Genomic DNA, 71774 nt, shown 5'->3' on the forward strand with positions numbered 1-71774 from the left:
GAAAAATGGAAAATACTAAATGCAGAGAACATAATGTGATCATGATCATGGAGTTACTGGACTAAGAAAATTGTTCATCCATAGTAACTAATCAAAGAAGCCGTGCCGTGTATACATGAAATCAACTCCACTGCTACTACTCATGTTGCCATCATGGAGGTTCTAACCAGGAGGTGCATGGTTAGAACGATGACTAAGATAAGACACGTGTTAGCGTGTTTGACCAATGGAGAGATACCTAGAGGTGTGGGTGGTTGTTAGCGACGGTGGTGGTGTTGATTGGTATATGACCAGACTTAAATGACACTAACCTTAAACTCAACTGTCTTACAGAATCAGTAGAATACAGTTTTAGCTGAAAATGACATTGATGAAAATAAGACTCAAGCAGTGCCAATAAAATAGCAATAATGCCATCAATCATCATAGTTGATACTCGATACAGAATTTGAAGTAGTCCATTACAAGAAATAAGAACCTCCAAAATTTGAGTTAATATCATGCAACCATTTAAGCTTGATCTAGATCATGCAACCTTTAAGAGTTTGATCGATATCCTGCTTCCATTTGGGCAAAACCGTTAAATTATGTACACTTTAAGCAAAAATAATCATCTTGAATGACTGATGAATCATCACATCTTGTTTTCAGTATCAACAAAGAATCAAAAGCTTAAATTCTTAGAAACTCATATATAATGTTTGGTTAATCAAGATTAATTACTTGATTATTATTTGAACTCGAAGCTTCATTTTCTTGAAAAGCTTCTTGCAGACCATCCATCCAACCAAGATTCACAGCCAAATCTTCCACTGCTACTTTGACAACATCCGTTCTGACTCCAATATCAGTAGCATACCTGCTCATGCAATACATGCCAGCTGTCACTGTAGCAACACCCACCGGGCTCGGGATCAAGAGTTTCAAAGGGGATGCAAGAAGAGCCGCCAGCGGTGCACCAATCAGAGAAGAAGCCTGTCCACTTCTTCCAAGCCCTAACTTCTCAACCATCAACATCCCGGTTTTGCAATACAAAGCAAAATCCTCACAGTTATTCCCCAACACATCATAATTTCCAAAACCGTTACGAAGCAAATACATGGCTCGATGGACGACTGTGTTGGGACCGTCTGATGTGGCGGTGGTGCACGTGCCACCTCGTACTTTGGCAAGGAAGACGGTTGGAGTCACACCGTATGTGAAGCAGTAGAGAGCCCCGTTTCTCAGAAAACAATCTAAGCAGGACAAGACAACTCCACTTTTCGGTTGTCTAAAACCACAGTCCGGATATGTTGAACATGAAGAGGGTAGATTAGACATTTCATCATCAGAACTGGACGGTCCGTTTGTGTCCGAACTCGTCACGCTGTCACGGGTAAAATGAACCACTTTATTACCTCCAACAAAGATACCTGCATACATGAAATTACCGTTTGAAACAAAGAGGCATATATAAACTTTTAATGTCAAAATGTTGAATCTTGAAGCTCGTGAATAGCATAATACTAAAAATAGGGATGGATGCTTCGGAAACTTCTTTGAGTTGTGACTTCTGAGAACTCGAGAGAACTCCATTTAACAATAAGATTTTTAACTTCTTTTCATATGTAATATTCGCAAATTACATCTACGAATGTAAAAGAAATACGTGGATCGACTATATAGTTTTACATAGGTGTAACGAATATGTAAACACTCGCTACACCTATTTTTATAGTCGATCCACACATTTTTCTTAAATATTTGTAGATGTAACTTGCATAATTGCATATAATACATACGAAAAAATATATTAAAAAAAGTATTGTTAATTGGAATTTTCTCGAGTTCTCAAACAATCTCATTGCAAAAACTTAGTAACAAAACACAAAATTCAATTCTACATCCAAATTCCCAAACCGGAAGTCTCTCGGGCATTTCATCGAACACCTGGTGGAAACATACCGAAAATCTTGAAACGATGAACTAAAACCGGTGTTTTGAATCTAGCATTTATATCAGTAATTGCAGAATGCAATACTTGCAAGAAATTGAAACCAAACACACAAGTTTAAAGATTTGATTTCTAGGGTTCTTGATTCTTTTTAGGGTTTTGAAAATTAAAGTACCAATTTGCAATTAAACATGATAACAAACCCTACATTCTATTATTGTGTGAATAATAATAATAATAATAATAATAATAATAAAGAAGAAAGAGATGGGTTTGATACCATGATGAGAGTAAGCAAAGACAGCTCTGTAAGTATAGATATGATCGCCTGCTTTAATCTCACTTCTGTTAACTCTGTTTGAAAGTAACCCCATATCTATTCTCAGTGTTTGATTAACGTAACGTAGCAGATGGGTTTTAGAAACAAATGCAGGGACTGAAATTGTCAAATCCTTATTTACAGGGACTGGAATTGACAAGTCCGGAGAGAAAAACGGAATAGATTGACAAATCGTAGTTTGATAACGTTTTTATTAACGGTCAATGAATCCTACAAATGGGCTACTGACTAAATTTATCACATTGGGATACACTCGTCTTTGGATCCGGAAAAAGCATTCACCTGAAGCCAACGCTCGTGAACACTCGCCCAAAAACACGATAGTGCGGTGAGATAAAACGCGTTACTCGTCTAGTCTCTCATCATCATCATGTTGTCTCTGAAACTAAATTTTGGGAGCAAAAATCTAACTTGATTCATATTAAACATCAACTCTCTCCCTTATCACTCAATCACTAGCTCATTGGCTTCTAGTTATCAAATTTTATAACTTGATTGCAGTTATATAAAAATAAATAGCCTAATAATAAATTAATAACGTAATAATAATATTGTAACTTATGCGGATGACAATCCCGGAGTTGAATCCGTTTTGGAATGTGATCAAGTGGGATTCAGATTAAAGATATTTAAAGATTTGAATTTAATTATTTTGGTTTATCTTTTCTATTTTTAAAAGTTATCATAATTTTTAGGTGGTTAGGATCTACGGTAAAATTAGGGTTTGGTGAACGTTTATCTTGAGTTCGTTGATCAAGTTTAAATTTACAAGATTATTGTTTTGAAGTCTTTAGTTTAACTTGGTGTCTTTATTATCATAAAGTGTTTAAAGTCATTTCATTGCTTTCATAACTCCATGACTACATCATAGTAACTTTATGTTTTTTTACCTTTATATGGATTGGGATCAAGGTAATGAGTGAAATGTAGTGATTATTTAACTATCTTACGTATTATATTTAAACACCATGTATAAGTATATCATGCGATTCTTGCAGTTCTCAACATATTTTTAATTCACATTTAAAAAGAAATTTGTTAATAATTTGCAGTTAGCATATTAGTTATTTTTATCATTTTATATATTAGAATGACGGGGAAGGCTCATGTACATTTTAATTTTAACATGAGAACGTAGGAAATAATACCAATTTATAATAAAATGAGAACGTAAGAAACAATAACAACTACAATACTAATATACATAAATAATGATTTGTAATAACAAAGAAAAAAACCTAAAAATTGCAATAAAAGAATCAAAATCAAAAACAAAATAATAACAGCATATACCAACAAATACTTATAACAGCAAAAGAAAAAAATTAATAATAACAATAAAATATAAATCAGCAAATACTTATAACGTCTCATACTCGAAAAATAGCAAATATGAACAAAATATAACAGCAAACACCTATAAAAATAAACCTAATAATAAAAACAAATTCGTTCTCACTGTTTTCATGTTAAGAATTATATGTATTTGCTCCTGTTTATTAAAATGATTGCCAAAATTTTTTTCTATTAAAGTATAATTGGATTTATTGGTTGAGATTACCATAATTTCAGTATCGTCTGAATTCGGTGCTTAACCAATATAACCGCAACCAGATCGGTTATAATCAATTATCGTTATAGGTTTGATTTTATCTAATAACTTGAGTCATACACACCTCTTATGTTAAAGAGATTTTGGAACGACATCTACCTAGTAATATGGTACATTTCAATTCAATGCTTTCAGAATGCTTTCATTTCATCCAGATTTCCGGTGAAAGGTTCTTCTCTGCAAAATAATTATCCATATATCAAGTTTTCATGATAGTGATGAAGATCAAACATGGGTTGGCTTTTAATTTTGTCATAAAAAGCATCTTAACTACACGCTAGACTTTACTATAGGTGAAGGATGATTAAGTCGTGTAAGTAGTTAAAACGGATTGTGTTGTAAGTTATAACTCCTGTCGTTTTTGTACATGTCAAGTGAATAATACAAACAATATTATTACAATAACAATAAATCTTCCATATTGTTTGTTTGTTGGGCCTTTTTAACATAAAACACCATCCATATTGTATGATTGAATACTGGTGCAAAAAGAAAGAAAATGAAGTAAAAAAACAAAAAAACATTTTGGCTTCGCCCGGGTTCGAACCGGAGACCTTCAGTGTGTTAGACTGACGTGATAACCAACTACACCACGAAACCATTTCGTTTGAAATTTTCATATTCTTATTCTAACACAACTCATCTCCAAACATATTACCGTACGATAAAAGTGGTTTAGAGTTAAGACTAGTTATTTATTAAATTAATGGATTAACTAATTAAATCATGTTCAGTCTTTCATTTAAACATATATATATATATGGTAAAAACTCAAGTCTTAAGGATATTCGACAAAAACGACTTTATCCATCATTTTGAAGCCTAGATTGATTGAACATGTATATATGCTTAGAATGATGTTCTATCCTACATGTTTCAATTAAAGAATGCTTGCCAGAAAATAAGACTATCAAACCGGGCTGGTTTGAGGCAAATTGATTTAAGGTCAAAACAGGCTGCTTTAAAAATAGGTAACATCTTGGTTCGGGTTGAGGGAAATAGGTCGTTTTAGCATAAAATATCAAAATAAGTTCACTCGGTAAGCCAGTCTTCCTCAATGCATTTTTAACATGGCAGAATTAAATTGGTTAGCTAGTTTACCCCATCAGCATTTAAAACTTTTTAGCATTCCTCAAGTGAAAATATAAGTATGATATTAATTCAAAAAAAAATATAAAAATCAAACAGATTAATTCTTGGAATAAAAACACAATAAACAGATGCATGTTTCAACCACCAACTCGATAAAGTTCAACAATATACCATTACACAATTCAGACACTTAACCGACCCAAACAGTTCCATAAACCTTACATGGTACGCCTTAAAAAGTTAAAACTTCTGCAGAATAACAGGAAAACAAATCCTCCAAATATCAAGTCACGACCCCTCAAACAAACGTCATGAACTGCTTAAGTCCTTACAACAATTATAATGAATTGCAAACTCACACTCGGCACACTTAAATATCATCCTGAGCTGAAGTCGCCTACCACATATATTGCATTGGCCATCACTTTCAATACCTTGAGCAAATGTGAGAAGATGTGCGTGACTATCAATCTTATGAGTGCCCCCAAACTTCACATTTATAAACATATACACAGGGTCCCAACGTAAGGAATAGGTTTCTGTTTCACAACAAAGTATTAAAGGAGCACACGCGGAATGCACAGATTGAGCACACTCAACACAATGATAGAAGCCATTATGAGGATTTAAATTGTACTCACAAATTTCACAAAAGTATTCACTCTTGTGGTTTTCAATTGGAAGGTAACTCAAGTGCATGGGATGTTTGTCATAAGGGTGCCAAATTGTCTCAGGCAACATCATAGCACAATTTAGATGCATATATACATCACAAATGTTGCAACTGAAACCATGTTCTTGTTTCAAATAATATCTCCGATGACATATAAGGCATATCACAGATCCTGCACGGTCTTTCTCAACTATTGAAAGGAGATGGTTTGGATGAGATTTATGTGTGATTTTTTCTGGTATAAATGAACAACTTACATCAACATAGTATTCACATTTGGGGCAACCATATGCATACCCGTTGCAATCTAAGTCACAAACATCACCTTTAAATATATTGAAAAACGCATGTGGGATGTTCAGCATTAGAACAAGGGTATGCTGTGGGTGGAATGGGTGGTTGTCGACTTTTGTTGGCTGTCGTGTACACCACTCATGAATAACAAAGTTGCAACTCTCATCTTCATTTGCCCCACACTTGTAAAACGGCATCTCCGTGATTGGTCTCAAGCATCCATTGCATAACAGTTGTATTTTTTTCATTGGGTTGTGACACATTATCAACGGATTGATTTTTGGGGAGGTTGGTCCTCCTAAACGATCAATGTATTCTGTATCAACTAAAACAAGATCATGTTGATGAGTGATGCTTACCTCATCAGTTGGGGTCCTAGTTTCCTTGGAGAATAGATGCCTGGATATGCTGTAAGTTTCATCAGGAAATGGTAAATGGAGAAGATGAGGATAGTCGGCGTCTACAAAGTTTTTTATGAACACTAATGGCTTTTGTTTTGATTTTGCACAACGCACATGGATATAGTAAATGCATTTCTCGCATTTGTATATCCAAAGTTCCTCGGAGTAACTTAAATTAGCACCGCATACTCTACAACTTGGGTAGTATTTAGTAATTTGATCCTCCATAGGGAAGGAATAAGAAAGGGTGAGTGGATGGGTATGGTGAAAATTGTCATTTGTAGTTTGAATTAACAAACTTTTTGGTAGCTTAATGCAATCAGTGTGTATCGCGAAGTCGGCACACATGGTACATAGAAAGAAGACCCCTTTATGTTCAATCCCACAAGCTTTACACTTACATAAAATGGGTGTGGAGAGGGGAGACACTAGTGGGTGACGGTGGCTCGGGTGATAGATCCGCCTTATGTCCAATCCCACAGCACTTTTCATACAAATGTTGAAACCACAAATATTAGATGGACACCTATAACACACTTTAGCACTCTCGTGATATGTTTGACAATAAGAGCAAAACCAACGGAAATCAGGTTTACGGAGGGTAAGAGGATGTGGGTGTGATGAGTATTCTAACGTTGTTGGGCGCTCCCCAGTCCCCACAACTTTTATGAAGATGGTAAACACATGAATCATCCATAATACATTTATAGTAGTACCTATGGTACTCAAGGATTTCTTCTCCACACCGCATACAAGTGAATAAAATCTCTTGTGTAACAATATCCTTCTCCTCGTCTTCCTCTTCATCATCAGATTCTTCTAGTTTTTCTTCTAGATCAATGAGCTTCAATGGATGCTCGTGTTCAAATATCTGAACCATAGTTATTTATATTTTGTTTAAAAAGAGTCTTACTACTCTTATCGGAAATATGTGAAATGAAGTGGATATCTTTAACTTCGTGTTTAAAATCTTAAATCTATACTCTTGTTTTTTTTCCATCTAAGTGTGTTACTTGCAACTCGAGGAAAGAATGTCGTGAGAATAAACAAAGTTAAAGCATAAAGTCATGAAATGAACCTTGAAGCACAAATTGCTTGGTGATACTTTTCTTTTAAAAGCATAAATTAATCCTTGAAGCACAAATTGCTTCAAAATCACTTCCCCTTTAAACATAACAAAAACTAAAATTAGGGGTGTGCGATGTACGGTTCGGTGCGATTTTGGACTAAACCGAACTGAAAACCAAAGTTTCGGTTTTGTTTTTCAAAACCGCTCGGTTTCGGTTTTTCTGGTTTTGGGTTTTCGGGTTCTATTCGGTTTCAATTTTTCCAGTCTTTCAGTTTTACTAATCAAGCTAGTAATTTTCGGGCCAAAGAAATTTAGCCGGTGATATTTTGGAATTGGGTCGAATACTTTTTAATAAAATTGATAGTGAACATAATAATATTGTACATTTTGACCTAGATATTAAGAGTTTATAAAATATGTTAACATTTAAAGGATTTAATCTCATCAAAATCAAGAAAACATTAACCTATTGACACTAACAATAAAACAAATATCCAAGTTTATAAAACACAAACGATTCAATGACAAAGTAATTCAACAAATTAGTTTTTCTGTTGGGTTCGTGTTTTTCGGCTTTTAACAAAACACAAACCAAACTGTCGTTATCTAATTTGGTTTGGTTTCTATGGTGTTTTTCCCCGGCTTCAAGTCAGCCTTTTCAGTTTCATAACACCCCTATAACAAAAATTATTGTTAAACTGAAACATGAACCGCGTTATGAAATCGATTAGATAGAACAAATAAGAGAAGTTGTTAATCATATCATACCGATAATACGTATTTGTGTGTAGTGACAAGTAGATTCCGGTAGTAAATAGATGAAGAAACAAAAGTTACATAACCCATAATGTCTACTCAAAACCCATAAAACACCATTGCATAATGGAACCAACAAGTACACACCATTTTTCTTTCGATCGCATTTACTTTGAAGAATAAACAGAAGTGCAGGTTGGACCGAGTGGATTTAAGGTTACCGAGTGACTAAAACGCAAATGCGAGATTTGAGATAAAACTTGAATTTGAATTGGAGGTTAAGTGATAAGAGAATCAAGTCTCGCAATAAACCAACTCAATAAAGTTTCACAATATACCACTACAAAGTTCACATAACGTCATAACCTACTCAAAACAGTTCCGTAAACCTTACATAGTAAGACATAAAACTACTGCAGACTAACAGAAAATCAAATACTCAAATTATAAAGTCACCAGCCATAAAACTAATAGCCACCATCTCAAGTCCTCGACCTTCTAACAGGCGACCGGCTGTAAAAAAAAAACAAAAAAAGGTTAAGCATACAGTTGTTCCTACCTCTATTCTGAACACAAATAAAGGTCAACAAAATATTACCTTCGGTATCTCCCATAAACCGGGCTCTTTGGTCTGCTGTCATACGATGGCCCGCTGTACCTATCATAAACAGGGCTACGAGCGCGCCCATAATCAGGGCTCGGTCTACCTCTCCTGTAAGGACTTGGTGACCTGTAAGGACTGTCACCACGCCGACCATAATCTCTTCTAGGACTGGCTGAGCGAGGCCCCCTCTCACTATCATCCCTTAGGGCATACTCCACTGATACCACCCTGTCCAGTATTTTACTGCAAAAAACAATACACGCATAAAATCATCTTTCATAATTTATTTAAAACAAAACAAATTGAAAGATAAGAAACGAACGTCATGTGTGTCGCCTCAAGAGCTTTTGTGGCCTCTTCTTGTGTTTCAAACTGCACAAATGCAAAGTTGCGCCTGATGCGAACATGAAGAACTTTTCCATAAGGCTCAAAGTGCTTCTCAATGTCACGAACCCTCGTGTGAACCGGATCAAAGTTTATAATAAACAGTGTTTTAGTTGGTCTCTGGTTCGCCATTGACTTCGAACCGTCACGATGTCGACCACGCTCACCCTGTCACATATCATTTCCATGTCAATATTTTTTGCATAATGCTAATATCATAAGACAAGAAACGGTAATGCATACCCGAGCCCATTCCACAGACAGCCTGCGTTTATCGTATCCAAACGGAGAATTATCAAGAGCATGAATTGCATCTTCAGCATCACGTTCATCCTCAAAGTAAACAAAAGCATATCCTACAAGAACCAAAACAGTAAGCAATTGAAAAAGAATAATCAAACAATTGTTTTTAATATTACAAGCAGAATGCATCTCAACAAGGCTTCTGTCAATACGAGAACAGCTGAGGAACATAAGAAGGTAGATTGTAGAAAGGCCTTGCAAGATCAAGTAAAGATGATGTAACAATATAAGACTAAATCCATGTCTCGGATGCTAAGAATGCTTCATCATGTGTTCAGAAACGGAAGACATGGCAGGATAGAACATGAACCCTTTAGAACAAGTCTTAGAAGGCATGATATGATGTAGATCCCACCATGAAATTCCTTTTAAATTGCATGCAATGATGTAAGTGAATGAGTGAATTAAATGTAGAAGGATTGAATTCCATCTGTGAGTAGAAGGATTGAATATTATGCACAGATGTTGGAGAGCCATGATTGTTCCTGCGTCAAAACAAACACTTAAAAACCGAGGCTTTCTCGAGGTTCCCACCATTGCCCACAAGTGTTCATGTCCCCAATTATTGACACTAGTCACCATCAATTTTAATGATTTAATGTTTTCACAGTAGATTACGGTCTGATTTACAGCTTAACTGGACCATTTAAGTCATGTATTACATTAAAAACAATCACCTAATCCCTTATTCTGACTAGAATGGTTTAAAACACAATTATAAAAGACAACAAACTTAATAAGATTGTAAGATGTAATCCATGTAGGATTTTACCACATCCATTCTCAACCTTTCTTTTTAAAACTTTCTAGTCCCCTTATCAAATATAAATATGTATCCAAAGATAAATTAAAATTTCAAAATTCATTTTCGTTAAATATTAATTGATGAGTCATGTCAAATGTTTCATTTTTGCTAAAGAATTTCAGAATTTATTTACAATCTCCTAATGAAACCTGCATTCAATTCTAATCAATGAAATGCAAATCATTGTCGAGTAGACACCAACATAATTGATAGTCCCTCCGTCCCGGTCAAAGTGTCTTAGTTTGAAAAAAACAAAGTTAAAGGTAGATTAAATTATTATTTTTTTCTTACCAAATGACAATAATGCCCTTGGAAATTGGGTCAATAAATATTGTTTATTAATGTTAGTTGTGTGTGTTTAAGGGTAAACTTGGAAATTGACTAATAAAAATTTTGAAAGTGGACATTTGTAATTAGACAGATAAAAAAGGAAATGCTGACACGACACTTTTAATGGGACGGAGGGAGTAAAAATTTACATTTTTAGTAAGAATTTTCTAAATATTTTTTTTGGTTACTAACTCTCCAAATATCACTATATTCAAAAAATTTGTTTACTAAAATACTAAAACAAAAAAAAATTATAAGAATAATAAGAGTAATTGTTTTTATGACCGATAATATGTTTTAAAAATTAACTTAACAGAATTAATAACTGTCACACCAAAGATCATTTTCAAATATATGTCGAAAGATTCTATCATACTTTACTCAACCCGTGCAATACACGAGATACTAACCTAACAACAACATTCAAAGCAAAGCTCAATTAACTTAATATTCCAATAACCATAACAATCCACAAGTTCATAAACAACTAAACACGTAAACAAACCTTATAAATGTAAATTTGTAACGAACAAACCCTAGATAATAATAATAATAATAACTATCTGAATTGAAACATACCAGATTTCATATCAACGCGTTCAACTTTTCCATATCTACCAAACAATCTCTCCAGATCGGATTGTCTCGTCTCGTACTCAAAATTGCCACAGAAAACCGGCTTCATCTTCTTCACACCAACACGTATTGATGCACCTGTACGGAATATTGATGATATACGTACACGCGTAATTAGTGATTGATGAACGTGATAGAACAGATGAAGGATTTAATGGTTATTAATGATTTAATTTACCTTTGAAAGCTTCAATTGACGAGTGGAAAACCTAGACCGGCTGAATGAATGAATGAATTTGGGGGAATTTATAGACGGAATGGGTGCGTTTATCTTGTCCGTTGGTATAATGGGCCTGGGATGGGCCGGATACCTATGATTGGCAGTTTTAGTTATAGTTGTATAACGTTTTCAATTTTTCACAGAGGTTGGCAGATCGGGTACTTTCGTGAATCAGTTTCGAATATAGTCAATAAAAGTTAAGAACTAAAACAAGTAGGAACCAGTTTCAGGTATGATCAGGTATTTAACTGAGTTTTGGCTGGGTCGGGTCGGGTTTGGGTTTTGACTGGGAAGAGGTGAAACAAGTTCAACTAGTTTAGGTTGGGTTCGGATACGGTTTTTCTAAAGAACCGAAAGCTGGTTCGTACCCGTGGGTCAAGTAGGTACCGGGTATTTTTGCCCAAAGTCATTTATTGGAACTACTTGGCAATTTTGTGCCGAATCATTAAGTGGTTGCTTGGTCGGACCGATTAAGAGGTAACCTCTCAATCATTCAACATGTTTCTTAAACGAAACTTACTTCATTAAGAGACTCCATGAACCATTAAGAGGTGTTTTTTTAGTGAACCAAAGATATTCCACCTCTGACTGATTCAGAATTAGTCGCTTAACAAAAAAAAAAAAAAAAAAAAAACCTACCAAACAGCCCCTTAATGTGATTAGGTTACAGAAAATGAGAAACTCAACGGGTAATTTTGAATCACATAAGATTATAATATGCAATGTTTTGAAACCCGGCCCGGCCGGTCGGACCGGTCCAACCGGGACCCGGTGCTAATACCGGTCCGGGTCATGGTATTTGACACGTTTTTTAATAACCCGGCAGGTTTTTGCGGGCGCCGGTCGGACCGGACCCGGTGAATCCCCGGTTGAACCGGTAAAACTTTAAATAAAAGTTGAGATGTACTAGCTGAGAGTCGAACCCAGGCACCGACCTAGATGTGTATGCTTATAGGAAAACTCACAAGCCATCCGACCAGATTTAATTGACGTCTATGTGAATGAAAAACAAATAATATATATTTAATAAGCACATTGAATGTGAAATGTATGAAATGAAATGAAATCAAATGAGGCAGTGAAGCATCATATAAACGTTAACCTTTTAACCTTTTAATGCTTTTTCCAATCTTCCAACTTAAAATCAATTACAGAATACAAAATCTGGATAAAGTGGTAAGCAAATATAAATTAACCCCAAAAAAAGGAAATCTTCATATTATTTTTATATAATATATATATATATATATTATTTATGACGTCATCCGGGTCAACGTCCGGTCCGACCTCCCGGGCCGGTCCGACCTGTGACCAAGTAAGGCGTCCGGGTCAATGTCTGGGCCGGGTCTTAAAACATTGATAATATGGACTTTAGTCCAATGGATGATCTACACCTAACGATTAAAGATAATCGAATGATATTATTAAAACATGTATGAGATATTGAGATATGCTTTGATGATCAGCTATAAAACTCATTACCGAAACACATCTTAAATTTTGGAGCATTGGCACGCCTATTACACTATTAGTGAGTGACGGAGGGAGCAACACATTTGGTGGGGAAAAGAGGAAAGGGGACAAGTTATTTGGATATGTGCTAATACATTGCTTTGTTCATACCAACCCCAAAAGTTACATGTGAATTTTGACGATTTGAGTGTGGTTTTCCATTATGAATGCCTTGATGCTATGCTCAGATGTATGTGTGTGACAATGGCTAAAAGTGAATATAGTTGTGGGTTAAATCATAAATGACAACATATATATATATATATATATATATATATATATATATATATTTTAATTAACGGTCGACAAGCCACTCCATAAGGTGTCAATATGGAAGGTCTAAAGACTTGCGAGTTGCGAGTCCAAAACACATCCTAAGGCCCACTTCACAATCACATTAGATGGTCGTTGGTCTTTACTGATTCCTAGACCCTAATGACCTCCAACTGTGCAACCGGTTCAGACCGTTTTGATTCCACTTCGGGTTGTCAGCTCAGGCTGGGTCAGTTTTGTTAGGATTAGTGAAGGCCTTTGGGTCGGGTTCGTTGGTTGACAATTAGAAGATAAAAGGGGTGGCCCGTTTAATTTTGGTGGATGGTCCATTTGGAGTTTTCTTGGTCCCTACTCTACTAAACATAATTGTTATCTATATATATACCTAGTCATGTATTGTAATCTTTTGTATCGTGCTTAATATAAAATACCCTAGTTGCAGCCCGTGGACGTAGGTCGCCTTGACCGAACCACGTAAAATCTCGTGTCTCTTATTTATTGCTTTCGTTTGTGCGTGTGTGTTTGTGTCTCCGCTGCGTACCGACTCGGTTTAATACCTAACAAGTTTACCCTTTTTTTTCACCTCTAGTGGGAGGTACACTACAAGTCCACGAATGAGTAGGAGAATGGATTAGGGTATGGGCTAACATATGTTTATCGATGTTAGGCCAAAAGGTTTCACGTGGGATGTATATAAAACTAAAAGCATTGATATTGGACCAAATGCATAGGGGATTATTGATTTTCTCTCTTTCGATAATTGTATTCATATTATTTCTTATGTAATGTTTCCGTTGGATGTCCGGGTGAGCTTTTAAAAACCCCTTATTTACTTATTTGTCTTTTAAAAAGTAAAAACTATTTGGTAAAACTTCAATTAAAATCTTGAAAAGCCTCACAATGAAGCTTTTCAAAAATGTTTTTGCTTATCAGAAAGCAAATAAGCAGATTTGAGAAGTTAAACCAAACACCCTTACTAAGGGCCCTTAGTGGCTAAGTGGAGTTAGTGTAGTGGGTAGGTATCACTTTCTTGTAAGGTTATAAGGCTGAACGTAGAGGAGTAAGTTTTTGGGCGACTTTTGGTGCAAACACCGCCCCCTCCCCTCCCCCGACGATAGGGGGTGCGAACTATTTCCCGCATGTGTTGTGTGTGTATATTATTATTATGTGTGTGTGTGTGTGTTGTTGTATATATATGGGGCTACAACACCATTACATCCCAAAAACAAAAACCTACAATTTGCTTACTAGGTACCACATGGCGCAAATCGCCCTATTTTGTAGCCCATCCACTAAACATAACAGGCATGTGATCTTTATACGTTGTATGAGTCGTATCGGCCACACATGATTAACAAGCGTTTGAGGGAACACCAAAATAACTTTTTGCAGTCTATACGAGCCGTATAGGTCTTCAATAGCTCGTCTAGAGCTTGATACAACATAAAACCTATGCGACTCGTTTATGGTCTATACGACTGTATAGAAACATTTAATTATAAAAGGTGACTATACGACATGTATAAGCCTAATAGTCCGTATAGAGCTATATGAGGCATCAAAAACAAAAACCTACAACTTCCGACATAAACTAACATGACTCGTATAGGCCTATACAAACCGTATAGGCGAAAAGTGTTGTGTGAAGATTCAAGGTGGTGTGCGGAGATCCCATGCCTATAAGAATAGGTCGTGCTTCTTTGTTGAAGGATAAGAATTAAATGGTTATTTAAGCTCCATATCTGCCTTAAATTGCTTCTAATTTCTCTCTAATATTCTGTCACAAATCTTGACCATAACCTGTATATATGAAAAAACACAACATAATCTTTGACGATGATACAATTGCTTATTTGAGTTAAAATCGTGGGTAAGTACATCAAAAAATTATGCTCGTCAAAATCCTGTTAGTTGCAGCCTTCATTTCATTTGTTCTTGCATACTTTGAACAAAATGAAACAAAAGAATCAGGATTTGAAGCATATGTGGAACCTGTAGTGATCATTTTAATCTTGATATTAAACGCCTTCGTGGGCGTTTGGCAAGAAACCAATGCCGAAAAGGCCCTCAAAGCGTTAACCCAAATGCAATGTGAGTATTGTAAAACTATGAGGGACGGGTATTTGGTTCCGGATCTGCCTGCTAGAGATCTTGTTCCGGGAGATATCGTGGAGTTGCGAGTAGGTGATAAGGTCCCGGCTGATATGAGAGTTGCGGTTTTAAAAACGTCTACTTTACGAGTTGAACAATGTTCGTTAACGGGTGAATCGGTTCCTGTCTTGAAACAAACTCAGCCTGTTTTAGTTAAGGATTGTGATTTACAAGCGAAAGATAATATGGTGTTCGGTGGGACCACGATTGTGAACGGGAGGTGTATATGCATTGTCGTTAACACGGGGATGGAGTCAGAAATCGGGGAGATACAGAAACAAATACACGAAGCTTCGTTGGAAGAATCCGATACCCCGTTGAAGAAAAAGCTTGATGAATTTGGAAACAATCTAACGAGGGTGATCGGTTTCGTGTGTCTTGCAGTTTGGGTAATCAACTACAAGTATTTTCTAAAATGGGAGACGGTTAACGGTTTACCGACTAATATTCAATTCTCCTTCGAAAAATGCACTTTTTATTTCAAAACCGCGGTTGCACTAGCAGTAGCTGCAATACCCGAAGGCCTTCCAGCAGTGATCACAACTTGTTTAGCTTTGGGTACACGAAAAATGGCGCAAAAGAATGCAATCATGAGGAAACTCGCTAGTGTCGAGACGTTAGGCTGCACGACCGTCATTTGTTCTGATAAAACCGGCACGTTAACGACCAACCAAATGTCGGTGACCGAGGTTTTAACGTTTGGTGGGAAAACGACGGCTTTAAGGATGTTTCATGTGGACGGGACGACTTATGATCCTAAAGATGGTGGTATTGTTGATTGGGACTGTTTCAATATGGATGCTAATTTGCAAGCTGTGACTGAAATATGTGCGGTTTGTAACGATGCGGGTGTTTATTGTGACGGTCGGGTTTTTAAGGTTACGGGTTTGCCTACTGAAGCTGCTTTGAAAGTGTTGGTTGAGAAAATGGGAGTCCCTGATATTAAAGCCCGAAAAAAGATCCGCGGGTTGCAGATTATGGCAAACTATTTGATTGATAACAATAATGTTAAGTTAGGTTAGTTCAGAACTTTGTTATTTGCTCTCTTAGTACTTGTAAATGTTTTTTTTTAATTTTTAATTGGACTGCAGGGTGTTGCGAGTGGTGGACTAAAAGATCAAAGCGGGTTGGCACGTTAGAGTTGGACCGGGTTCGTAAGTCCATGAGTGTTATTGTTCGTGAGCCGAGTGGACATAATCGATTGCTTGTCAAGGTAAAATGGGTCGGAAATCGACCCATAATTCTTTTGGACATTTTAACATTTCGAGAATTAATGCTTGTGACATGAATCAGGGTGCAGTTGAGAGTGTACTAGACCGAAGTTCACACCTTCAACTTGCAGACGGATCTGTTGTACCGATAGACGAACCATGTAGGCAACTATTGCTTTCAAGACATGTGGAAATGAGTTCAAAAGGGCTAAGGTGTTTGGGTTTAGCTTATAAAGATGACCTTGGTGAGCTTTCGGATTACTCTGGCGAGAACCACCCGAGCCACAAGAAACTGACCGACCCGACCTGCTACGGTTCGATTGAAACCGACCTTGTTTTTGTTGCGGTGGTTGGTCTAAGAGTAAGTTATAATTTCATAATCTCATAACCTTTATCTGAACATTTGAAATTTAATTTAATGAATTTACAGGATCCGCCTCGTGAAGAAGTGAAGTTCGCGATTGAAGAATGCCACGGAGCGGGAATAGAAGTTATGGTGATAACGGGAGATTATAAGTCGACGGCTGAAGCAATTTGTATGGAGATTGGATTGTTTCATGAAGGTGAGGATTTAAGAAGTAAAAGCTTTACAAGTAAAGAATTTATGGGATTATCGGGTTCGCAACAACGAGACATTTTGTCAAAACCTGGGGGGAAGGTGTTCTCTCGGGCCGAACCGAGGCACAAGCAAGAGATAGTGAGGATGCTTAAGGAGATGGGTGAAGTCGTTGCAATGACCGGGGATGGTGTTAACGATGCCCCGGCTTTGAAGCTTGCTGATATTGGAATCGCCATGGGGATTACTGGAACAGAGGTAATAATAATATTTTCACAAATTTGTAATTCTGAACACATGTTTGTTTTTTTTGACCTTTAAAGGATTATAATTTGTGACTAACCAGGCTGCTAAGGAAGCTTCTGACATGGTTCTCGCCAATGACAACTTTAGTACCATCGTTGCGGCTGTTGGCGAAGGTCGGTCGATTTATAACAACATGAAAGCTTTTATCAGGTAATAAATGATAATCATCTTGCTTTAATGTTATTATGTACTAATATTTTGTAACAAATGTTTAGGTACATGATATCGTCGAATGTCGGGGAAGTTATATCCATTTTCTTAACTGCTGTGCTCGGGATACCAGATTGCATGATTCCGGTGCAGCTTCTATGGGTCAATTTAGTCACCGATGGTCCACCCGCTACTGCTCTTGGTTTCAACCCTGCTGATGTGGATATTATGAAGAAACCGCCTCGTAAAAGCAGTGACCCGCTAATTAACTCGTGGGTCCTATTTCGTTACTTGGTAATCGGTTCTTATGTGGGAATTGCAACTGTTGGTGTGTTTGTTATATGGTACACACAACCGTCATTCATGGGTATCGATCTAATACAAGACGGGCACACACTCGTTTCACTATCTCAGCTCAGAGACTGGCGAAACTGCTCGAATTGGCATGATTTCACCGTGACACCATTTTCGGTTAGTGGCAACCGAGTAATCAGTTTCTCAAACCCTTGTGATTACTTCACCACAGGAAAAGTCAAAGCAATGACTTTATCACTCTCGGTATTGGTAGCCATCGAGATGTTTAATTCCTTAAACGCCCTCTCGGAAGACAACAGTTTGTTAACAATGCCACCTTGGAGGAACCCGTATCTTCTTGTTGCCATGGTGGTTTCCTTCAGCCTCCACTGTCTGATTCTTTATGTCCCGTTCCTAGCGGACGTGTTCGGTATCGTTCCGTTGGGTTTAAACGAGTGGCTTTTGGTTATCTTGGTTTCATCACCCGTAATCCTTATCGATGAAGTGTTGAAAACCGTTGCAAGGAGTCGAAAGAGGTCCATGAAAGTAAAGATAGCATAAGTTTATGTGTTTACTGTTTATGTTTAGTACCTTATGTAACTATGTTTAAATAATGTAAATAATAAATATGCTTAACTAAAACATTCAAAAATTGTTCCATCATCTTCATGAGGCTTCTTCATTTTTGAAGAAATCTCATTTAATATCCAATAAATTTCATCCGATCTCGGATGTGATTTATCATCTACAATGAACTTAAAAACTTCACTTCCTTCTTCGAAAAAACTATACCCGGCCGCCTTTGTGATTTGCGAACCCTTCATTGTCTTTCTTAGTTTTGCAACTCGGTCCCACCTCCCGGTATTCGCGTATATATTCGATAAAATTACATAATTACCTGGATTCCACGGCTCGAGCTTGTACAGATGTTCGGCTGCTATCTCTGCCAACTCAACATTACTATAAAAACTGCATGCACCTAGCAGAGTTCCCCAAGCTACCGAGTCCGGTTTCATTGGCATGGTTTGGATGATATTATAGGCTTCTTGTAACTGACCCGCTCGCCCGAGAAGATCAATCATGCATCCATAGTGTTCGAGTTTCGGAGTTATGGAAAACTTGTTTTCCATTAATTTGAAGATTTCTTTACCTTTTTTCACCATCCCTCCATGAGAGCATGCAAGTATTGCTCCCACGAATGTGACATCATCCGGTGGCTTACCTTCTGACTGTATCATAAAAAAAAATCATTTAAGAAACAATATTTACATAATATATGTTTGTTTTTATAAAAATATGATTCATATAAATATATACCAGCATTTGGTGGAAAAGTTTAAGGGCTTCATTGGATTTGCCATGAACAGCCAAACCCATAATCATAGTATTCCAAGAGCATAAATTCCTACTTGCATTAATTTCTTCAAATATAGCCATCGCTTTATCAATCTTACCACATTTTGCGTACATTTCAAGCAACGCATTGCACACGAATAAGTTTTTGAAGTACCCTCGTGCCCGTGCATATGTTTCAATTCTTTGTCCCACTTCCAAAGCTCCAAGACTCGCGCAGGCGGGAAGAACACTAGTTATTGTCACTTCGTTTGGTTGCACATGTTTCAATTTCTCCATTTCCAAAAACAACTTGAGAGATTTCCCGTATTTCCCGTTCTGTGAGTACCCGGATATCATGGCGGTCCACGAAATGACATTCTTTACAGGCATTTCATAGAACAGTTTTGCTGCTCCTTCCATGTCCCCATTTCTTGCATACCCTGCAATTAGGGGTGTTCAACGAATCGAGTATCAAAATTCCAAATTAATCGAATTATTCGAATTTTGTTTTTTTGACCTTGGTTTCGAATTAGATTCAGTTGATTCGAATTCGAAATTCATGACCAATTTGAAATTCGATCCAAATCCCCCCCCCCCCCCCCCCCCCCCCCCCCCAAAAAAATGGATAATGGGCTTGGGTTGGATATTTGAACTAGTAGCCCAAATATGAATAAAATTAATATATATAGTTATATAGAGGCATGGGCATGTTATTGTACAAAGGATACTTTAGCATACAAAGCGTACAAAGTCCTACATATAGGTTGCGTGATTATTTTATAAGTTGCGTAATTATTTTACATGTGTAACTTTATGTGGCTAATTAGTTTATTTTTCTGCGAAATCTATTTACTTCATGCGTACTTATTTGAAAAACGACTTCAACGTCCAATTTCGAACACAATTCAAATCAAATTCCAAACTTTTCGAGCCCGATTCAAACACCAAACACCCCTACCTGCAATCAACGAGTTCCAAGTAGGCACATCTCTGATCATCATTTTATCAAACACTCGGAGCGCATAAACCAACAACCCCAATTTCGCATACATGCCAACCAACGCAGTCGACGCGTAAAGATCAAACTCGTACCCGAGTTTCACAATGTGCGCGTGCAGTGTTTGGCCGTGGACGGGTAAACTAAGCGTGGCGGAAACCGCGAAAAGCGAGGTGAATGTGTATTGATTAGGAGAACAACCTTTGATGCACATTTGGGTGTAGAGTGAAAAACAGGTGTGGTATGGGCCATGTGAAGAATAGGCTTGAATTAGCTTGTTGTATAGGAAGACACTTGGTTGAGGAATAAGGTCGAACACCTTGTGTGCATAAGTTATGTTTGGGATTTCGAGTAGTTTTGTTATTAGGAATTTGGTGATGTCAATGTTGGTGCGTAGGGTGTGAGCATGGATTTGTTTCAGGTGGTTCATAACAGGTTGGTTTGGTGATTGAGAATTTGCAGGATGAAGGTGACTCGGGCTGACTCGGTGGTCTGTGAAGCAGGTTTCTGAAGTGACTCGGAGTCCTGTGAGTATGTGACTCGGTGAGAAGCTCGCTGTTGTAGCTGGCCCAAATCTATGCAACGGCCCATGGATTATAGATTAAGAAATAATAGTTATTAATTTTGTTATTGATAAATAATAAATTAGATATTAAAATATTAAATTAAGGTTCCATATTTTTAGGAAACTAGACCAATGGAGATCGCAATGGTCTCATGTTTGGGCGATGACTGGCTTGGACTATCCAACGTTGTCTGCGATCGCGAATGTATGAGGTCGTCTTTTGTCATTGGGATACCCTGGGTAGTCGGGCTTTATATATTGGTTATTCTTTAAAGCAAAAGACCAAACTTTATAACTAAAAGTTCTAACTAATTGTAATTTGTGCATAATCATATTCATATCAGTAACAAAATATGTATAAGTGATCGGTATTGATATTTAATGAATTATATTTAAGTAGGATTTACAAATATTATAAATTAAGATATAGGCGCCTCGAATGAAGGTTTTCATGGCATGTGGCCGTCTAAATGAAGGGAAGAGTGTGTAACGAATTCAAAATTCTGGACGTGTTCAGGTGAGGTTTTGTGGAGAAAGAATGCTAGGTTATAAGACTGAGAAACAAAATGATAATCGGGGGGGGGGGGGGGGGGGGCGTTTGGATGCAATCCGTAGTTGTCGATGTCCTTATGTATTAAGAAATAGTAATTGATAAAGTCAAAGAAAAAAAATATACGATTAGCTTTTCAAAGTGACCATGCAAAAAATATTTGATGTATGATAAATTGTATTGGTAAATCATTATTATGAATGCGCACAACCCATTTCATATTGGGTCCATAGGCTAGCTAGCAATTATTCGTTGTATTGTGCCAAGAAGTACTTTAACTACATACGTATGAAATGTTAGGATTCCTTAGCTATTATTTATGGAGTTATATAGTTTACGATGTTTGTGTTAGTTACACGTTAATCATTTTGAATAAAGGTGTTATACATGGAATGCGAGATTAGGGCTACATTGACAACAAACCGATTATCAATAGATCTTTCGTACCAAACGCGTACTTTGAACCCTGAATTCTTGCCTATTCTACAACGACCAATGCTTTTTAACATTCCAAGCTATATGTTCACCATAGGGCCATAGGCATACGATTGCAACACAGTTTGAGCTATTTTATTCCAACAATATTTTTACATTCCAACACATTTGGTGCATTAAAATCCCTTTGCATTCGTTTAGTTTGCTTAATCTATTAAGGTAACTTTTAAATTATGTTTTAGCATCAATAGCACGTCATAAAATTATATCATTCCTAACGTCATGTGATAATTTTCAGATAATATGTGAAATTGTTTTGCATTGTACTATGTATTGTACTATGTGTTCTTGCCTTCTTGGAAGAGATACAAATCTATAAATGACATGACAAACTAGATACATGAAAATAAAGATTATATACGAAATACTTTATTGTGTTTCATGATTTTTTATGAGTTTAAAAGACGTTATTTAAAATCTAAAACAAATACTCGTATGTCTATAAGGTTATAATTTATTTTAGCAAGTACACCAATCTAAGTCACAACAATTTGACTGGTGCGGACCTACTACATAGAGAGAGGGTGACCGCCCACCTAAAATTTTTTTATTGTTATTCTTAGAGATGGTCAAAAAAACCGGTTGGGGAACCGGTTTGCCGGTTTAAACCGGAAACCGGTTTTTACGAAAACCGGTTTTTTAAAAACCGGTTTGACCGGTTTACAAACCGCCGGTTCGTATTTCGGTTACAAGTTTTAGATCCAAAACCGGTTAACGAACCGGTTAATGGAAAAACCGGTTTTTTTTAAAACCGGTTATTATGAAAAAAACCGGTTATTAACCGGTTATTTTAAAAAAAAAACCGGTTAACCGGTTATTAACCGGTTCTAACCGGTTTCTAAACCGGTCCTAACCGGTTAGACCGGTTAGGGTTTCGACATACAAAAACCGGTTATTAACCGGTCCGGTTATTAACCGAACCGGTTTTTTTCCGGGCCAAAAAAAACCGGTCCGGTTAATAACCGAACCGGTTTTTTTAAAAAAACCGATTTGTGCACCTCTAGTTATTCTTGTGCAAATATAACAGCCGCCCCTCTTAAAGTGTTTAGCGCCTTTATCAAACCCCGCTAAAAAAATTCTTAGGTACGCCAATGTATTTGGCACCATCTCATCGCTGGCATTTCATACGTGCTCGGCATCATTTTCATCAGCATTTCGCTGAACACCTTGAGTGCACATTCTTTCACTCAGCACCTTTTGTGCATCTTTTATTAATGTTTCCAGCCAAACCAGAAACATTAATCAGGTGACAAGAATCATTACTTACACAAGAATCATTATTACATATTAAAAACACAAACTATGGTTTAAATTTGCTTATTAATTTTTAAAACAATAAGTTTTAAACAACAGGCCTAACAAAACATTAATCAGATAACAACATATTATCAATCCAGAACACAATCCCAATTCTTAAAACATTAACACATCCTATATTTGGAACCACTATTCAACTGACAATAAATCCCTTCAAACTCCTCCATCACTTTCACCACCATCCCGGACTTGTTCTTCGCCACCAGCATCTTCACCATCGCCACCACCTGCCGTTGTAACTTACCTTTCTCCACCACCTCTTTTATCACCCTCCCTTTCACACTCTCCTCCACAAATGAATCCTCCATCAAATCCTTCAGCATCTCGTTACAATTCAGCAACTTCAACAACCTTTTCGCGTCCCTATAGTTAAAACGTTTTAAGCGGGTTATGGATAGTGTAAATTGTATCGACAGTTGTAATCATGGGTTTTAAAAATCCAGACTAGGCGCCGATTAATCCCGATTAAACCATGATTAATCGCTAGTCCCACCCTACCGCCCGACTAGCGACTAATGGTTTCGACAACACTAGTTGTAATTGTAATTAGGACTTTACAAGGAAAGAGCGTTAAGGGGTGAGCAATAACCGAACCGTTAACTGAACCAAAATTAACAGGTAATCGAATTAACCGAAAATCGGTTTTCAGTTATTTTTTGTACCCTCGAACCAAGCCATTCATATTTTCATTTTATACCTTCATTTCATGTATTTCTAAGTAAAAATTTTAGCCTAAGCTTAATTTTGGTTATTAACCAAAATTAACCAAACCAACTGAAAACCGAAAAATTAACCGAATAAATCAAACCGATTAACCGGAAACCGATTGGTTAACTTGGTTGAGGCTAATAACCAAAGTACCAAACCGAATCGTGCACACCACTTATTTAAATAGTATACCCGGGCTAGCTCACTTGGAAGCATGGTTGTAAAAATCCTGCCTAGGCTCCGATTAATCCCCGATTAATCGCTAGTCGGTACCCCACCGACCAGTCGCCGATTAAACGTTGTTTGGTCAAAATCGGTTAAAATTGAAAGCTTTATATATGTATATTTGAAAAATTACATATAGATAATTCCAATTAAATTAATCCTGACTAACAGCGGCGGCTCAGAGGTTGTGCGAGCCGCACCATCGGCCGGGGCACAAACTTTTTTATACATATTACATATATATGTTTTTTGGTGTTAAAATAAGGTGATTTGCAATGGTTTAAATTACATGCTCAGAATGTGGTTTCTGCTTATAATAGATCGGTCGATAAAAGTTTTATCCATGTAGATTAGCGAATAAAAAATTTTCGGTAAGGCCAACGGGCCCTTTTATTTTGGCTCGGCTGAGGTATTTAAATTCTCGGAGACGTCCCTGCTGACTAATATCTATTAATCCCGATTCATCGTTATTTCCAACCCCACCGCCCGACTAACTACGCATAGCTATGAGGTTATTGTCTCTTAATAAGAGTTCCTAGCTCTAACATTATAATAATAATAACATTATGTCTGTCTAATATAATATACCTATAAATGGCATCCAGCGAATTACTGCACAGTGCGGCGTCGACGAGTGCTGCCGCGTATCCGGTGGCGGCGTTGGTGCGGTGGGTGTGGAGGCGAGATTGAGATGGGATTGATTGATATTGAATATTATGTGGGATGTGTTTGTGGTGAGATTGGGGTGTTGGTTTGGTTGAGATTGAAGTGGTGGGTTTTCCGGCAACGGTGGCGGAGTGAAGAAGTGGTGGTTTGAGGTGGTGGAAGTAATGGGGTTTGGGGGGTATTTTGGGAATGTTTGGAATAGAGGTTGATATGGTAGTCTCCATTGTGATAATGGTTGTTGTTACGGTGGTCGGAAGTCGATAATGGATTTTTTTAAAAATATTTTTATTATTTACTCTTTTTTTCTGGAGGAGTATGTTATTGTTAATGTCACGTGTGGACTTCGTCACGTCTTCAAAAATCAAAATAGAGAATTGAGTCAGTCATTGACCAAAATAATTCTTAAAATAAATAGAAATGGAATGATTCCTTTTGTAATTGGCATAACCCGTCATGTTTTCACACGCAACCTGTTAGTCTGTGCGTAGACATGTAGCGGAAGGTCTACAAAATAAGACGATTTTTAACACGTGGAAAACATGGACGGTATGTAACCCCGTCCTCCAATCATTGATTGCCACGTCATCATCATCATTACACAACTCGGCGACAAATTCCCGTCGCCCCCCCCCCCCCCCCAACTTATCGCCCCAGGGGTGGTGTTCATGCCACATATTGCCCAATATCGCCCCAGTTTATAACACACTACACATTGTTTTGGGCATCAAACGGGATGTTAGATAGGTCATGTAAAAATGAATTGGAAAAAACGAAATTCTAACATGTGTAGACATGTAGCGGAGCCTAGATGACATGGCAATGAAAATTGGAAAAGCTAAGGAGGTGTATGGTTTTCCGACTACTTACTAGTTTGTAAGTTTGTTCGTCAGCGTTTGTGGTTTAAATGAGCTTAATTAACCGCCTGACTTATTAGGCGTCTTTGGAAACTGTCAACACTAGAAGAATGTCTTATCATCAACGTATGGGATAAGAAAACTTAGTTAAAATGAAAAAAAACCACAACAAGTTGTTAAAAGTATATCATAATGCCTATAAAATTTCACACTATTGCAACAACTAATAACACAAAATGTCGCATCTTCATATAACCACATAAAAAAGAAAGATCCAAAATGTTACGTTTTGTATCTTTTGGTTCCTTGAACTTGTCTGGAACCAGACTTGTATGCAATGCATCCACAAATTCAAATCGTCAATAACTTTATAAATAATGATCTTACAAAAACTTATAATCACGACTTATTCAGTCGTCCATACAACCCATTAAAAACTTAAGTTGATATACTGTTTATATGAGTTAGATTATATTAATCAACAATAACTTTGAGGAAACTGACAAATGATATTCATCTCATTGCTCTGTGGTGCATTTAGCGAGCAAGATATGACCTTATATCAATGGCAGTACTATTTGTCCTCACAATAGTGTGGATTGTGGATGAAGTAGGCTTCCTTTGGATTATCAATCGAGGAGGGTTCTCTTGCATATAGATTGGAATACGTAGGAACGTAGCTTCGCTTCGATTTTGTAACCTAGCATGTTTGTCGGTCTCTAGGTGTTTGGTGTATTCTGTGTTCATTGTGTTTGTCTAGCTACTTGCTAGCGTTTGTCATAAACAAAATCGCTGTCATTCCAAAAGAAAGATAACTAGCACAAATATGATCATGAAGCAGTGTTTTACATGTTTAATAGGAAAGAGGAAAATAGTGAGTAGAAATGTATAATATTGTTATGAATCTTATGGGCCCAACCTAACAGCCCGTACAAGAAGCCCAACAAGAAAAAAAACGAGTCCAATGAGTCGTTTTGTGGCATTCTTGAAATTTGAATGTCCCAAAAAGCAACATAATATTGGTTTAAGAAGCTAGAAGAAATAGGAAAAAGAATAAAATAAAACAGAAGATTAATTTAATTGAAGCCAATACTTGTGGATGGCAAAATTTCATTTTTTAATTATTATTTATGGCTTTGCGTCATAGTCATTCGATATTTTAATCAACTGATTCTGGAACACTTGTCCCCTTTTCATAACGTAACGTCCTCCATATATATTTCTTGTCGTTATATTATATGGTCTTTTTTCACCTTTTATCTTTAGCTTACCATCATTAATAATATATATAATATATATAAATGAAAACATAAAAATCCTACGTGTCGCGATGTGGTCGCTCCCTCTTTTTTTAAAGTCACCAGATTTGCTTGATTTTTAAATGTAGACTTCTCATGCATTTGACCTGAATTCATGGGTATAAGTCTTACCAAACCCAGATATTTCTTAAACGGGTTATAACATCTCATTAAATTAAATATTATTCTCACCAAATTATTGATGTAAAAATCCTATAAAATAGGATATAATAAAAAATAATATTTTATTTATTTTCAAAAGATATATATATTATTCAAATTAAAAAACCAATTTGATAGTAAAAAAAATAAACGGGTCTTGGGTTTCATCAAACCATAAGTATATTATTAACTTTCATAAATATTATTTATAATTAAAAAACCAATTTTATAGTAAAAAAATAAATGGATCTTGGGTCTTATCAGAACCATATAGCTTTTAAATCGGGTTATAACATCTCATTTATTTGTGAAATAATTTTTCATCTAACAATAAGTATATTATTAACTTTCATACAATAAAAAAAATATAAATTCAAAAAATAAATAAATATTAAAACAAACAATATAAAACAACCCCGTAATACGGGGAATCAAAACTAGTTAATAAATAAATATATATATAAAAAAATAAATAGTATGAAAAGATAGGATCTTGATCTTGCAATATCAGGCATTTGCCTAGTTTATTCCAAGTGTATTTTCCTTTCTAGACTTGGAGAAAACGATGTCGCGATATTTCTGTTTCGGAAATGGTTAGCAAACATTTAAAATAATATTTACATTATGTTGAAAACATTGAAAAGTGTGTATTTACATATGAGAAAACGTTGAAAACGCTAAACTAACTGTTTTATTGAGTAGAATGCCTTTCGTTGTGGATTATCAACCTATCCTTAGTACCAAAATGGGTTTAGTATCCGTGTAACAATTTCCGTTATGGGGCTTACATATACTTATCATTTTTGTTATAACGGAAATTGAGTAGAATTTTTATTCAAAAGATAATAATTAGCCTATTTTGAAATAAACAACTCGCACACACTTCTTTCCTAAAAAAGATCTTAATATTTTGGTATTATCAACACAAAAATAACTTTTGGATATCTACATAATCTGTTAGATTGAATTTTTTCAGGTTTTCAAAATGTTTGAAATTTTAGTTTTCAACAATTTATATTATTGCTTTATTACTACCTTATATTTTACATATTCACACAAAACATGAACCTAGCTATGTATCTTAATACATTATACAATGAAAACTTATTTATAAAGAAACAAATCTAAACCTATATGCATTAATAGGGTCTTTTTTATTCACCCTGGTTAGTAAACGTACCGCAAAATGCAGTTTGCATACATCATAGAGATGGTTGTGTCCTTGTTCATAATGTGGTGTACTATTCCTGACCTGACAAAAACTATATAAAGGCCCCATAAATGCATGCACTTGATTAATCCAACGTCACTCTTAGGGGGTGTTTGGTAGAGGGAATTGAGGGGTGAGAAATGGAATTGGAAAGAATTCTCTTGTTTGTTTATGAAAGAAAGAGGTGAGAAATGGAAATAAACCATTTCCATTTCTCTGATTTTGTTTCTCTAAAAAAAGCGGAGAATTGGATTTCTCGACGTTCATTTCTCTCATTTTCCTCCTTTTCCTTTCAAACTCTTTCTTCTGCAAATGAAAGGCTCTCTCGACGTTCATCTCTTCCGATGACGGTCGTTGCCGGCTTCCATTTTTGAATCCTAGGCAACAGAGATGACGGAGGTAAGATGGTGATGTTTCATTGGACTTCTAAATCTGCTTTCTCCATCGATGATTGCCGTTGCCGGGTTTCGTTTTGGAGCTCTAATCAACGGCGGTGGTGGTCTCGGGTAAGCAGTTAGTTCTTAGTTTTGCCTTTTTTTCTTTGATTTGTTTGTTGATATTTAAAAGACATTTCTAGGGTTTATGGACTCGCTGATGATTTTGTTTGCAAGGTCGCGGACCTGGTTTCGGTGGACATTCACCTTCAAATCTGTTATTGTGGATATGGATCACGTAATGGTAACCAACTCTGTTGAATCAAACTGATAAGATGGTTAGTGTTTGTAGTTTTATATTGGTTTTCGTTTTTACTTTGGGATTTGATCGAACAGGTGACGGGGCAAGTTCTAATTTGGCGAATGTGTGTATTTGTTGGAGTTTCTCTTATTACGTACTGAAATGATGAGATTAATCTCATTATAGTGCTGATTTTTGGATGTTTATGGATTCAATGGTGGTCGTATCCGTTTGCTTTGGGTACTTTAAGGGGCGTTTATGTGGTTGCTTCCGCGGTATGGCTATTTTTGGCCTTTTTAAGTGTTTCTACACTTTGTTTCCACCTATGCACGAGATTACTTGATGGTCCGTTTCTTGAAAACGTTTTCGGTTTGTTGTGATGATGAACCTGGCCTCATCTGAGCTTCATCATAGTGGTAGACAATGGCCTTCGAAACATAGATTTGGGTTAATTTGATTAGATAAATTGGTTTGTGGATGTGATGATGATTCAGTCTTTGGCGTGTCGACTTTTATTGTACTCATGATATGGTTCTGAGCCTTTTTTTATTACACCTTTCGACAGTAATTTTGCGGCTATGATGATACTTTGTTAGCGACTTGGCTTTGTTGTATATGGTTTATTAATTGTTGTGCAAGTTGTGTACAAACAAATGATATGTTGTTTGTTAAGTCCATTGTTTATATATTATTTTTAAGTTTGGTTGTCACTCACTCACGATTGTACCATCTCTTCACATTGGTGCTTAAACAGTTATATGGAGTGCATTGTTGTTTGTACTTATTTCGTTGTATTCTTTGGCTTACACGTTCATTTACATGTACAACCGACGAGAATTTTGACTGTCATGATGATCTGAGTATGGAATTATTTGATAAACGGTTATGATGATCATGTTTCCGTCGTCTGAAACTCCATAGCTTTCGTATGTATCAGTTAGTTTTGACTCTTGAAAGTTTGATGAACATCAGTTTTATCATTGATGTGACTGTGATGATGATGTGCCTGTATCTGTGTATCTGTTTGATAGTCATTCATTTAACATTGGGATCAATATCCTATTCATGACCAGGCATGTCTTGGTTTCAGGATAATGTTTGAACGTGATTAAATTCGGGCATGTATTAGTTCCTAAATATTGTAGCATCTAATTTCAGTACTTATGTAACCTCTGATTAGAGCTAATGTTTTCCTTATCATTTTGATTTTTTTATATTGCAGATTTGCGAAGCTTTTCTGATGACTGTCAGGCCGTGCATGTCTTAATTTCAGGATAGTTTTGGTTCATGCTACGATTCGAGTATGCATTTGTTCCTAAATATCGCGTCGTCTAATTTCAGTACTTATATACCTCTAATTTGAAGATACTTTAATCACATTTATTGGATCATACCTTTTAGGCAGATTAACTTTATTTGTTGCTGATCAGAAGCATTTTTTTAAATTAAAGGCTGTTATTTGGTGTTTTTTAAACTAAAAATAGGTTAAATAAAAGCCCAAATTGATTAAAGATAGTCAAAATTGTTGCAGTAGACTTTTGATGATCAAAGTTGGTCACTGCAGGTTTACTTTTGTTATTTAAACTACTAGAGTTAAATTGAAATAGATTACATTTGTAATGGTTTACTTTTGTAATTTAAACTACTAGAGTTACATTGAAATAGATTACGTTTGTAATTCAAATGAGGTTTAGACTGCTAGACGTTATTTGAAATTGGGTCAGATCCACAGAAACTTACAAATATAAATTGCATATTGTTAAGGGCATATTTGGTATTTCTCTTAAAAAGTTGAGTTGAAGTAAAATGTCAACTTTGAGATTGAATTGGTCAAATGATAGTGTGGTAGCCTAAAAATAGTCAGTGATGTGTTATATAAGTTTTAACATTGACATAAACGTTACACCAAATATAGGGATCTAAATGGGTTTGAGACTTTGAGTTAGCTTTGATTCAAATGAAACCTATCTCACAAAAGACTTTTTTGCACAGGTTGGCATGAAAGTGAAAAAATAATGAGATAGCCAATGACATCCAAGTAGTACAGGAGAGGAAATCCTTTGGTCGATAGGGACTATTTTAGCATGTAAAAAAAGCATTAGCATGAGTTATAAACTCTTCTGGTGTTTACTTGAAATTCATTGTGTAACAACTGATATTGTGAGTTATGATAAAAACGGTTCAAAGCAGCTCATTTGATTGGTAAAGATGTGGATCTAGGACGTTCTTTTCTTGCGTTGACAATAGAAGAGAAAATTGAGATGGTCGAGTTGTATACCGATGGTTCAATGGGATAGTTGTGTATGGTTGAAGTATGTTTTGTATGTGAATTGGTTTTAACTATGGTTGATGTTTTTTGCTTAAAAACTATGTTTTGTAAGTGAATTGGTTTGATCAATGCATATTTTGGTTGGAATTTATGCATCTTTTTATATGTTTTTTATTTTTTAATAAATATTTGTTATGAAAAAAATACTTGTGCTAATGATAAAGTTGATATAATTCTCTGTTTATTTTCTATGTACCAAACAAGAGAAATGATTCTCAGCTATATTTCTCTACTGAAATCTCTGTACTACCAAACAGAACAGTCAATTCTCATTCTCCAGACCAATTCCCTTTCTCTGCAATTCCATTTCTCTATTCCATTTCTCTACAATTCCATTCTCTGTACCAAACACCCCCTTATATTAATTTCCATATCTGAATCAAGAGACATGTCAAACTCATATTAAATTATAATATCATCATCAAAGAACAAGTTGTCATGATATTTTTTTTTTGTTTTATAAAACGGTTATGTTGTGAAGATAATAAAAACAAATATCTAAAAAGCTAAAGATGAAAAGAAATCAGTTCTCTCTTGAAAAAAATTATTATGTCACACAATATAATCTAATCTAAAAAACGTTTACATGTCTTTCTTTTTGTAGAGTGGGAGTAAGGGTGACTTATCTGTCAACCTTTCCACTATCACCCCAAAAAAACTAAACTCTGTCTTACGTAAAGTTGCCAGAGTACGATTAACCTCTGGATTTGAAATCACTGCTTATATACCCGGTATTGGCCATAATTCACAAGAACATTTTGTAGTCTTAGTAAGAGGGGGGAGGGTATCCAAGCGAACTTTTCTTAAATCCAAGCGATCTTTTCGTAAGCGTTTGCCCCCGATCCAATCGGGGGATAATAAGTATAGAGATATAAAAGAAGAATTCCTAAAATAACCCATTTGAATAGAGAGGTTCCAAAAATGACCTTCTATTTTGAAAATTCTCAAAATAACCCGTCCCAACTTCATCTTCACGTATAAATTCGGAAGTCAACACTTAAATTCGGATGCCATCGATAAGATTCAAACGACCTAATTAGAAACTGGCACGTGGCTCCCCAATCTCATTGTGACAATGAGATTTGAAGCCATGGCCCACGTGACAGTTCCACATTCGTCGTTGATAAGATTGGGAGGGGTCTTCTTTAAAAAATTTCAAAACGGTGGATCAAAATTGGAATCTCTCATTTTGAGATTATTTTCCCAATATAAAATGAATTCAGTGGGTGTATTATGAATATTCTATATGATAACTTTAAATCAAGTCAAGAATAATCTAGTAATATAGTATATCAATGTGTGATGGGTATACACTAGGCCTGGACGGCTGAGGTGTGCTGTGTACAAGTTTCTTTTGGTCCATACATATATTCAAATCTGAGATCTCAATATCTATCTCGGCACACAACTAACTGAATTGATGGATCAAAATCATTACATAATTTTTTGAAATTGAGAATTATAAGAATTATTTTGGGTAAAAAAAACACACAAAAATGAAAAAAGTGAAAAAACCAAAATTTTTATTTTTACCATCCCGATTTCATATAAAAAAACTCGATTTAGCTAAATTATATACACATATGTATAATATATACATATATATACATTTACATGTTTTTTTATACACATATGTATAATTTAAGATAAATGATATTGTACATATGTGTATATTACGTAATTAAAGATTAAATAAAAGTATACATATGTGTATAATACGACGTTTTTTTTATTTTATTTTTTTAATGAAACCGGAATGAAATATAAGAATTTTGGTTTTTTTACTTTTTAAAATTTTTGTTATTTTTTGTTTTATGGTTTTTTTAAATATTTTTCTAAGAGTATTTTTAGTGGTTCAAAATGGTTCTCAAATTTCTCAATTTGTAAATAGTTCTCTTAGGATCCTTACCCTTGAATTAACATTATATATAACATGTTAAATATTGTTAATCGACATGTTTGGATTTTAAGATAAAAATAATTCAAATAGAGAGAGAACATATTTACCTAAAGAAATAACCAACAGATGAATTAGTGAACGGTTTGTTCTGATTGTATTTTAAAACCAGCCCGTGCGATCCGGTTTTTAGAAAACAAAACCGTTTAATTTAAGCTTTAGAAAGCCAAACCGATGTTTTAAAAATTTACAAAAATTGGAGTCGAGAATAGCAGGGTAAAGAGATGTAACATTGAACTAACAAAAGATAAACACGTAAGTCGATAAGGCGTTGGGTTCGAGAATAAAATAGATAGATGAAACTTTGATGTCATAATATCAAAATAGATTAAGTTTTTAAAGTCAATAATGACACATTAAACAAACGAAAATTTCAAATAAAATATCAATGTGAATAAATGCAACATTGAAATTATGAATAATTAAATAATTGAACTTCGAGATCAAAGTAAAACATTAGTCTCAAACTGATGAAAAATTGACATCAAGAATAACAAGATGATTCAATCAAACATTGAGCGGAAAGAGAACCAAACAAATAACCAAAACCATTCGTGTAAAGTAAATATACACTCAACATGTACACGTAACTTCTATTAGAGATATCTATAAACATAGCTCCGATTTTAAGTAAACGACTCCGTTCAGAGGTAACCGGTCATAGATAGTCAAATATCGGAATACGTTTTCTATTAAATAACTATGTACACAACCATGTTCCAATGATTTGTTCGATCAATTGAAGTGTTAAACCTGTTTAAAATACTTAGATTAAGCATGATCCTGACAAACAGTTTTCATATCAAACATGATCCATAAAAACAAAAATAAGGTTATGGTTTGATTCCAGTTCCAGTAAGAAAAGCTGCTGGAATCTTAAAAGTAGATCACCCCCGCACCACTCATTCACCAAATCTTGGTTCGTCTACAATAAAACAACTTGCACCACTTCTGACTTTTAATTTTGAATTATCAGAGAATATATTTTACTTTTGGTCCATACATATATCTCAAATAAAATGTCTGTTTTCAATTTGTAGAAATAATGATAAATTAAAGAAAAAACAACAAACCCAATTGTTAATTAATAAATGTGTTTAAAGAAAAGACGGCTATGATTTTATTATTATCAAAAAGCAAATATAAAAAGGACATAAGTCACACGAAAACCTAGCACCATGAGTTCGTTACGAGAAGAAAAAACATGTGGTCTTTTTGTAACCATCATCCGACATGAGAATCAGTATTCTATTTGCAAAGAATAAGAGTGAGAGAATGAAGGAGAGGGTGCTTAACTGTTGATCTAAGCCTGGTATATATAGTCGGGGTGGTAGAGAATGATTGGTCATGTTGTCACTAGGGGAGAACCTTCTATTCTTATGGGTGAGCATGTACGAGGCCTCTGATTGGTCGTGACAGCTGGCTGGATTAGAGGGTCGTTGGCGGGAGGCATAGTGTTGGCGTCCTACGATCCGTTCAACGTGCGCCTGTTGTCCTTGTTGTCACCATTGAGGATTCTTGGATTATGATTGGCTAGTGGACTTATCATTATGTACTGTTTGTCTTCTATGCGTGTGATTGGTGTCCTGCCCGCAAGTGGCGCCCGCTAGCTTGTGTAAGGTGAGAAGGTTAGATCCGCGGGTTCTACACGTTGATAAGATTGGATTCGCGGGTGTGATCCAAGACCTTTTTGAGGCTTATTTTAGCTCACTGACCTTTTTGAGGCTTATTTTAGCTCACGAGTGAGATCCGAGACCCTATCATTTCATATATATTCATAAACATAAACCTTAACTAAATATAGAAAAGAGCAATAGAATGGCCGAACATAAAGCTAGCCCAAATATATTAAACTAACACCTATAATACAATCCAAAATGCTAAGCACAAAATAATACTAGCGCGTTCTTATTCTCTTTAGTGAATGGTGATATATCTTTCCACAAACATCCTCACATTTTCATATTACTAACACTTAGTATATTATTCTTATTATAAAAATTATTTTCTTATCACATACTATTTTTTTGATTTTGATAGGAAAAGTATATTTCAATATCTTCTACAAGGATAAACCCATAAAATAATAAATGAAAAACCAGATGATTACCTAGAAAAATAGTATCATTTTGCTTCAAGAATCAAGACGGCACACACACATATGATATGCCCCTTGCTAAAAAGTATATGAATGGACTCTTTCCTTTACAGTTGTTCATCATGAATTCATTCTTTTAATATTTTAAAAGCACACCTTATCAGCCACCATGTTGATTTTATTTGCATATCATGGGTTAGGAAGAGTTCAATAATAATTTTTCTTCTTTTGATCAACCGATCCACAGGAAACTTTTTTTTAAATGGCCAAACATATATTAAAAAACCAGTTTAGTAAGAAATTGGACAAGAACAAGACTCAATTACAAACAAATCCAGTAAAACAACGCTCAGACACAAAACAAGACTAAAAACGAGAAACATACGAAAAAGCTATAAAAGAAAAACATCGTAAATGCTTATTTTACTAATAGTGTATAAGGTTCTCTTAGTTCTTGACATGAATCAACCAAATTACCAAAAGAATAAAGTGAACTGCGGTTTTCGTTCATGTGGTTTTCCAAATATGTGGTTTGAGTCAAATAGTTTTAAATTTGCGATTTTCGTCCATGTGGTTTCATTTCACTTGCAATTAAACCCGAATTAATTAACCTCGTTAGGTCTGGTCGTTAAACCCATCAGTGTGCCCCTCACGTGCGGGGCATTTTTATCTTTTTTTCTCCTCAAACTCAGTCGTAATTCGCAAGTCCCCCTCACGTGAGTGGTTGTGGTGTATTTTTTTTTTTTGGGGGAGGGGGGGGAGGGGGACAAAACGTGAAGGGTACATTGATGGGTTTAATAACCAGAATTAACGGGTTAATAAATTCGGGTTTAATTGCTGCTGAAATGAAACCACATTGACGAAAATCGCAAATTTAAAACTAATTGACTAAAATTACAGACGTAGACAAATCACATGAACGAAAATTATAGTTTACTTAAAAGAATATAAGCACTTCTATTGTTATTTATTCTAATTCTTATCAAGAAATATAATTAATATATAGAATAATGCAATCTCAAAACAATTATGTCATCTTCCATTTAACACGACCACATTGGAAACCATGTTGTATACAACTTGATGCAGGCTTATGATGGAATCATGTGACCTTCAACTTTTAACATACAAAATATGTCTTACGTCAAGTTTAGTAAAAGACAACCGATAACCCAAACAAAAAATCTTGATGTTTGAGGGTTGCCACATAAATGTTTTTCTTCCTAAAACGAACCGAACCAAACCGAGCGAGGCTTTTCTCGTGCTTGGATTGCTTTTAAACCGAACCGAGCCGAACGGCTCACTTTCAAACCGAGCCGAAATCGAACGAGCATTTTTGAGCAATTTTCGAGCGAACGACGAACGAGCGGCGAGCAGTTTGGACAACCCTAGTTACGACCCCTTTTCAGGTTATTTGGTGCACTCAAAGTCGATGCACAATGTTTGTAAGAGAGGGTTGTTCGGTATAATTCAAAATGCATGATTTAAATGATTTTTGACATCTATTTTTGTATAATCATTTTCATAAGAAAGTTAAGTTATCTTTAAATTAGTATTTTGTTAAACTCATGTATGGCTTATAGTTTATGGGAATAATATGTTGACGTGTCGAGTCATGTGTTTAGGATATAGTATACTTAAGATGTGTTTTAAAGTGTGGGTTGATAGTCATGCTAAGTGTCTTAAGGATTAAGAACATGTGTGTCATAACTCATAAGTGTCAATACTTCTAAGTTCTAGCACCCCACTAACCTGGAGTTGGGGTCAATCCCCTTATGAGGGCTTGGCCGATACCAATGAACTCTAAGATACACGAGATAAAAGACATGTCCTTGTCGGTTCAAGGACCTCACACAAAGCTCGTTAGATGGGTCCGTGACAAGTGACATCATAGTGTGTTTGAACCTTTTAGGCTATTTGGTGGATTCATGGGTAACACACAATGTTTGTGAATGGGTGGATTTGGTAAAATTCAAATTGTTTTAGATTATGTGATGTGTGTGTAAAAGTAAGAAACCAAGTGTTAGGGAAGTATTTTTACTATAATATGGATAATGGAATATGATTGCATACGTTAAACTTACAAAGCTAGCCAAATATTATATCATAGGTGAAATAGCTCTATGTTGAACTTAATATGATTTCTACCAGCAAGAAACGACTAGGCATTGTTCTACTTGTTACATAATTTATTATAAACACGTTCTATATTTATGATGGGTTAATATATCTAATGATTACTATCACATGTAAGACATAAATAAGGAAAAAGTGCAAATACATTAATAGTAATTAGTGGGGTATCCAAATTTAACATTAACATAAACATTTGTATAGGTAAAAATGCAAGTGTATGGTGTAACTTTATTTGTAACATAACAAATGCAAAAAAGATACGTGAACGTCGCATTATTTTTTTTTCCATCCTTTACCGTTACATACTTAACCAGTTAACCCAAAACACCTATCGTTCAAAACTAGGAAGATGGCTTTGGGAAGTAGTCACCACTCAAGGAGGCTTTTTTATGGTAGCACATCACTTGGACTCGTGTTCCCGCACCGTACCATGTGCCTTTAATGGTCATGATTGTCACGTAGACGTTATTTAATTTCAATAAAGTTTTTGTTCGCTTTTAAAATATAGGTTGAGCAAGTTTTATTACTTAGACGTTATTATATTGAATTGTTCTATCTGAGAAAAAAATGATAATTTATACAAATTTAGTATCTCAATCTAGAAGGCTATTATGTGTGACCATGACCGTTTAACTACCCAAGCCATGTCTTGGGCACTAAACACCGCTCCAATAGATTAGGGAGGCGTGAGCCGTGAAGGGCTCTCTCTCGAGTCATGAGGGTGGCAACGGATATTAGTCATATGTGCGTGAACATATATATACATTTATTTTCTTAGCCAATCATATATATTCACTTAGCAATGGACGATAGCCCCCTACAACCAATCAGTTTCAATGGATTGATTTTGTTTAATTGTTCTAAAAGGGTTGTATATTAATTCTAAACTAACTTGAATTAAAAAAATGAAAAAAAAAACGTTATTTTATTTTTTAATAAGCTACCTGTTTTTTTACTACTAATTTTGTGATGTCTTGGTTATCTGACTATGTGAACAAATTGTTACTTTTATCTCTGGATTATATATTGAGCTGGGAATAAAGTCCACTTGCGAAATGACAAGCTAATTTAATTATTATTTCTTCCTTCAGAACAAATTTAATACAATGCCATTCTCCTGTCCCTTGTATTGTTTGAAGCTTCAACCACTTTTAACTTGTTTTGCTTGAAGTAATATAACGGACCAAAATCACTCAAAGGGTCGACTAATTCAACTTAACTACTTAATATCTTATATCAGTTTGTAGGATATCATATCATATATCTAGTTTATATATAGAAAATTGTTAAACTGACATAAAATATTATATATATATATTGCGTATATCTTTCATTGATTATATACAAACTTTTATACGATTTTTACAAATCTTTTCTTGATTTATTATGTAAATCAACCAAATCATATGCTAGCCACATTTACATAAACAACTTTCTATCTAATACTAGTTACAAACTTAACTGTGATCTTATAATGTATGTGCAAAGTCGCATAAGCCACTTTATTATATACAATCTTTCTACCTACTCCATAGAAAAAAGCGAATTTAAAACCTACAAAGATGTTTCTTGAATCCTATTCTTTTATCCTGATAATGTTACTTTTTTGTGCCTAACAACTTTTAATCAGGCTTAATTTTCAAACTTTCTTTTGGTTTATTTATATCAATCTGGAAAATACCTACAAATCCTTTTATTAACGTAGGTTTCTAAAGTAAACCTTTTGTCATCTTTCAAAAAGAACAAGCTTTATAAATACAAAAATAAAATATAGTGTTTACTTATCTTTTGTGGCACTGCCTTTATTGTGTGTTAAACCATCACACTCCTTAATTTTGAAGAGTCATGTTGTCCAATTTTGATTAGACTATGTCATTTTAACCGGGCCCACGCCGACTTCAGAGTTTGACTTAGGCATTGTTCCCCCTGGAAACACTACTGCTGTTTGCCATTGACATTCGTTTTGCCACCACAAGAACATAACTCTCTGTCGTAACACATAGAGAGATGAAAACCCTAGTGAGCTTGGAATTCGATCCAACAACTTCGAAAGACCTAGCTCAAAAGGTTCATTTTCATAACCTACCAAAAGTGACACAAATGGGGGATTGAACTTGAGTTTTCACTAAAGAATCCAAACCTTCTACCATTAAGCCACAAATAAGGAATTATATACTGTTTTACTTTTTTTTTTACAACTTTCATTAAAGCAAAGCCAAAATCATTCCTACCAAGACAATAGCAATGACTTGCACCAAGAACAAAACCGGAAACAAGTTACATAACCAAAGATTTACACCCGTCCTAATCTAGATTGTTACATCTCGTCTTAGTTTTAATCCATAAGAAATTTAAAATCTTTATGTATCCAAACACCTTTACAATTGTCATCGACTTATTTTAAAAAATATACTCGTTTCTAACATTTCATAAACACCATATAACCACCATAACAATGGAATCTTAAAAATAATATTGTTTGTTTTTACTCCTTATGAAATTTTTTACTCAATTTTATAATCCAAAAGAATCTCAAAATAATACTTCAGAATTTCCAAACCACCCCTTAATTTGGCAGTTTGCTTACTCGTAATTTACGCGTACGCTAATGACTTATTCTCTCTGCCCCCATTCGTATTTCCTCCTCATACATACTCCCTTTAATATTTCCCACATTAATTTCTCCGGCCTCCACTTTCTTCTTCTCCGGTTACAAATGTTCAACTCCGTTATAACCAAAGTTCTATAATATTAATATTAATATTAATTTCCCCAAATTCTGATCACTTTGATGGGTGTTCTCTTCATACTTTCAATTATCATTTCTTTCTTCGTAACCATTCGGTTATTTTTATACCGAACCACTTTAATCTTCCGGTTAAAAAAATGGGGTCACTGGATTGAAGACCAAATTCACGTCCACCAATATCTCAAAGTCCCAGAACTCAACGAAAACAACCAAGAAAATATATTTTACCGTAAAGTGTATACGTACCTGAATTCTTTATCTTCACTCGAAGACTCCGACTTCACCAACCTAATATCTGGCACGAAAACAAACAGCGTCGTTTTATGTATCGACGAAGATCAGGTCATTCACGACACGTTTCTCGGCGCCAGGGTTTCCTGGACCAACAAGGTCGGTAAAACTAAAGCATTTGTGTTGAAACTGAAGAAAATTGACAAGCGTCGGATTCTGCATTCGTATATACAGCATATATACAGAGCGGTTGAAGACATCGAGGTTAGATTTAAAGAATTAAAACTATATATCAACACCGGGACCCAAGACAACAACAACAACATTATCTTCCGGTGGGGTTCCGTAAGGTTATCGCATCCAGCGACTATTGACACTCTGGCAATTGATCCCGATCTGAAAAAAAAGGTTAAATCGGATCTCGATTCGTTTTTGAAATCGAAACAGTATTATAATAAGTTAGGTCGGGTATGGAAACGGAGTTATCTTTTATACGGGCCTTCGGGTACTGGAAAGTCGAGTTTCATTGCCGCGATGGCGAAATTGTTGAATTATGATGTTTATGATATTGATTTGACGAAAGTGGTTGACAATTCCGATTTGAAACAGTTGTTGTTGCAAATCGGAACCAGGTCGTTAATCGTAGTTGAAGATCTCGATCGGTTTGTGAATCAGTCAAGATCTTCAACTGCGGTTAGTTTGTCAGGGATACTGAATTTCATGGATGGAATATTGAATTCGTGTTGTTTGAGTGAGAAGGTGATGGTGTTTACTATGAATAGTAAGGAGAAGATTGATCCGGCTGTGTTACGGCCTGGTCGTATTGATGTGCATATATATTTCCCTTTGTGTAATTTCGATTCGTTCAAGACGTTAGCGAATAATTGTTTGGGTATAAAGGATCACAAACTGTTTCCTCAAGTCGAAGAGATTTTGCTTACGGGCGCAACGATGAGCCCTGCGGAGATGAGCGAGTTGATGATCTCGAACCGTGGATCGCCTGGTCGGGCGTTGAAGTTGGTGATAACGGCTTTGCAGATAAATGGGGAATCTAGGTTGTCGTCAAGTGCGATACGGTTGCATCATAATGGTGTACTGGCCACAGAGGACACGTCGCCTGTGGCAGAGACGTCGAATGTGTATGTGATGGATAGCAATTGCAGTGTACCGGTTGTGAAAGAGTTTCAGAAATTGTACGGTTTACTGAGATTGAAAAGCAGCAAGAACATTGGCCCGTCGGATCAGTTCTCGGGGTCCATGGATCGGTCACGATGATACTGGTGATTAGGGATGAGCATTCAGTACCTGGAAGGCGAGTATCAAACCGGTATTTTTGGTACTGATACATATAAAGATGAATATTTTGTAAAGAATACTAGAAGATTTCCTATCTTCGGTACTGGTATGGTACTGATGTCATCCCTAACGACGACGATGGTTAGGGTAGTTTTTTTTTTGGTCCGGTTTATATTTATTTTTGTTAGGTATTGGAAATAATCTGTGAATTTTCTGCTGTTTTTTGTTTCATTTTAATTTGGTAAATGTTACCTGCAGACCAAAGTTTATTAATTGGTAATTTGGTATAGAAATGAATACCTTTTTCAATATTTTGTATATAAAAAAGTAACTAAGATTCCATTTTTGCAGAATTTATTGTTTTTGTAAAGTTGTCAAGTCCATTCATTATTTGGTACAGACAATTGATGCCCCAGCAACTCTCATAATTATGAAAATTTTATTAGTAGTTTGTAATAATTGAAATACGCTTATTTGTAATTTGTTATTAGTTATGATTATCCCAAGTGAATCATACAGTAAAAAAGTTAAATGGTCCAGAAAGGCAGTGTATAAAGGACCCACTTAAAGTCTGTAATGTGAACCTCCCGGGTATGGTGCTGGCTTCAAAAGCTGTGGTCACTGTGCCGGATGAACAGCGACTAGACAAAACAGTAGTCAGGTGCTGTGCCCACTGCCCAGCCACTTTGAGGCTGGAGGCAACCTAGCCATACCTTCTTAGACTAAGGGGGTGTGGGGGCTCTAGTGGGGGCTCCAGCAGAGCCAAGAACCAATAATATTATGACGTGTGACAGAGAGAGAAACTGGATAAAGGGGTGTTGGAGCCCCTGGTGGCGCCCCTGGTGTGGGTAGCGCCCCTCTAGCGCCCCACATCCTCTCTCTCTTCTCCCGCTACCATGCTCACGGGTGGTGTTGGAGCCCCCTCTAGCGCCCCTTGGTGTGGTACTAGCGCCTCCGCTCGCGCCCCCTTTGAAGCCCCCACACCCTTCAGTCTTATACATACATGTACCATTTATTATTTCAAAAGTAGGGTGTTAGGTTAGAACAAAAGATCAATAGGTCTGGCGGTAGTCCTAAAACTTTTCTTATAAAAGGTCGTGGAGTTGAGTCTAGCATGTAGCAATTTGTTTTTGTTTGAAGCAGGAGGTTTTTCTATTTGTAGGTGAGTAGGAGCACCACGTTCTATTTCAAGGAGAAATGGTGATTTGGGTGTTCAAGCTTAATAAAATATTAAGGGATATTGGTTTTTAATAATCTCAATTTTTTTTTATTGGTAGATAGCACTCCCAATTTTCAATTTGTCACTCATCACTCCCAACTTTCACCATATTTTCCTGTACCACTCCCCGTCTAAATGAACACTAACCTCGTTAATGTTTTGGACTAAAAATGTCATCCAAATTAGTTGAGGGGGTAAAACAGAAATTTTATTTTTATCACACAACCTCCATTTCCGGTGACCTCATTTTTCCGTCGACCTTTTTTTTCGGCGAATTTGAGTTTTCCGACTATCTCGTATTTCAGAAAATGGAGATGGTTCAGAGGTGTAAAAAGGTGATAGAGATCACGAAGATTGTACACCGGTGGAGATATGATGAAGATGGTGCTCGCCGGAAACCTGCAACTCAATTTTCCGGCACGCAGGCGATCCCAGAAGTTGGCTGGGTGAGACACTGGTGGTGGCGGGGGGGGGGGGGTTGCGTTTTTGGGGCGGTGGGCGCTGAAATGATGGATATGTGTGTTCGCCGAAAACCTGCAACTCGCCGGAAAACTCAAATGCATATGTGAAGCTCGGTGAAATGATAGATATGGTGTTCTGAAAGACGAGATAGCCGGAAAACTCAAATTCTTCGGAAAAAACGAGGTCGCCGGAAAAACGAGGTCACCGGAAATGGAGGTTGTGTGTTAAAAATAAATTTCTGTTTTACCCCCTCAACTAATTTGAATGACATTTTTAGTCCAAAACATTAACGAGGTTAGTGTTCATTTAGACGGGAAGTGGTACATGAAAATATGGTGAAAGATGGGAGTGGTGGGTGACAAATCAAAAGTTGAGAGTGTTATCTACCAATGAGGGAAAGTTGGGAATATTAAAAAACCAATATCCCAAATATTAAATAGTGTTAGTCATAAATCAAAACTTAATTTGTGAGTTGTGATTGCCCGATAAGTTTATGTATATAATCGAATTCTTTGTGAGTTGTGATAGCCCCGATAAGTTTATGTATATGATCGAATTCATCTCCGTAATCATTGTTATACATTTGAATTTATGTATGATGATTGATGATTTAGTCTTGAAATAACATTTCGGTATATATTAGTATTACTCTTAAATAGGGTGCACGGGTTGCCATCGATGATGAGCTCAGGAGGTCTTAGGACTGTCAGAAACACCACCCCGACTCGGGTCGCCACACCGATTTGGTAAAGAGACAGAAGATAAAGGATGGGAGGGTGAGCAAACTAGGGCCGAATGGCTTGGGATGGGCTGGAACACCACCCCGCCTCCTTCAGCACCAAAGGAAGGTGATCAGGATGGGATGGGCACTCCAATCACCCTTATGAGTGTCTAATTCTTAAATCAAATAAGCTAGGTTCATTGGTTTCATGGATGAAAGTCTTTTGGTCTTTTAATTTTCTAAATAAGGTTTAGTTACCTCAATGAATGTGAAGGATATTGCCTTCAATTACATACATGATACTAATTGTGAAAGTAATTGCTCTTAATTGTTCACGTGAAAATCTTTGATAGCTTTCAAACATTTTATCAACCACATCTACAACAATAGTTGCACCCTATTTATCACACTGAAGAAACACTAAGTGACCCGACAGATTAAGGATTATCTTAGGGTTAAGTAGATGTTTCCCACGAGGGTTAGGTCCGGCAAAGATGGCTATTCTTCTCAACCTGCAAAACAGACACCGTAAGCTCTTCACTGAGAAGGGGAGGGGGGGGGGGGTTCCTCCTTGTGACCACTCTCCGGCATGAGAATCAGACTAGGTTGCTCTGAATATAAGTGTATATAGAGAGAAATAGCTAGAGAGAAGATGATGATACCGTTCCAGGGTGTTGGAGTATTTATAGCCGAAGGTAGGTTTCCAAGCAGGTACGGCCAGCTGTATATAATATTCCTTTTCCACCAACTATGAGCTACGTTCGTGCCATGATGGGAGTTGGTGGGTAGGCAGCGGCTGATAGTGACATTTTGTACTGGAGCGTGCTCCTCCTCGTACTATTGTCAGTGAGCTGTCACCCTGTGATTGGTTCATGGGTTGCTTTTGTCAGATCTTGTCTATTTGTTCATACCTTGGTAGGTATAGTACAAAAGATCTTCTAGAAGCGTACGGACTGGCTCTTTTGGGCGGGAATATTCCCGCCTTGCTCATTCCTTCTTCAGGTGACATTACTGAAGTATTAAGAGTTAGTGCCTTATGCGTGTAGCCTTACTGTTAGTGCGGGTAGCCTTCCTTCTTGGCTTGTACCCACAGCTGCAGGAATAGGCAGGGTACTGTACCAAGGGAGGCTTTCCTGCAGGGACAGCTGGCTTACTGCGTGTAAGGTCTTCATCTCTCTGAGCATGGTGGGTCCTGCGGATTCAGTTGGTCTTTGCGTAGACGTACCTCTTAAAGGTGAGTCTTGTGGGTCCAACTGGGCTTTGCTGGGACCCACCTCTTCAAGTCCCCCCAGTCCATTGTTCTTCTCATGAATTTTTAATAAGTGAGGGGAACTTTTGGACTTCAAGCAAGGGGTTTTCATTTTTTAAAGTTCTCCGTGGGGATTCTTCCCGCAGTTTTCCTAATGTCACTTGCAGAAAATTCCCGACTTTTCTGCCTGATCTTTGGGTATGATGCGGGTTGGTGTGTAACCTCTTCGCAAGTCGGGAGCGTTGAGTTTCACTTGTGTAGATTCTCCACGAGGTTTCGGTAGTTTTAGACATAGTGATCAGTTATGTTAAACAACCAATTCCACCTTGGAGCTTCAAACAATCTAGTTCTCAACGTTCCCGCCATGTGGGGGTGTTATTTCTCTTTCCGCAAGCATGGTCCATAAGATCGATCTTCTTGGCTTCAGTTCCCTGCAAGTGCTAAGTATGTGAAGGGTTTCGCCTTGACACTGTACCCGCACTTGTCTTATGGTTTCTTGCTTTCCAAGGTAAGGGGGTATATTCCCTCTTATTTTTGAATCTTTTTGAATCTTTTTGAAATTCGGAGGGTTGGTGAAAGGATAAGGACAGTCCAAACGGTTGAAAGGACGTTGGCGTCTTCTGACGGTTTCAGGATGTGCAGGAAGTTATGACGACGTGACAGCATGTGGTCAATCTAAACGCTTTTTCAGGTGCGTTTGCGCGAGTGTATATAAGGTGGAGAGGGTGTATTTCGTCCATTATCTTCACTTCACTCTTCTTTTTCTTTTAAGCGATTTCCGGCGAATTCTCATCTTTTCCGGCGAGCATTCTCCTGAAACCGCTTTCTTTCATCCTTAACATTAAAAAATGTCTTCTTCTTCTCATGACCCAGAGGTTAACGTCGAAGAGTCCGATAAGGACGATAAGAGTACTGCTGGCGAGTGTCAGTGTACTCTTTCTCTCGATGTATACAATTACATCGTCAAGAAATTCATGCTGGAGCCCTATGAGCCGGAGTTGCCGTAGACCAACCAGACGTTATACGACGCCCCTGAGGGCAAGATAGGGGTTTACGCTTCGTTCTTCATATATGGGAATCTAAGATTCCCATTAACGAAGTTCGTATACCGTGTTTTGGAGAAACACAGTGTTCATTTGACAGAGGTGCACCCAATGGCAATTGCGAAAGTTCGCCATTTCGAATGGGTGTGCCGTATTTTGGATATCGAGCCTCGAGTCGACCGCCTGATGACCTTCTATACTTGGAGGTGCGTCCAGGGTTGGTATACCCTTGTCACTCGGATTAAGGGTTTGAAGATCTGTACTACTGAAGCTCTTTCAGCCACTTTTGTAGCTTCTAGTCAGCAAAGTTGGTGTCGTTATCGCTCACCAAACTCTGTGGAAGTCCAAAACGACAAATAATAAATTCCCAAATAAATTTTTTGATATGTTTTGCGGTAGTTTGGGCTAGGGGTTTTGCTTCTATCCACTTGGTGAAGTAGTCGATGGCTACCACTAGGAACTGAACGTTCCCTGCTGCTGTGGGAAATGGGCCTGTAAGTCTGTAACATCGATGGCCCACTTCTGGAATGGCCATGAAGAAGTGACTGGAACAAGTTCGTTCTTCGGGCGATGTGTATTGGGTGCGTAGAGCTGGCAGGACCTACATTTTCTGATGTAGGCCAGCGCATCCGTGTGCATCCCCGGCCAAAAGTATCCCGCGTTGTTTAGCTTAGCTACAACTGCACGTGGACCTGTGTGTACTCCACAGATGCCTTCGTCTACTTCCCTTAGGAGGTAGTCGGCATCTTGGTCGTCAACGCGTCTGAGGAGTGGGCCAAGGAAATTACGCCTGTAAAGTATGTCATCAACAAGTTGATAGTTCAGTGATTTACAGCGTATCTTTCTTGCCTATGTCTTTGACTCTGGTAGTACACCCGTCGCAAGGTAATTTATGATTGGCTTCATCCATGTTTCCATGCCGGTTTGGATGACACAAATTTCCTTGTGCGGGACTGATGGTGCTCCAAGAAGTTCAACGCGGATGTCCTTTCCCAAGTGGGTGAAGGCTAACGATGCAAGCTTGCTTAGCGCATCCGCAGATTTGTTTTCGCTTCGCTTGATGTGCACAACTTTGCAATCGTTGAAATCGCGCATAAGGGTTTTTGCTTGTGCGAGGTATAGGGCCATTGTGTCATTCACGGCCGTGTATGTCCCGTTTATCTGGCTGGCTACTAGCATGGAATCCACGTGGGCTTCCAAGTTTTTCACCCCCATCTTACGCGCAATTCTTAATCCGGCCAAGAATGCTTCGTACTCCGCTTCGTTATTCGTATTTGGAAAATCCAGCCGAATAGCGTAAGTGTATTCTTGGCCTGCTGGGTTAGTTAGTTTCAACCCTGCGCCTGAACCCTCGTTGTTGGCTGCTCCATCAGTATAAAGTCGCCAGACATCGTTAATGTCTTATGCTGGAGAGGGTTGAGCCTCTTCCTGGCACTCTTTTTCCCGCGAAGCGGGGACTTCTGCAATAAAGTCGGCCAAGACCTGGCCTTTTATGGCTGGTCTTGGCTTGTACTTTATCGCGTATTCTCCCAACTCAATTGCCCATTTGGCTAGGCGCCCTGACAACTAGGGTTTGCCTAGAACGTTTGCAAGTTTGAAGTTGGTGAGAATGGTGATTGGGTGGCCTTGGAAATATCGTCTTAGCCTGCGTGAAGCCTGTACAAGCGCTAAGACTAATTTTTCCAGGGTGGAGTACCGGGTTTCCACGTTTGTTAAGACGCGGCTTACATAGTAGATGGGCATCTGGATGCCCTTTTGTTCTACTAGTAAGACTGCCCCAGTTGCTCTGTCTGTGGTGGAGAGGTAGAGAATTAATTCCTCCCCCACTTCTGGTGCTGTGAGTGTTGGGAGTTCGATCAAGCGTGACCGAATCTCTTGAAAGGCTGCTTCCGCTTCTGGTGTCCAGCGGAAGTGCGTATTCTTCAAACAATTTCTCAATGTTGACACGAATGGGAACGACCTTTCCGCATGGTTTGCCAAAAACCGGTTAAGTGCGACTAGTCGTCCATTCAGTGTCTGAGTCTGTTTGATGGTAGTAGGTGATTCCATTTTCATAATGGCTTCAACCTTTTCGGGGTTCGCTCTGAAGCCATCTTTGGTAACGATGACTCCTAAGAACTTCCCATCTTCCATCCCAAAGGAACAGTTGCTCGGGTTGAGCTTCATGTTTATCTTTCTGAGCGTGTTGAAAGTTTCTTCGATGTCTTTCAACATCGCCTCTGGCTGAGGCTTTTGATGACCAAGTCATCCATGTAAACTTCCAAGTTCCTCCCGATTTGGGCATGAAACTCTTTGTCCATCAGGCGTTGGTATGTGGATCCGGCATTCTTTAGTCCGAATGGCATCATTTGGTAACAAAATGTGCCATCGGGCGTCCGAAATGCGGTTTTATCCTGATCGTCAACAGCCATGTGGATTTGATGGTACCCTTTATATGCATCAAGGAAGCATTTAAGGCGAAACGGTGCTAATGAATCTACCTTAAGGTCAATTTCGGGTAACGGGTAACAATCCTTGGGGCATGCTTTGTTTAGGTCTTTAAAATCTATGCACATGCGCCATTGTTTGTTGGATTTTGGTACCATGACGGGATTTGCAACCCATGTTTGATATTTACTAACGCGTACGATGCCTGCGTCAAGGAGTTCCTTGACTTGGGTTCTACACGCGTTAGCTTGCTCAGCACCCATTACGCGACGCTTTTGTATGACCGGCGCAAACGCCGGGTCACACTTGAGCTTATGCTCAGCCTTACTTCGAGGTACACCAGTCATGTTAGCTGGTGTCCACGCGAAGATATCGGCATTTTTTGCAACAAGCGTTTGAGTAGGGTGCGTGTGGGATTAGTGATCGTTGGGCCAATGGTAAATGCCTGGTCAGGGTATTTGCCATTGAAGGCCCATTCTTATGGCTCAGAGGTGGTTGGTTTAGCCATTTTTGGTTTGGGTTTAGATGAGACAGATGCGATGCATACCTGGGGAATGCCCGTGATCATAGCGACGCCCTCAGCTGTTGGCCATCCCATCATACCATGGACCGAAGACACCACGGCATTAAATCTTGCCATCCCATCTCTCCCGAAGAGAATGTCGTATGTGTGGTGTGGCTTCCTCATTACAACGAAGTCCACGTCTTCTGTGCGGGAGTACTTCCCGTCCGTAAGAGTGACAAGGAAAGATAGGATTCCCAAGGGGGTGTTTGTGCTGCCGTCGAACCCTTCCATTGAGGTGTAAACTGTTTCTAGGCGTTCTTTGTCTTCGTCGTCTAGCTTGTCGAAGAACTGCCTATACATGATCGTTGATGAAGCGCCATTATCAGCAAGGGTGCGGGAGGTGATGTAGTGCCCCAGCTGGCTTTTGATGACTATGGGGCCTTCTTTGTTGGGCCCCCCTGGCACACGCGGGAAGCGCACTTCTGCTTCCTTCCACGCACTTGGCTCTGTTGTTCGTCGTTTTCTTTCTCTGATGTTGCCGTGAACCATGTGAATGCTGATGTCGACGGGCTTCCATCCATTGCCCTTGTACCGATTGTCTTTCCTCCCTCCGTTCTTGATTGACGCCACGAGGTGTGTAAGTTTCCCATCTTTGACGAATGTTTCGACGACATCCTTCAAGGATGTGCATTCCTCCGTGGTGTGGCTTTTTGTCCCGTGGAAGTCACAGGATTTGCTCTGATCAGCGTTTTGACGCTGTCGGATTATTGGAGCCTTTGGCCATTGGAGCTTCTCGGTGGCAAATATCTCGGTGACGCTTTTGGTGAGTGGCGTCCATCTGGGATTCCGTTTTGACGACTGCATGTTGTCCCTTCCGCCTAAGAGAGGGCGAGAGCTGGATGAGGTGTCAAAGTTTACCCTTGACTGCCAAATACCAAGCTTTCTCTTTCTGTTTTGTCGGGCGGTACGGACGTTATTTTCTCTTGTTCTCTGGGTGTAGAGGTTTGTGCTCTGGGAAAGATTTCTACCCAGTTGCTTCTCCGTTTCGGCAAAGCGTTTAGCTGCCGTCATGATGGCATCCCATGTGGGTGGCATGCCGTCTTTACCTGTCAACGTGCAGATGAGCTCTGGGTACTCAGCGCCCTGGATGAAAGCGGCGCGAACAAGATCTTCGCTAATAGTGCTCAGACTTAGCTTCTTTGAGTTGAAGCAGTGATGAAGTCTAGCAAAGATTCGTCTTCTTCTCGGATGCAGTTGAGGATCGTCCATTGCTCTTCAGTATATTTTCTTTGTTGACTGAATTTGTGTTGGAAGTCTGCCCAATCGTAGATGTGGTGGACCGGTAGACGATCAAACCACGCTCTGGCTGCCCCAACGAGCGTCATTTGGAACATGTAACAATGTGGGTTCCGTCCAATTACTGACGGTTGCCCCCGCTATAAATCTGTTCATGTGATCGTCCGGGTCAGATATGCCATCGTAAGTGCCTATGTTGGGCATCTGTTTGGCACTCTTTGGAGCGATTGCTTCCGCAATGTCCCTTGCAAATTTGGACGTTCCCGCATTCGCAACAGTTGGTCTGAAAGTTTTGGAGAAGTCACGTGGGTTTCCCCCCGTGTTCTTTGGTTTGAAAGTTTCTTCGAAATTTCTTCTCGAGTGGAAGTCTGCTTCTTTACGCTTCCCTTTCGCCTTATGACGTGGGTTTGCGTCACTGTCAGATTCTTCCCAATCTTCATCATCCACATACTCGCAATCATTGCTCATGTTGAGCTGTTGTCGAGTGCTTCCGAATTTGTCATTGGCCTGTTGGAGTGAACGTAAACGTTCGTCCAACTCGGCTTGGAATTATTTCTAACGTGATTCCGCCCAAGCTTTAACTTGTTCTGGTGTTTGTTGGGGAAGTCTCGTCTGTTGTTTCCCCAACTGGGTATCAATGAATCCCAGGAGAGGATTGTTTACTGCACTTGCCCCAGCTTGGGTAACCGGGGTAGTGTTCGTAACAATCGTGTATTCACCGGTGTTCCCCCCAGTAGCTGGGGTTGTGGTTACCGGAGTTTCTTGGTTACCCGGTGGCTTTGGCATCGGAGTAACCTTAACCATCTTTCCAGAAGTTTGAAAAAACTGAGAAAAAGAAGAGTAAGTTCTAGCTTAATGCACGGATGGCGCCAATGAAGAAACACTAAGTGACCCCGACAGATTAAGGATTATCTTAGGGTTAAGTATATGTTTCCCACGAGGGTTAGGTCCGGCAAAGATGGCTATTCTTCTCAACCTGCAAAACAGACACCGTAAGCTCTTCACTGAGAAGGGGGGGGGGGTTCCTCCTTGTGACCACCCTCCGGCGTGAGAATCAGACTAGGTTGCTCTGAATATAAGTGTATATAGAGAGAAATAGCTAGAGAGAAGATGATGATACAGTTCCAGGGTGTTGGAGTATTTATAGCCGAAGGTAGGTTTCCAAGCAGGTACGGCCAGCTGTATATAATATTCCTTTTCCACCAACTATGAGCTACGTTCGTGCCATGATGGGAGTTGGTGGGTAGGCAGCGGCTGATAGTGACATTTTGTACTGGAGCGTGCTCCTCCTCGTACTATTGTCAGTGAGCTGTCACCCTGTGATTGGTTCATGGGTTGCTTTTGTCAGATCTTGTCTATTTGTCCATACCTTGGTAGGTATAGTACAAAATATCTTCTAGAAGCGTACGGACTGGCTCTTTTGGGCGGGAATATTCCCGCCTTGCTCATTCCTTCTTCAGGTGACATTACTGAAGTATTAAGAGTTAGTGCCTTATGCGTGTAGCCTTACTGTTAGTGCGGGTAGCCTTCCTTCTTGGCTTGTACCCACAGCTGCGGGAACAGGCAGGGTACTGTACCAAGGGAGGCTTTCCTGCGGGGACAGCTGGCTTACTGCGTGTAAGGTCTTCATCTCTCTGAGCATGGTGGGTCCTGCGGATCCAGTTGGTCTTTGCGTAGACGTACCTCTTCAAGGTGAGTCTTGTGGGTCCAACTGGGCTTTGCGGTGACCTACCTCTTCACACACAAATACCAAAAACTATTGGTATGGTATGTACGAAGAGAATGTGATGTAAAAAGACCTTAGCTCAATCTATGAAGACATCAATACAGTTTAATGTTTGTAGAAAGACCCTAACTCCAAAGTAGACAACATATATACATACATGTAATCATCTATCAATAAAAAAACATATATTGTGAAAACGTGGCATATAAAATACAAACACATATGACTCAATAGGACAAAACTAGGTATAAAAGAATAAGACAATTTGATACATGCTTTATTTTGGGAAGTAACGTGTATAACCATGGTTATTTGCTTTCAAGTTATCATTTTCTTTTCAAACACGGTTGACTATCTAAAAAATCAAGTCGACCAAGTTATGTTACTTTGATTACAATTAGTCAATTATCAACTAACCAACTTATTGGCTAATTTCATCAATTCTAATGACCACTTCCACCGTAGGCATCCTTGATCCATCTATTTTTAGGGGTAAATTTTAACTTGATTGACAAATTATCGGAACAGACCGTTAACTTTGAAATCCGCCAAATTGATTCTAGTCACTACATAAATGCATTTTAAACTTAGAAACATACACGGGTTTTTTATCATGGAAAGCGATTCTTTACCATAATATCATAATCTTCCTCAACATACAAATGCTAAACAACTTTTTAGAGTAATGACATCAATATTAAACGTTTAAAAAATGATTAATGTATGAGATGATAAGTTGATAACATCTAAAAAGTATTACCATCTCTAAGCAAAAACTAATTTTGAAAATCTTGCATTTTCTACTACCCAATAAAATGTTTGACTTGAAAAAGTGAATAAATGAAGGTCCAAAGAGAGCATGATATACGTTATAAACTTATAATGTTGAAAATGTGGGCTCTTGTACCAGATGATTCAAGTCAACAACTCGTATGGAGAAAATGGTTATTCGCGTTCATACTCTATGCGCTATTGATTTAAACAGTTTACGATTAATTAATGACTATATTAAATAAAAAATATTATAAACATTATTAAAGTAGTTCCCCCCCCTCCCCCTCCCCCGATCCTAACGGAAAAAAATAAATTAACTATGTATACCACAACAAGAGTGTATTAGTCATAAACAAATCCAACCAACTTTATATATAAACATTTTAGAGTAATTGTATATGCGAAAAAGACGTGAAAATACAACAAACCTACCTCATGAACCAACTCCGCGTAGATCCATAGTCACGAACTTTTAATATTAGATAACAGTGTTGTGTGTCTCCTTTTCCCAGTCAACTTGGACCCATGACGTTCTTAACCTTTGTATTGTGGTTGGCCTTAATTAGTATTAAAATATATTTGTTAGTCCCATTATGATTTAATTATTTGTCAATCCATTAACAAGCCATAGAAAACCTTACATTATGGTTTAATTATTTGTTAAATCCCTAGCCAAAGTCTACTTGTTAATATAATCAAGTACCTCAAGTCACATGATGTGAACGCGTGGTCCATTAAGTCTCTCTAGATGCTTTAAAGCCGAGCCGCAAGCCTACAACTTAATGGACCTCATTTTATATTATAATTTTTTAAAACATACAAAATAAATGTGAATTCTTTATTACATATACAAATATGCAATTTTTAGTTGTTTATATAGCTTGTATAATTATTTAGTACCGACTTTTATATATATTATCTTTTTTATTTTAGACAAATAATAATGATTAATATTTTGCTAATTTTTGTGATTTTGGATCCTAGTGTTGAAACTACAAAAAGAATTCGTACAATGAGGAGTAAGTGGCCAATCATTCATTTAAAATAATAACACTCAAGAATCAATAAACATCAACAATCTAAACAAATACATATGATAGTCAAGCCTAATCATATGATTGCATATTATCATTTTAAGGAACCGACTCCAAAGGTAATGAATTTCTTATGGTTTTTAATTCATGTCATAAAAATAAGAAAATATATTATAAAGAAAAAAATAACTTATCAAGAAACTAAAACTCTTAACATGACAATAACATTATCATTAGTTGTTAGTACCAAATGTCGAATCTGTAGAAATTATATCGTGGAACTCTTTATAGTAGGACTTTAACGTACCATCAACCGAAAACAAACATGTTAGTTGAATATAATAACTTTTGAAATCAAATGAAACATTTTAGAACATGAAGTGATGAAACGTTTAAAAAACAAGCATACTAGGATCATCATAGTTCGAAACTTCAATGAATAAATTTAATACGATTTATTGTAATTAATTATATCAAGCAACACAAAGAACACTAATATTTTTGTGGTTTAATATTATTAAAAATTTTCTTCCAACGAATCACATAAATTGACATTAATATAAATAACATTTCAATTACTTATCATTAATATAGGGTTTTTTTGTTTATAAAGGGTCAGACTAAATGTACCCCCTGGTTGCTTGTCATACCCTCCCTCCCTGAAAAAATCAACTTTAATATTACCCTTTGAAATTATATAATTACCAAATTAGCACAAAAACAAGTATTTCATATTTTTTTACAAGTTGCGTTTTTTTTTTATGATTTCGGGTTTAGGGTTTAGGTTTCGGGTTTAGGGTTTAGGGTTCGGGTTTTCGGGTTTCCGGTTTCGGGTTTAGGGTTTAGAGTTTAGGGTTTAGGGTTTAGGTTTTCGGGTTTCGGGTTTAGGGTGTTAGGTTTTCGAGTTTCGGGTTTATTTTGTAAAAGATAAAGAGGTAAAATAAGGATATTATAAATATATATACTATTAAAATTAAAAATATATATTATAAATATCTACAATATTAATACTAAAAAAATAAATTAATAGTAATACTTGATAGTTTTTAATTTGATATATGTAGTGAAGATTATTAAGTGAAAAATATGTTGTAGGGACTAATATGTATATAAATAATGTTAAAGAGTAATAGTAATTTATCTAGTTAGTTAAGGGGGGTGTATATTTAATAAAAATGATGTAAAAGAGAATAAAAATATTCCACAATATACTTATCTTATTGCTTTAGCAAACTTTGTCATTTTTATTCACATGAAACCGATATTATACTTATTTGTGGCTGCTAGTTATGACAATATCATCATACCTTTATGAGCATTTGTTGATTTGGATTTGAGAATTATTTATTTTTTTGAGATATTTTCTATATATACCATTCCTGAGAGTTTAATAATTTCATTGAGAAGATTATCTTGAAGTAAAAAAAAGAAGCTTTAAGAATTAAGATAGTTTTACTTTTATAAGTGAGCTAATAGCCTAAAGCTGCTAAACTATGTTACAAACTCTTTGAGCCCAACTAACAAAAGTAACTATTTGGGCTTGTACTATTGATTTGTCCAACATGTCCAGTGGTGTGCCTGCTATACAATATTACATATAGGCTTTCAAATAGCCCATCTCTTGAAATTCACTTAATATTGTTGTAAGCGAACCGAACTGGGTCCGATCTAGTTTGTAAACGAGCCAAATCGAGTTCGGATAGTTTTTTTAAAGGCGAGAGGCCCGACAAAACTATAGTCATAATAGTTCGTACTGTAGAGGTGAACATTTCGGGTAACCGGTTAACCGGTAACCAGTTTTTTTAATAACCGGTTTTTCGTTTTTAACATCCTAACCGGTTAGACCGGTTAATCGGTTCGGTTACTAACCGGTTCTTCCACAGAACTACCCTAACCGGTCTAACCGGAATCGGTTAATACCCGAACCGGTTAACCGGTAACCGGTTAAAAAAACCGGTTTTTGAAAAAAAAAACTGGAAAAATAAGAAAAAACCTGGAAAAATTAAAAAAAAACTAAAAACACTTGTTATTGATTGATTTTTTTTACCTATTTTCATAATCATAACTTGAAAATAAACGTTCATAGCTTTAAACAATACTTATAACTTGAAAATAAACGTTTATAATCTATATGACATTAAATTCATTCGTTTATTCTTCAATCCGGGCTTCGACTTCATTCGTTTATTTATTCATCTTCGTTATCGTCGTCTACATTAAACACGGGGTCTTCTAGGTCCGGTTCGGGACTACTCGATTGCACCGAATCATCATACATTTGTTCTTCCTCGGTTAGTGGTTGTGCGGCACCAATTGTTACTTCTTCTTTGTGTAGCTTTTCTTCAACAACGAGCTCTCCTTCAAGATTGGATGTATCTTGGATACGGTCCGCCGCATCCAAGTGGTCTTTTAAGCAAATGCACATTTCCACCGATTCCGGTGTTAGCCTCGTCCTTCGTATCGTTAGAATCCTACCACTCAAAGAAAAAACACTTTCCGAAGCTACCGCAGAAGCTTGGACGGTTAGTAAATCACGGGCCATGGCGGCAAGCACGGGGAATTGTGGTTCCATTTGCTTCCACCAACCAAAAATATCAAAGTTTTCAAAATCATTTGCCGTGAACATAAAATCGGTTGCACCATACCGGTTTAGCTCGCTATTTGGTGCGCTACCACGAGCTCTTTTAAGTTTATCGTTTCTTATATCATTAAAAAACTTATGTTTGGGTTACTTGATGACGACGAGCTTTCTCCAAACCCATTGATTGTCGAACGCTCGTTGTCGAACCATATTTAAGAGAATAATGTTCAAACATGTTTTCTAAATAAGTATTAAATTTTCTCACTTGTTTTGATGCATAATTCGGGTCTTCTAAATGCAACTCCAAAGCCCAAACAATTTTTTCGATTAAAGTTTCAACTCCGGTAATGGTTAAAGTCGGGTTCAATGCGGCGGCACAAGTAAAAACCGCCGGCAATTCTTCAAAATATTTTCCCAATTTTGATTTCATTGGAACTATCATATAATCATACATTGTATCAACATATTCAAAATCGTTTATTTTGACACAAACTAACCAAATTTGATGAAGAACCAACGGACTCGTCGGATAATAAATCCCGACAAATAAGTGGTTGCGGTTTTAAAAGATTTAAGCAACTCGCTTAACTTTGAATCATTTCCCAACCCCTCACCGAAAATGCCCTAACTCTTCATTTCTTAGCAAGATTGTCATGAAATAATTCCAAAGCCGGTCTTTGTCTTAACCCTTTATCAAGCATAAACCAAGTCGAATTCCACCTAGTAGGTACGTCGAAATACGGACCTAAAGTGACGGAATTCGTATCGATACACAATTGCAAATATCTTGTATGTCTTTGCTTACGAACTCTAAAAATATCGGTTAACATTTCTCTAAAACGCTCGGTTACTTTTTATTTGCTTAACTTTTAAACCGTCTTGCACAACCAAGTTAATGATATGTGCAACACATCGAGTATGAAAGAAAACACCGTCACAAATCGGTTTGTATTTTATTATTAGTTTTCTAACCGCGGCGGTATTATTTGACGCGTTATCGAAAGATATTGAAAAAAGCTTGTCTTGTAATTTAAATGTTTGTATAACATGATCTAAAATATAAAACAAGTTTTGGGCGGTGTGAGGATAACTAAATAACTCAAACGCGATCGTACGCTTCATCATTTGCCACGTGTCGGGATTAACCCAATGCGCGGTAGCGCAAAGATACGAAAACGGTATACCGTGTGGAGCCGACCAAACGTCGGTAGTTAAGTTAACACCGGTTTTTAAGTTTTCGTAACCCAAAATAATTATTGTTTAGCTTTTTTCCACATTTTTAAACAATCGCGTCTTAAGGTAGTGCGACTTACGTGTTGGTAACGAGGTTGGAGCGTTTCTTGGATCAACTTTGTCAAGCGCGGGTTGTCAAAGTGATCAAACGGTAAGCCCTATTGAATGACAAATTTTGCCCTCCTTTCACGAACTTTGTCGAGGTTGAAAACCCAAATGTCGCCTCCACCGGTTGAAAGATTCGCTTGATCCGTGGTCGGATTGTTTTTCACAACATCACAATGTTTTTGTAGATGAAGCCTTAAAGAGGAGTTCGACTCCGGTGCGTAAAATTTTCCACATTTTTTGCACCGAGCCTTATGAGATCCGTTCGACATTTCGCACAAGTCGAAATTACACCAAATGGTTTTGTCTCGGTTTGTAACATCCCGAAATAGTGTTGGGTAATGGATATGGGTTATGGACTTGGGTTATGAAAGAATGAAGGAGAGTCCATGGGCTTGAGCCCATGATCCCTAAATATAAATACCATTAATCACCATTTAATCCTCATTCTCACCTATTCCATACACCACCAAAACACGCACTTAATATTTCTCTCTAGTTCTTCCTTTTCTCTAGCCGAAATCAAGAAGGAAACCGAGCACCGACCCGAGTTAGACGCGCACAGCTCAAGAAGGAGTAACCGTTAGCAGAAGAAGTAACCGAGTTCAGGTGAGTTTCTAGCCCCATTCCTTGTTATGTTTTCGGGGCTGTGTGCATACTCGATGTGTTGTTAATACATTTATCCTAAGTGATAAGTGTATGCCATATGTGACAGATATGAATGATTGCTTGTCGGTACGCGAACGATCTTCGGATATTGCGCGTACTGTCAGGTTAAAAATAAAGGTATGAATATTATATATCGAAGATGTATGAACATTACAAATGAACACTTGTCGGGGCGTGAACGATCTTCGGATATTGCACGTATCGACAAGGGGTATGGTTGTTAAATGAATGATGTAAAGAACGCCTAGAGTGTTCTTATGCTATAATGTAATTATTGTATATGTGAAGTATGTGTATACAGGTACGCTAATGGTATGTGAGTCCTATGTTCGACATAGTACGTTAGGATGGCGAATCCCTCTAACTTCTGTTGGACATAGACTTGGCAGGTGATGGTGTAGTTAAGGACTGCGGGCCTTATACGTGATGTAGATGATAGATGTAAACGTAGATAGGGACGGTGGGCCTTATACGTGTTATAGGAGATAGACGCCAAGGTAGATAAGGACTGCGGACCTTATACGTAATGTAGATAGGCGTCAGCACAGGAAATGACTGTGGACCTTATACGTGCTATATTTGTGTTGGGGCAGCATAGGAAAGGACTGTGGACCTTACACGTGCTGTATTTGTGTTGTGGTAGCATAGGGGAGGACTGCGGACTTCGTACGTGCTATGGTTAGGTTGCAACATAGGGAAGGACGGAGGATCTTGTACGTGTTGTTAATATAGGATGGTATAGGGAAGGACTGCGGACCTTGCACGTACCATAATCGGTGAACATAGGTAAGGACTGCGGACCTTTTACATGTTCACGACCTTGAGTACAGGTATAGACGGCGGACTATGAACGTACTCTAGGTAGACTGGGGTTAGTGATTGTAGATATGTATGGTAGTAAGTATGTATGTAGAACAGAAGGGTAACTAGTTAAGTATGAGTATGTATCTTCGGATACGTAAGTATGTATGATATGTGTATGTAACGTATGATTACCTGATTAGCTAGAACTCACTCAGCGTAGCTGACTTTTAGTATGCACGCAGGTGATCAGACCAAAGAACTAGCATGAGGATGGCACATGGCATGGATTGAACGGCTGGCATCTTAAGATGGAAGAAAAGATGTTTTAAATATAATGTTTTGTGTTATAGTATCAAAGAAAAGATTTAATGTTTTGTAATGAATTATTTAAGTTGACGTTTCCGCGAAAGTTTTAATTAACTCTGATTGTAAGAACAGTGTATATGAGTAAATCCGACGCTAAAGTAGGGCTACCGGGTGCGGGGCCTTACAAGTTGGTATCAGAGCATAAGTTCGAGAGATTTAAGCATCCTACATGCTTAGACTCGAATAGAGATTGGGATATAAGTAAGAAAAGAAAGAAGATGCCAGTTCAAGATAGCCATGTGTCACTCAAGCAAGCTCTGTAACGGTAAAATATATAGTTGATGAATGATAATGTTAGCTTAATTTTTAAAGGAATTAAATGTGTATGTTAGGGATAGGATTAATTGATTGATTGATTGATTAAGTGCTTAAAAGTAGAAACTACCACAAGTGAAATCATAAAGGGAAGTATGTAGAACCTGAGGAGTAATGCAAATAGTTAATTACACATGATCAACGTCATTAACTACTTACTTTAGGAATCATGTGTTAAATAATTCCTAGAGTGATAACATTTGTGTTTCCTTAGTGATAAGATAGACGACTGTTACAAAAGAGGCGGGAACGAAAAGAATCTGTGGTAGAGCGATATACGAAAACAACATGACTCCAACTGTAGAAAGTAATGAAGAAGGATCACGCTTGGAGCTTGTAGTCAGATACGCTAAGAGAGTTGCCAAATTGTCACCAAAGCATCAGAGGGAGCCCTTGGAAGGACGAGACGAGACTTTGTACATCGAGGGCCTCATGGACAAGCTACCTTAATAGCTACAACACATGAACACCACTCGATGACTACGAGTCAGGAGTAAGAAGGATAACCCAGAATGCAAAGGCGATTCAATAAAGTGTGTAAATATAAGAAGTTTTCCTTTTACAAGGAATAAGTTAGGTTTCGGGGACTGTGACATTCGTCAATTTCAGGTTAACTCCGTTAACTCAACTCCGTCAATTCAAACTTAAAGATCATTGAATCTATAACGCACACCTCATTACATTTAAACTAGGGTTTAAATGACGCTTGACACTTACTACATGTGTAGTCTTTCGGAAATTGCACCGAAACGCAAACGAGTTGACGCAAACAATTGGTGAATAAACGAAAAACGTCAAAACAATAATTATGTGATAATTATGTGTTAGACATATGTGTTACTTGATTATATTATGTGTGATGCTAAACAAGAAAAAAAAACTAAATTAATTAAGCTAGAAAAGTAACATTTGAAAGTTGAGGGACTTAAGTGTAACATATTGTTATTAAATAATAATAAACCTAAACCCTAACTCCCTCTACCCATTCCCAAACCCGACGGCAGCCCCTTCTTCCCCTTCTCCCTTGCGATCGGCCATCACACACACACATACAATCAAGATTGTTCAAGTTTGATTGAAGATTAAGGTGCAAGGAAGGTATAAACAACTATCCTATGCATCCTCTATGCTTAATTTCGATTTTTTAATGGGTTAATTATAAACCCTAGGTCCGATTTTTATATGTGATTGTGTTCATGTGTCTTGTTTTGATTGAAAGATGTATTGATTGTTGAATTGATAGCTAGTATTGGTGTCATTGCATGTTAATCGTTTGTTTCTTGATTTTGAGTTCAAGTAAAACCCTAATCATGGATGTAATGTGGAATTGATGTGCATGGATAGTGATTATGGTGTCTAGAATGTCATATGAATGAATTGTGGTCTATAGATGGTTAATATGTTGAGTTTTGTTGCAAACAGTTTCTGGACAGATTGTGATGTTGATGTTCAATTGACTGTAACGGGGTGTAAATGTGAAAATTGGTTGAGATAATTGATACTAAAGTAAACTAGGTTAAGTCTAGTTTCTAAAGAATATAAATTTGCAATTTTTGGACGTGTAAAAGTTAACTTTTATGATTTTACAAAAACGTTGTGCAAATCTGAATTGTGAGACCTGCTGTTAGGTTGTTTTGTAAATATTATATCTCATGAACTACAAAACCAAATGGGTTGGTTCCACTTCTGGAAGTTAACTTGTTGAGTTAAGAACCTAACCCAATTGGTCTTGCATCTATTGGATTTTTCATTTAACGGGAATTTCAAATAAAATTCTGTTGCGCATGAATTTGACTGTTGTGAGTTTGCTGTGGTAAATTGATCATTGTGAGAAATAAATGTGGAATAAAAATAAAATAAAATATGTTCTGGAAACCTAATACATGTATGTTTTTGTGATGATTTTTAATGAATTAATTGAGATGCTATGATCGGTGGAATAGTATAATCTTTCATGTAGAAATTCTGTCTCGGTAAAGTTAACTGCCGAACTTTGTGAAAATGCATGAAAAGTGCTAGTTGCTAGTTAATTGTTATGTTTTGACCAAATTGCCCCTGCGGGGAATAATTGTGGTATTTTGACCAAATTGCCCCTGCGGGGAATAGTTGCTAGTGATATACATTATTAATACATGACACGTAAATAATTGTTCACACATGTATCGTATCACAAATGTACTTGTTAAGTCACACACGATTCACAAACGAAACACGAAACGTAATTTGTGCATAGGTGTTATGTGCCGAGTCTAGAGACTCGATAATAGTCCCGACACTTAGAAAATCTCTTTGTTGTTTTAGAACGCTAGAGAGAGTTTTCTGTGACGCGCATCACTTGGTGATTTATTTTTGGGAATTCTTCGCAAACAGTGAGTTTCACTTACCCCTTTAAACTGTTTTAAACGCTTTTCACTTGGGGGAGATAACATACTCCGAAAAACGCATTTAAGATTTTGTTAGTAAATTATATATCACTTGTAAAGGCAAAGTGGCAAACGAAACAATTGAAGTCCTACACATCGAACAGGTTAATATTTGGATAATAGCGAGTCACTGTTGAGTAGAACTACTGGGTTTGACAAACCCCACCCAACGCTAAACTCGACTGGAGGTCGAGCGGGTGTAATTTTGGCTAACACATATCATGGTCTGGATGACCTGGTGGCAAGGCACTTGATAAACAGTCAGCTTCGGTGTCGAACACTTAGTAATACTTGTTGTATAGGCTAGCCACCTATCGATATATAATTGATTTAACACTATCTGGTAACGCAAAACGCTGAACGCAAAACGCTAAACGCTTTATTTTATATAAACTTGTGAACTCACCAACCTTGTGTTGACACTTTTAGTATGTTAATCTCAGGTAGCCGAGGCGGGCGCGCGGTATAGGATCATGCATTGCTTGAAACGCCTTTTTGTTATGCAAACTATTTTAAAACTGTTATCATTGGGTTTAAGTCGTCCTGCGTGACGCAACATTTATTTTATGGTTTATACGCTTCCGCATTTAATTACTCGTAAACGTTTTCGTGGTTTGAAAACCTTGTTTTATGGTTTGATTATAACTAATGAATCCGATCCTGTTAGTTCACACCCTCTGAAGGTAAAACTCCGTTAGTGGATTTTGAGGGTGTGACAGGGACGAAACCTCTTTAAGGGGGGAAGAGTTGTAACATCCCGAAATTTCCAAAATAATATTAATTATATTATTTAATAATAGAGGGAAAGTTTACTCGGGTTATCGGGAAATAAATAAATAGAGTAGGAGTTGGTATGGGTCGGGCTAGTGTTGGGTAATGGATATGGGTTATGGACTTGGGTTATGAAAGAATGAAGGAGAGTCCATGGGCTTGAGCCCATGATCCCTAAATATAAATACCATTAATCACCATTTAATCCTCATTCTAACCTATTCCATACACCACCAAAACACACACTTAATATTTCTCTCTAGTTCTTCCTTATCTCTAGCCGAAATCAAGAAGGAAACCGAGCACCGACCCGAGTTAGACGCGAACAGCTCAAGAAGGAGTAACCGTTAGCAGAAGAAGTAACCGAGTTCAGGTGAGTTTCTAGCCCCATTCCTTGTTATGTTTTCGGGGCTGTGTGCATACTCGATGTGTTGTTAATACATTTATCCTAAGTGATAAGTGTATGCCATATGTGACAGATATGAATGATTGCTTGTCGGTACGCGAGCGATCTTTGGATATTGCGCGTACTGTCAGGTTAAAAATAAAGGTACGAATATTATATATCGAAAATGTATGAACATTACAAATGAACACTTGTCGGGGCGTGAACGATCTTCGGATATTGCACGTATCGACAAGGGGTATGGTTGTTAAATGAATGATGTAAAGAACGCCTAGAGTGTTCTTATGCTATAATGTAATTATTGTATATGTGAAGTATGTGTATACATGTACGCTAATGGTATGTGAGTCCTACGTTCGACATAGTAAGTTAGGATGGCGAATCACTCTAACTTCTGTTGGACATAGACTTGGCAGGTGATGGTGTAGTTAAGGACTGCGGGACTTATACGTGATGTAGATGATAGATGTAAACGTAGATAGGGACGGTGGGCCTTATACGTGTTATAGGAGATAGACGCCAAGGTAGATAAGGACTGCGGACCTTATACGTAATGTAGATAGGCGTCAGCACAGGAAAGGACTGTGGACCTTATACGTGCTATATTTGTGTTGGGGCAGCATAGGAAAGGACTGTGGACCTTACACGTGCTGTATTTGTGTTGTGGTAGCATAGGGGAGGACTGCGGACTTCGTACGTGCTATGGATAGGTTGCAACATAGGGAAGGACTGAGGACCTTGTACGTGTTGTTAATATAGGATGGTATAGGGAAGGACTGCGGACCTTGCACGTACCATAATCGGTGAACATAGGTAAGGACTGCGGACCTTTTACATGTTCACGACCTTGAGTACAGGTATAGACGGCGGACTATGAACGTACTCTAGGTAGACTGGAGTTAGTGATTTTAGATATGTATGGTAGTAAGTATGTATGTAGAACAGAAGGGTAACTAGTTAAGTATGAGTATGTATCTTCGGATACGTAAGTATGTATGATATGTGTATGTAACGTATGATTACCTGATTAGCTAGAACTCACTCAGCGTAGCTGACTTTTAGTATGCACGCAGGTGATCAGACCAAAGAACTAGCATGAGGATGGCACATGGCATGGATTGAACGGCTGGCATCTTAAGATGGAAGAAAAGATGTTTTAAATATAATGTTTTGTGTTATAGTATCAAAGAAAAGATTTAATGTTTTGTAATGAATTATTTAAGTTGACGTTTCAGCGAAAGTTTTAATTAACTCTGATTGTAAGAACAGTGTATATGAGTAAATCCGACGCTAAAGTAGGGCTACCGGGTGCGGGGCCTTACACGGTTTGTTGCGACAATTTGCAAGACGGTTAAACCACCAAGTTGTTCAAGTGTGGACATTTTTTTGTGCGGTTTTTGTCGCAGTTTTGAGTTTGATTTTGCGGTTTTTTCGGTATTTTTTTGCGGTTTTTTGCGTTCTTGAGAGCTCGGAAAGTGGTGTAATCAACCCAACACACTCCATACTTATTTATACTAATTATGAATGGTTAAAATGGGTCCAAAGTACACAAAACGGTCAAAAAACGGTAATATTACCGTTTATAACAGTAATATATGATGCAGTTTGTTTTTTTGCGTAAAACCAGTTAACCAGTTTACAAAAAACCAGTTACTAACCGGTTTTGTCTCCTGAACTCAATAACCGGTTATAAACCGGCGGTTTGGACCGGTTATAAACCGGTTAGACTAATACCGGTTACTAACCGGTTAGAGAACCGGTTACAAACCGGTTAACCGGTTAGGATGTGCACCTCTAGTTCGTAGGTGACCCAAACTGGTAACTATCAAAGAAATCAATGTTTTAAAAACCGGTATTTTACTTGTACCGGATTGGACTATAAAATGGTACAACCGGTTGAACCGGGAGGTTCAACCGGTCAAATAGTTTACCTTATAATTTCCTATAAATGTAACTTCAATCCAAAAATAACCCAAAACTAAGGGTCTGTTTGGTATGGGGTAATGGAATAGGCGATGGAATGGAATGAGCGAGGGAATGGAGTAGACGAGGTAATGGAATTGATCATTATCATTTCATTGACATGTTTGGTTACCATGTGGGAATGACATGAATTATTAAATTTTTATTTTTTGGTAAGCTAGAAAAAGTCGTAATAAAATAAAAATGGTAGTGAGTGGCGGTGGAATGGTGGTGGTGGGCGACGAGCAGTAACGGAGGTGGTGGGTGGTGGGCGGCCGTGGTGGTGATGGGCGAGAGCGATTGGTGGTGGTGATAGTGGGTGGTGGTGGTGGCAATAGTAAGCGGCGGTGATGGCTGGGAGCGATAGTTGGTGGTGGCGGTGGTGGGCAACAATGGTAGGTGGTGGTGGGTGGTTGATAGAGGCGGTGGTGGACGACGATGGTAGGCGGTGGTGGCGGAGGCGGGTGGTGGTGGCGGGCGGCGGAGGTGGGCGGTGGTGGGTGTGGCGGGCGGTGGTGTGAAGGTAATTGGTAGTAGTGGTGGGAGAGTGTTGGAGGTAATATGGTGTGAAAGAGTGATGGAATGAAAAAAAAACAAGGGGGGTGGATGAAATGAATTTGGGGTGTTTTGGAGGGAATAGAATGGACATTGTAATGGGTGATTCCATTCTATTGACCAACCAAACACATTTTTTTTCATTCCATCATAATGAACCATTCCATTCCGCCCCTCATTCATTCATTCCAAACGCTATGATTCATATAACAAAAAATATTCTAAAAGTTAATCCATATTAAAAAATTAATGCCGAAGCACTCATTATGAAAAAAATAGTCATAAAGTTTACACGTTTGAATGTTAATTGTTGGGTTAAAAGTAATTTTGAAAAAATATGGGCCAAATTTATCAAAATTTTCTCGGGCTTAAAACCGGTTTGCCGGTAAAAACCGGTATTTTAGACAAAAACCGCCGGTACGATGTTCTAGTAAACCGGTCAAAAATACCGGCCTACTGTGTAAAATCCGGTTTAACCGGACGGTTTGAACCGGTTTTTAAAACACTGAAAGAAATACAAGATATCCACATGACATTCAACTAGCATATACACATAGGCCTCTAAGTCATACAGTTTACATATATAGAATTGCCACACAATTCACTAATTAATGTTTTTTATAATCATAACCTAACTAATTAATGTTTTCTATAATCATAACCAACTATTTCATTTCAAATGATTTGAAAACCAATTTCGACAATTATTTATAATTGATTTTGTATTCCATGACCATTATTTTAACAATTTAATGATTTGTATATTTATAGAGTATCTCATTCCACCATTTACACATATTTTTCCTACATCATACATCTTGTGGTTTTGCAGAGAACACGGTAGTAAATTCTTATGATATATACATATACATAATGTTTGAAATATTTTTCATCCGTGTGTAACAAGGGCCAATGTCCTAGTACTATATATTCCAATACTTTCAAGCAATCAGAGCGGTAGAAAATGACTAAAAAACAATAACAATAAAACAAACATAAAAGAAAGTTAAAAAACTATTTCGGCAATAAATTTATGGATTTAGTTAAATCAGTTATAGGAAAGAAAAGAAAATGCATCTCTTTACATAAACTATAGTATTTGTTTAATTCCACTTTTGAATTTTTAACCTTGTATAGTAAAGATATATAGTCATGTAGCCATAAGCATATAAATATTGCAAAGATTTAAAAACATGCATCAACTGTTTATTAATTCATAATCATGCAAACCTGTTCCTCATATGAAATAAACACACTGAAATTATGCAAGTAGTCAGATTCATTCAACTTATTCACTCACTCACTCACAATAACATGATACCATAATTATATGACTATATAAAACAACACAAGAAGTTGACAATCTGACCCTTTAATTTCCCACCATCTTCAGATCAATGCTCTCTTATTATGTTCCTTGGAATGAACCTCGGTATCGCGATCAGCGTTCATTGAGAGAGTGAGGTGGATCCCAGGATCATGATGACTGATTGAGCAATTGAAGAGAAGAGAGTTGTTAACACCTTGTACATTACTGTTGAGGTATGATGTCTTCAATGCTGAGTTTGAGTCTTGGTTCTTGTTCTTGGATTCGGTTTCTTCATCGTTCGACGTGGTAGGTTTGAGTTGGTTAATGTTGTTACCATATTCATGTTTTTTGTCGGTAGAAGGAGTTATGTTCATGATAGCTCCTTTGTTTTCACCTGCAATGGTTATAATATTCTTGCCACTTGCATCTTCTGATTCAAAGTGTTTCTTGAGGGTTTCGGGTTTTCGAGTTGGGTTATGAGGATGGAAGCCACCAATGTGTGATCTTGCATTGACACTAGAGGCTGAATGCTTTGGTTTTTCTTTGGTTTCTTGATCCACATGCATGGTTTTTTGTTGGTATTCGGGTGCGGGTTCATCGTAGGGTTTTTGTTTAAGTGAAGGGAGTAATAATGGCGAAAGAGGGTGCGTGTTGGATGATGTAGATGAGTTTTGTTCAGAAAATGTGGTGAGTTTTGGTGGGGAAGATGGTGGTAATGGGTGTTCAATTTGTTGGATTGGGGTTGGGCGAGGTGGTGATGACGGTGGTGAAAGAATAAGATGGGGTCTCTTGGGTGGAGATGGTGATCGCGGTGGCGGTGATGGTGGTGGTGGTATAGGATTAGTGGGTTGGGGTGGAGGTGGGGTTTGTTCTAGTGGTTTGAGAAATTTAGGTGGGGTTAGAGCACGCGTGGTGGTCAACGGTGGTGAAGGGGAACGGTTGACCGCCTCGGAAGGTGTTGACCGTGGTGGAGAGGTAGGAGGTGAGGATGGTGGTGACTTACGAGGTAGAGGAGATGATGGGGGCGAGAACGATGGTGGTGGAGACGGTGATGCTGGTGGCTGTGGCTCCACCACATCAGTAGCCCGAATGACAGATGGGATAGGTCGTGGAGGGGATGTTGTCGGGTTGGGTTGTTGAGGTGATGGTGGGGTAGGGGTAGGGGTGGGTGTGGGTTGTTGTGGTGGAGATGGGGTAGGGGTGGGTTGTGGGGGAGGGGTCGTTGTGGTAAATGTAGGCCGAATGATGGGAGGCCTTGGTGGTGCGGGACTTGGATTGGGGGGTGGAGTAGGTGTAGCAGCGGGTGGTGGTGGTGGAGGGCGCATCATGGTGGCTAAGCGGAACCATGGGCGCGATGGAGGTGGGCCCGACATTGTGAGACAAAGAATTGAATGTGGTAAAAGAATGGTAAGGAATGATGGTTTAAATAGAAGAGTTTAGCATTAGAGGTGACCAAAGAATAAATGAGAAACATGATGGCTAGTACTGTCTGCCCTAGTCATGAAGATTGGAATAAAATCTTGAGTGATGAGTAAACTAGACAATTTGTTTTTATGGAAGCTTTGGAATGACACTTGAAACATGTAGCTGGCCTCTAAATAAAGCCAACATATTCTTTAGTTTCTTTAATTTCTTTTCTCTTTTCTGGTGCTTATAGTTTGTAAAGCCTAATTTGATATTATATAATTTGCTCATGATCCATTTAATGGAATGTTCAAAACTTATGAAAGTGAGGACTCAAATCCTCTATGTACTTAGCCCAATGCCGAAGAATACCCGAGACTGGACATACCATTATACTTAGATTGGTCTTAAGATTCTGTATATTGAAAATCTTGGGTTCGGGTTGTTCCTTGGGTCTGGACCGAGGGTACCGAAATTCAAAAAGACAAAAACCCTGACCTAAACTGAAACAAAAGGTTACCAACCGAATTCAACAACCGTTTAATAATGTAATTCGTATATGTATTAATAGTTTTTCTTAAATATTCAAAATCTATACTAATTTGGATTTTTGTATAGGATTAATCATACTAATTTTAACTAAAATAAACAAAGTTCACTACTGTTTAGCTAAAGGGAAAAACCAAAGTCTAATGGCTAACCAGAATAAAATCTTTTTTATTAACAAGAAGCTTGAAATTAAATTAACAAGTTACATTATATCATGCAATTTTCACACATACATTTTATCGAGCTAACTGTATGCATACTTTCAATCCGATATATTTCGGTACAAATTTGTTCAGTTAAGCCACAAAACGTTCAGGCTAGAAACATCTAAATTCAATCATTCATAGTTAAACACAACTTTTGCAATGCAAAATACAAACAAAAATCACCTGAATTGTAGCATGTTTTATTGTTTTGTTAGACCACCCGTACTGGGCGCGTTTTGGGTTGCTTTAAGATGGCTATTCAAAAGGTTACGTCAGCCGTACGTGTGCTCGTCTACGGAAACACGACCGACATCAACGACGAGTATTTAAAGATGACCGAAAAAACAACTCGGGACACCTTGGAGTATTTTTGTTATGGTACGTTTTGTTTTTTTTTAAATAGTTTATCACTTGTTTACTGTGATCATTTATTTTATAAAAGTTTTGTAAAATATAGGAATATTGAAACTATATGGACCACATTATCTGAGAGAGCCCAACGTTAACAATCTACAACGTCTTTACGAGGCACATACAAGGGTGCATGGTTTCCCCCGCATGATAGGGAGTGTAGATTGCATGCATTGGGAATGGGCTAATTGTCCAACTGCATGGCGAGGTCAATTCACACGAGGTGACCAAAAGGGACCAACGGTTAGCCTTCAAGCGATTGCTTCATACGACCTTTGGATTTGGTCGGCATTCTTTGGTGTTCCCGGTTCCAACAATGACATAACCGTCTTAGAGCAGTCTCCTGTGATGGAGAGTTACATATCTGGGACCGTTCCTGTTGCTTCGTTTTGGGCTAACGATAACTTCTACCATCATGGGTACTATCTGGGTGATGGAATATATCCAGAGTTCGCGATAATCGTTAAAACATTCAGAGACCCGATGGATGAAAAAAGACAGTATTTTAAGAAAGTGCAAGAGTCTGCGAGAAAGGATATCGAGAAGTGTTTTGGTGTTCTTCAACAACGATGACATTATGTTATAAATCCTTGTCGTCTGTGGTCTTTAGAAAGAATGAGATGTGCTATGTATGCGTGTATCATAATGCATAACATGATCATCGAGGACGAGGGAAGAGCAATATGTCCAACTTTCATACCGGACCCGGATCCACCACGGACTCCAGCAAGTATGGAGCAACGACTGGAAAACTCGGATTCCGTGCGGTCAAGAGATATACATAACGAACTAAAGGAGGATTTGGTCCAACATCTTTGGATGTATCGACCTCTGCCTGGTGAAAACGATGATCAAAACGAGGACAACAATGTAGACGATGATGAAGACGATGAAGAAGACGAGGACGACGACGACGACGAAGAGGGCGAAGACGACAAGTGCGAATACGACGACGACAACAACAACGACGAATAGTTTATTTTCATGTAATATTTATTTAATAAAATATTATTGTTATTAAAAATTAAAAAAAAACAACAAGTGTAAAAGTGACTAGGCGCCACGTGGCGCATAATGCCTGGGGGTGGAGAGTTATGACTACAGCTTGTTTTTGTAAAAAACCATAACTCTGACTGGGCGCCACGTGGCGCATAATGCCTGGATGTGCAGAGTTATGACTACACATGGTCTTAGCGAAACCCCTTATATGTTTAAGGAAGCTGCTAATTGTAAATTACTACAGGAAAAATAGGGATATTCTGATGTAATGATTTCGTTATCTTGAAAAATCTTACAAGCTGATCTGAAGTGCAAGTGTGCCATAGTAAAATAAACCATCTTGAAGTTTTTGTTGACTGTCGCATAAAATGACAATCTGATTCAATATGTTTAGTCCGCTCATGAAAAATGGATTTCTATTTTCTAGCAATATGAATAGTAGCTTAACTATCGCATTTGATGAGAACATGAGTACCATCAAGAACCTGAAAT

At 37.5% G+C, this 71774-nt stretch overlaps 7 protein-coding genes and 1 non-coding gene across 8 annotated transcripts; 2 read left to right on the forward strand and 6 right to left on the reverse strand.

The window, feature by feature from the left end:
• Positions 1-595: 595 nt before the first annotated feature.
• On the reverse strand, positions 596-2559 carry LOC143581327 (protein LEAD-SENSITIVE 1-like). The gene is made up of 2 exons (XM_077064148.1): positions 2214-2559; positions 596-1412 (listed from the first exon to the last, which is right to left on the reverse strand). The coding sequence occupies exons 1-2, from the start codon at positions 2305-2307 to the stop codon at positions 706-708; spliced, it is 801 nt and encodes a 266-aa protein (XP_076920263.1). The 5' UTR covers positions 2308-2559; the 3' UTR covers positions 596-705.
• A 1852-nt stretch (positions 2560-4411) lies between these two features.
• Positions 4412-4485, reverse strand: TRNAV-AAC (transfer RNA valine (anticodon AAC)). Its single transcript has one exon. It is a non-coding gene; the product is annotated as a tRNA-Val (tRNA).
• Positions 4486-5102: 617 nt separating this feature from the next.
• On the reverse strand, positions 5103-11544 carry LOC143581329 (serine/arginine-rich splicing factor RS31-like). Its single transcript, XM_077064149.1, has 7 exons — positions 11411-11544; positions 11176-11310; positions 9402-9514; positions 9097-9326; positions 8769-9017; positions 8560-8683; positions 5103-5194 (listed from the first exon to the last, which is right to left on the reverse strand). Exons 2-6 carry the CDS (start codon positions 11279-11281, stop codon positions 8653-8655), a joined length of 729 nt encoding a protein of 242 aa, XP_076920264.1. The 5' UTR covers positions 11282-11310; positions 11411-11544; the 3' UTR covers positions 5103-5194; positions 8560-8652.
• LOC143581336 (uncharacterized) lies at positions 5287-7627 on the reverse strand. Its single transcript, XM_077064156.1, has one exon. The coding sequence runs from the start codon at positions 7153-7155 to the stop codon at positions 5287-5289; it is 1869 nt and encodes a 622-aa protein (XP_076920271.1). The 5' UTR covers positions 7156-7627.
• Positions 11545-15126: 3582 nt separating the features above from the next.
• Positions 15127-18509, forward strand: LOC143581330 (calcium-transporting ATPase, endoplasmic reticulum-type-like). Its single transcript, XM_077064150.1, has 6 exons — positions 15127-16405; positions 16480-16601; positions 16682-16960; positions 17030-17413; positions 17502-17611; positions 17677-18509. Exons 1-6 carry the CDS (start codon positions 15127-15129, stop codon positions 18464-18466), a joined length of 2964 nt encoding a protein of 987 aa, XP_076920265.1. The 3' UTR covers positions 18467-18509.
• A 28-nt stretch (positions 18510-18537) lies between these two features.
• On the reverse strand, positions 18538-20824 carry LOC143581343 (pentatricopeptide repeat-containing protein At5g08510-like). The gene is made up of 3 exons (XM_077064164.1): positions 20199-20824; positions 19223-19680; positions 18538-19134 (listed from the first exon to the last, which is right to left on the reverse strand). The coding sequence occupies exons 1-3, from the start codon at positions 20665-20667 to the stop codon at positions 18538-18540; spliced, it is 1524 nt and encodes a 507-aa protein (XP_076920279.1). The 5' UTR covers positions 20668-20824.
• Positions 20825-23268: 2444 nt separating this feature from the next.
• On the reverse strand, positions 23269-24987 carry LOC143581337 (uncharacterized). The gene is made up of 2 exons (XM_077064157.1): positions 24686-24987; positions 23269-23527 (listed from the first exon to the last, which is right to left on the reverse strand). Exons 1-2 carry the CDS (start codon positions 24985-24987, stop codon positions 23269-23271), a joined length of 561 nt encoding a protein of 186 aa, XP_076920272.1.
• Positions 24988-40250: 15263 nt separating this feature from the next.
• LOC143581331 (AAA-ATPase At2g46620-like) lies at positions 40251-42221 on the forward strand. The gene has a single exon (XM_077064151.1). It carries the CDS (start codon positions 40274-40276, stop codon positions 41735-41737), a length of 1464 nt encoding a protein of 487 aa, XP_076920266.1. The 5' UTR covers positions 40251-40273; the 3' UTR covers positions 41738-42221.
• The last annotated feature ends 29553 nt before the right edge of the window (positions 42222-71774 follow it).

This window comes from Bidens hawaiensis, unplaced genomic scaffold, assembly GCF_021521415.1.
Source record: "Bidens hawaiensis isolate Kalapana, Puna unplaced genomic scaffold, B.hawaiensis_p1.1 tig00030876_1, whole genome shotgun sequence".
NCBI classification, from domain to species: Eukaryota; Viridiplantae; Streptophyta; class Magnoliopsida; order Asterales; family Asteraceae; genus Bidens; species Bidens hawaiensis.

Excerpts from the sequence above, each read along its gene's own strand:
- LOC143581327 (XM_077064148.1), bottom strand. The coding sequence starts at position 2,307 with ATGGGGTTACTTTCAAACAGAGTTAACAGAAGTGAGATTAAAGCAGGC. Across the intron at positions 1,413-2,213 it reads CTTTGCTTACTCTCATCATG|GTATCTTTGTTGGAGGTAAT; the intron begins GTATCAAACCCA and ends TCATGTATGCAG.
- LOC143581336 (XM_077064156.1), bottom strand. The coding sequence starts at position 7,155 with ATGATGAAGAGGAAGACGAGGAGAAGGATATTGTTACACAAGAGATTT.
- LOC143581329 (XM_077064149.1), bottom strand. The coding sequence starts at position 11,281 with ATGAAGCCGGTTTTCTGTGGCAATTTTGAGTACGAGACGAGACAATCC. Across the intron at positions 9,515-11,175 it reads ACGCGTTGATATGAAATCTG|GATATGCTTTTGTTTACTTT; the intron begins GTATGTTTCAAT and ends TGGTTCTTGTAG. Across the intron at positions 9,327-9,401 it reads TGTCTGTGGAATGGGCTCGG|GGTGAGCGTGGTCGACATCG; the intron begins GTATGCATTACC and ends GATATGTGACAG.
- LOC143581330 (XM_077064150.1), top strand. The coding sequence starts at position 15,127 with ATGCTCGTCAAAATCCTGTTAGTTGCAGCCTTCATTTCATTTGTTCTT. Across the intron at positions 16,961-17,029 it reads TTGCGGTGGTTGGTCTAAGA|GATCCGCCTCGTGAAGAAGT; the intron begins GTAAGTTATAAT and ends ATGAATTTACAG. Across the intron at positions 17,612-17,676 it reads AACATGAAAGCTTTTATCAG|GTACATGATATCGTCGAATG; the intron begins GTAATAAATGAT and ends ACAAATGTTTAG.
- LOC143581343 (XM_077064164.1), bottom strand. The coding sequence starts at position 20,667 with ATGAACCACCTGAAACAAATCCATGCTCACACCCTACGCACCAACATT. Across the intron at positions 19,681-20,198 it reads TTGGAACTCGTTGATTGCAG|GGTATGCAAGAAATGGGGAC; the intron begins GTAGGGGTGTTT and ends CCCTAATTGCAG. Across the intron at positions 19,135-19,222 it reads AACTTTTCCACCAAATGCTG|TCAGAAGGTAAGCCACCGGA; the intron begins GTATATATTTAT and ends TTTATGATACAG.
- LOC143581337 (XM_077064157.1), bottom strand. The coding sequence starts at position 24,987 with ATGGAGACTACCATATCAACCTCTATTCCAAACATTCCCAAAATACCC. Across the intron at positions 23,528-24,685 it reads TCGCTGGATGCCATTTATAG|GGACGCGAAAAGGTTGTTGA; the intron begins GTATATTATATT and ends TTTTAACTATAG.
- LOC143581331 (XM_077064151.1), top strand. The coding sequence starts at position 40,274 with ATGGGTGTTCTCTTCATACTTTCAATTATCATTTCTTTCTTCGTAACC.